General features: G+C 58.7%; 3 protein-coding genes across 5 annotated transcripts in view; 2 read left to right on the forward strand and 1 right to left on the reverse strand.

The window, feature by feature from the left end:
• TELO2 (telomere maintenance 2) overlaps nt 1-9,724 on the reverse strand; it is a 17,188-nt gene extending 7,464 nt beyond the window's left edge. The window contains exons 1-15 of one of the 2 annotated variants that reach the window (XM_030925520.1): nt 9,469-9,724; nt 8,481-8,816; nt 7,476-7,753; nt 6,021-6,089; nt 5,617-5,764; nt 3,804-3,906; nt 3,041-3,109; nt 2,714-2,855; nt 2,504-2,640; nt 1,648-1,727; nt 1,384-1,494; nt 1,024-1,112; nt 749-840; nt 389-505; nt 148-219 (exon numbers count right to left, since the gene is read on the reverse strand). In XM_030925520.1, coding sequence (XP_030781380.1) covers nt 148-219; nt 389-505; nt 749-840; nt 1,024-1,112; nt 1,384-1,494; nt 1,648-1,727; nt 2,504-2,640; nt 2,714-2,855; nt 3,041-3,109; nt 3,804-3,906; nt 5,617-5,764; nt 6,021-6,089; nt 7,476-7,753; nt 8,481-8,815 — 1,842 coding nt within the window. In that variant the 5' untranslated portion in view covers nt 8,816; nt 9,469-9,724. Of the gene's footprint in view, nt 1-147; nt 220-388; nt 506-748; nt 841-1,023; nt 1,113-1,383; nt 1,495-1,647; nt 1,728-2,503; nt 2,641-2,713; nt 2,856-3,040; nt 3,110-3,803; nt 3,907-5,616; nt 5,765-6,020; nt 6,090-7,475; nt 7,754-8,480; nt 8,852-9,468 lie in introns of both variants that reach the window. The other variant, XM_010387822.2, reaches the window with a different exon arrangement.
• A 6,237-nt stretch (nt 9,725-15,961) lies between these two features.
• Nucleotides 15,962-19,897, forward strand: PTX4 (pentraxin 4). The gene is made up of 3 exons (XM_030925524.1): nt 15,962-16,718; nt 17,558-18,218; nt 18,953-19,897. Exons 1-3 carry the CDS (start codon nt 16,578-16,580, stop codon nt 19,591-19,593), a joined length of 1,443 nt encoding a protein of 480 aa, XP_030781384.1. The 5' UTR covers nt 15,962-16,577; the 3' UTR covers nt 19,594-19,897.
• Nucleotides 19,898-30,471: 10,574 nt separating this feature from the next.
• CLCN7 (chloride voltage-gated channel 7) lies at nt 30,472-60,405 on the forward strand. Of its 2 annotated transcripts, none has more exons than XM_030924853.1 (25): nt 30,472-30,717; nt 42,298-42,369; nt 44,963-45,034; nt 45,168-45,233; nt 45,674-45,806; nt 46,097-46,206; nt 46,700-46,780; nt 48,226-48,288; nt 48,395-48,478; nt 49,564-49,657; nt 49,986-50,050; nt 50,534-50,650; nt 51,117-51,354; nt 51,854-51,914; nt 52,845-52,983; nt 54,076-54,169; nt 55,128-55,297; nt 56,582-56,633; nt 56,816-56,943; nt 57,145-57,230; nt 57,425-57,554; nt 58,139-58,198; nt 58,285-58,461; nt 58,778-58,858; nt 59,146-60,405. In XM_030924853.1, exons 1-25 carry the CDS (start codon nt 30,577-30,579, stop codon nt 59,230-59,232), a joined length of 2,601 nt encoding a protein of 866 aa, XP_030780713.1. In that variant the 5' UTR covers nt 30,472-30,576; the 3' UTR covers nt 59,233-60,405. The 2 variants fall into 2 exon arrangements, with proteins under 2 accessions (XP_030780713.1, XP_030780714.1); XM_030924854.1 differs by having other exon boundaries at nt 51,300-51,354.
• Nucleotides 60,406-63,026: the final 2,621 nt, after the last annotated feature.

Genomic DNA, 63,026 nt, shown 5'->3' on the forward strand with positions numbered 1-63,026 from the left:
GTCCTGCCCGGTCACACACTCACGAAGGCAGTGGACAGGCCTACACGAGCCCCACGGGCCCAGCAACAAGGAGACCCAGGTTTTGGCACCCCCACCTTAGGGCAACTTGGGCCGGACCAGCGGGACTGAGGCCCAGGAGGCACTTACGTCCAGGATGTCCATGCGCTGCCGGAGGCTGTAGTTGAGGGCATAGAACTGCGAGGTCAGATAGTCAGCCACCTGAGGGCACAGGGGAGAGGCTGTTGTGGTCCAGGACCTGAGGTCTGCCCGGGGCGACCTCCAGGCACCTCATAGCCAGCTCCAGCATAGGACCGAGCCTCAGGCACTGCAGCTCCCAGCGCTTCCCGCTGCGCCTGCACTGGCCGGGGCCACGGGTGCGGGGACTCACCCGGGCTGGGTCTGTGACCGTGACAGCCACCAGGGCTCTCTGGCGCAGCCCTGCAAATCCCACCACACAGGTCTTCTCCTCCAGATGCAGAAGCACCTTGGCCAGCTCCACGCTCACCTGCACACAGGGGTTAGGGCTGGAAAACCTGCCGGACCCAGCCACCTGCCCTGAGGCCTCACCGAGACTCACAGGGCTTGAGCCACCCACCCGGGCAGAGGCCCCAGGCCGTAGCCCTTCTGGGAGAGGCAGCAGCCCTGAGTCACACACGGGAGCCAGATGTCACCCTCAGTGGCCAGGACACAGACGGCATTGGGGGAGCTACCATCTTGGGCCTCCCCACCCACTCCCGCCCCCACTCACCTCCCGAGTGGCTGTGGGGCTCCTGTAGACCAGGCCCTCGAGGGCCCGCAGGGCCGCCTCCCAGCGCTCTACGTCCTCAGTTGTGGTCAGGGCTGCACAGAACCCAGACAGGCCTCGGTCAGCCTCAGCCCTGACCCTGATCCTGAGCCCATGAGAGCCAGCGGCACGGTCAGCACCCTGGGCCCAGGGCTTCCTGGTGGCCCCTTGAGGCAGAACCAGGCTGTGAGTGAGACCCATGCCCAGCCCAGCAAGGCCCTCCAGGGAACCGTGCCCACCTTCCACGCAGTCCCGGACATAGGCAGGAGCCTTGCTGCTCTTCAGCTCTCTGTCCCCTGACATGTCATAGGGCACAAACTCATCATCGCTGGGGGAGGGCAGAGCAGACACAAACAGCCCACGGCCTGTGAGAGGAAGTGCCCAACGGCAGAGCCGACCCCTCACTCCACCCCAAGATGTGGAGCTAACACCTCGGCCCCTGCACCTGCAGCAGAGCTGGGAGCTGGGAGCCCTCCCACGAGGACAAAAGAGAACAAGGACAGAGCAGGCAGGGAGCCCCCAAGGGGCGCAGGTTGGAGTGTGAGGGGTTTGCCTCCCGGCCTCCTGCACGCTACCCACTGGGGTGGCAGAGCCCCTACCTGTCCAGCTCCGAGTCAGAGCCTGCCAGCTGTGCTTGGGGGACGCCGCCATCCACCATCTCTGTGGGGGTCTCTGCAGGGGGCTCTGCCGTGGCTGGAGCGAGGGAGGTGCTTTAAGGAAACAAGGAACAAATCATTTAGAGTCTTCTCAAGCCTCTGGTCTCAGGACTCAGAGGACCAAAAGAAAGGCCTTCACCCACTCCCATCCCGGCAGTGGAATCCACAGCAATAGCGGTGGGGTCCCGGGGGTGCAGAGACCCTCACCCCGCCTCCGAGGCGCCGTCACCCGCAGGCTGGGGGGAGGCCAAGGCCAGCAGCTCGAGGCTCAGTTCATCCTCTTCGTACTACAGCAGGGGAGCAGGCTCAGTGGCATCCGCCAGGCTGCAGCGCCCCTCCCCGAGACAGGGCCCCTACCAGAGCGGGAGCCCTTCCCCGAGACAGGGCCCCTCCCCGAGCGGGAGCCACTCCCCACTGCAGCCCCCCTCACAGCCCAGTCTCACTGAGTGGCTGGGCCCTGGACAACCAGGTGTCTTTTTAAAAGCAACTTTCTAAGGTTCCACCTCAGCCCAACGGTAGCACTGGGTGTGCTCAAAGCTGGGGGCCGTGGTCCCTCCCGAAGGAGCTGGGCCTCCCGCCAGGCCAATGCCCCAAAGAGATCCCAGGGTCTCAGCAGATGAGAGGACAGGCTGTCACCACCACAGCCTGAAGGCAGACAGGGCTCCTCCACGGCCAGGCAGCCGCCCACACCAGACGGCAGGCAGCAGAGGCTGACACCCGCACCCATCGACCCACAGTGACCTGACTGCCCTGCAGCCCAGGCCAGACGAACCGCAGTGCGTGGCTCCCTTAACCCCAGCCTCCCCCAGATCCCCATCTGAAGAGAGTCTGTGAAGGTGTGCAGGCAGCCCCCGGGGGCCCTGTGCTCACCCGACCCTGTGTGGCCCCAGGAGCTCAGGGCTGAGAGCCTGCCGTAGCTTCCAGCCTCAGCCCTGCGAGAAGCCAACACGGACGCTCCCCAGGTCTGGACCCTGGGCAGAGGCAGTGACCCTGGGGCTGGAAAGGCAGCCACTCGGAGACCCGGGCCAGCCACACAGGGACGTGGAGGGGACGGCCCACTCACCTGGAATTTTAGGGGAGGCCCCTCGGGGTGGATCCGGGCGCTAACGACCTCGGCCACGACCATGCCCAGGCAGCGCACGGGGGGAAGGCTGCTGTCCAGGCGGCACTTCACGCCCGCCATCATGCTGGCCAGCAGTTCTGCAAGCACCGGACAGGCCCCCTGAGCATCTCGGGGTGCCCAGGGCCAGGGGAGCCCGAACCACCCGCTCACCATCCCGGCTGTCCCGCAGCTCCGGCTCCCTGAGGTGCGCCAGGCAGATGAGGACGGCCTTGCTGACATGGCGCTGCTGCGGCAGGGGAGTGTGGCGGATGGCACTGCTGCTGCCCCACGTCTCCAACAGCTCCTTCAGCACCTGGCAGGTGGCATGGCCCAGGACTGGGTGGGGCTGGGGGCCAGGCTGTCCCCGCCAGGCCCACAGCCACTCTGAGGGAGCTCCGGCCCCAGCCCAGCCAGCCTCACCCTGCCTGCCCCCAAGGTGGGCCCTGCACAGCTCTTCTCCCAGGGCCTCGAGGGGACGGAGAGCCAAGAGGCTCGTACCTGCAGCAGGAGTGGGCGCCGCTGGCTGTCCATGGCCAGATAGCCCAGCAGGCTCTGCAGCATGGGCGTCTGCAACAAAATCACATGCCTGTCCACCGGGCCGAGGCCGCCGCCTGGCCAGCCCGGGGCTCCCGAGGCCAAGAGCCGTGCCAGGACCAGGACTGGACTGAGGGCAGCAGACGGACAAGAAGCACAGGGGCGGCCGCTGCCTCCTGGAATGCGGGACCCTCCCCTCCCGCAGAAGCTGCCCCCTGGGCTCAAGTGACCCACCCGCCTCTATTCCTTCGAACTGAACGTGATAAAACGGTCCCATATAAAAACGTGGGATGCAGCTGCTGCCGTGCTGGGGTGGGGACTCGCCATCTTAAGTTCTCTTGTGAACGGGCCCTGGCTCACCCACTCCGGGCTCAGGCCATGGGGACAGGAGTCACAAGTCTGGGAAGTGCACAACCTCGTCTGTGTCCTGACCTATCCCCCACCCACCCCACCCCCTCAAGCCCCTGGCACAGAACGCAGCTGGTGCGGGTGGCTTCTCGGGAGTCTAGAGGATTAAGAGACATGAGAAGCCTCACTCAGCGCCTGTCACAGCAGGGTCTGTCATCGGGGCAAGGAGGCACCCACGGCCTCGCCAACTCCTGCCGGCCACCGCCAAATCACGGGCAGGGTCTCCCAGGCAGCAGACACCTGCTCCGACCCCATGCTTTGCAGCGATTCTTGCTGTGCTGGGGCAGCCAGCAGCCTGCACCCTCCGTGGCGTCCTCACCGTGAGCCGGGACTGTAAGAACAGAAGCTTCCGGGTCATCACAAACTGGGCCTTCTTGTTCTTCACCACCAGGTTCCCCAGCAGTCGCGACAGGACCTCAGGCCTGCAAGACAGAGTCGGGGGACCAGAGATGCAAGCCGGCCTGGACGCAGGAAGGAGTGAGAGAGCACGACCTCTGATGCCCACAGACGCCGGCCTGATTCCGGGCCTGCCAATTTCTAGCTGCGAGCCTCTGGTTGCATCCTCCGACTGCCTGAGCTGGGCCTTCATCCTCCCTTCTCCGGGGCATAAATGCGACAACCCAGACAGCACCTGCGCCCCAGCCCGGGCAGCGGTGGGTCCACGCCCCACGGCCCCCTTCCCTGCGCCCCAGCCCGGATGGAGGTGGGTCCGCGCCCCACGGCCCCCTTCCTGGCTGACGCAGCCCAAGGTCAGTGCCTCATGTGGGGCCGGGGCAGAACCTTTTCTGTAAAGAGCCGGAGCCTACGTGTTCCAGGTTTAGGGGCCACACAGCCGTGTCACAGCCACTCCACGCTGCCACTGTAGCCAAAATCAGCCAAATATGTAAACGGACGAACGTGACTGGTGCCAAAAATACTTTATTTACAAAAACACGCAGCGGGCCAAATTTTGTGCAAGTCGCCTGAAGACCCCCGGTCTAGACTGAGAGAGTCCTCCCAGTGAGAGGTTACGGGTCTCCAGGAAGAGCCCAAGTCTCTCCAGCCAGTGTGGAAACAGATATGGCCTGTAATCCCAGCACTTTGGGAGGCCGAGATGGGCGGATCACGAGCTCAGGAGATCGAAACCATCCTGGCTAACATGGTGAAACCCTATCTCTACTAAAAACACAAAATTTTAATTAGCCAGCTATGGTGGCAGGCTCCTGTAGTCCCAGCTACTCAGGAGGCTGAGGCAGAAGAATGGCGTGAACTCAGGCGGAGCTTGCAGTGAGCTGATATCGCACCACTGCACTCCAGCCTGGGCGTGACAGCGAGACTCTGTCTCAAAAAAAAAAAAAAAGGCCGGGCGCGGTAGCTCAAGCCTGTAATCCCAGCACTTTGGGAGGCTGAGACGGGCGGATCACGAGGTCAGGAGATCGAGACCATCCTGGCTAACACGGTGAAACCCCGTCTCTACTAAAAAAAAAATACAAAAAACTAGCTGGGCGAGGTGGCAGGCGCCTGTAGTCCCAGCTGCTCAGGAGGCTGAGGCAGGAGAATGACGTAAAAAACCTGGGAGGTGGAGCTTGCAGTGAGCTGAGATCCGGTCACCGCACTCCAGCCTGGGCGACAGAGTGAGACTCCGTCTCAAAAAAAAAAAAAGAAGAGGAAACACTTTGGGCCGAGACAGGCGCGTCCTCACACACGCTGGGGGCAGGGAGGAGTCTGAAGCAGGCGAGCTGGCAAGGTTTGTGGGGGGTTAAATGGCTGGCAGTCCTGCTTCCAGAAATGCAACCTTGATTTTCCTGCACAAAGACGTGGGGAAGTGAGTCACCGCCCGTCACCATGTCAGAGCCTGGAGGTGGCGCACGTGTGTGCAACGGGGGACCACAGGCGCAGGACGGGGTGGGCGCCCCAAGGTCCAGGCGCCTTTAGGCCTGTAGCTAAACAGCTGGGCTGTTCACAGCATCGACGCTATTTCATAAGAGACAGGGACTCTCTGATGCAGAGGCCACCATCCACACCCTGTGGCTCCGACATGGGGGTGCCAGCCACAGCACGGCGCCCAGGAGAAGCAGCGTGAAGGAATGGCAGCCTCTCAGGGTCCAGACCCCCAGAAGGCAGCGCAGCGGGAGGAAAGCCCAGCTGCTTACCCCGGCGCAGCCTCCACCAGCCCGGTCAGCACCGCCTCCATGGCCCGGTCCGGAACTTGCTCCACCAGGCGCCAGCAGACGCGCTGGTGCAGGTAGCTGCCCTGGGTGAGCGCTGCCAGCCGGGGCACCAGCACGCCCAGCATCTCCTCTGAGGGGACAGACGGAGGACCTGAGCCTGGGGAGCTGCACCTGTCTCGTGTCTGGGGGCTATGTGGGTCCAGCAAGGACAGCCCCACAGCTCCCCAGTCAGCACAGCCGAGCCCCAGACCCCAGGGGCCCAGGACAGGACCGGGCAAGGAGACCCCGCAGAGGGCCAGGGTCGGGAGGGATTCTCGGCCTTCTGCCGATGGCGGACGGGGAGTGAGGGTCGGGGCAGGGCGGGCAGGAAGGACGGCCCTACTCACGCTGCCTCCCGTGGACGCAGGCTTTCCCGAGGACCTGAGCCACGAAGGACACGGAGGAATCTAGGCCACCTGGGACAGAAAGGGAAGCCTGATGAGGAGGCTGCGGGAAGGGCACAAAAGAACATCTAGGTGTGGGGGGAGCTGCTCTCGGTCAGGCGGACTCCGACTGACAGCAAAACTCACAACAACGGCCGGCACACGTCAGCCCTCCAACAAATCCCAACAGGAGTGTGCTGGACGTGACAAGCAAATCACAACCCTTTCAAACCCTCACCCGCCTTAGCCTGCTTCACCGTCACGATGGTCCTAGGAGGTCAGGACGGGCATGACATTACCGAGGAAGGAGAGGAGGCACTGACAGGGCCCGGCCCAGTTGGGTCAGCCACGCAGGGTAGGCCTGGGCCCTGCGCCTGGCACGAGACCTGGAGCAGCACCACCGCTGCGGCTGCCGCAGGGAAGGAGCGCACGCCAGGGAGCGTGGGGAACCAGGAGGGCCGGGCCGTACCAGCCCCACGGGAGAGCTGGGATGCGGGGGAGCGGCAGCCACGGAGCTGCGTGGGGACCAGGACAGCCCCAGCCAACCCCAAACGCGTGAAAAAGACGCGTTCCACGTACGTCCTGGATGTTCCCAAAGCCTCCTGAACACATGGGCCCGCAGAGCAGCAGCTGTGAGCCTGGGCTACGTTCGGAAAGGACAGGAGGGTTTGGGAGACGCTGCAGGAACCCCCAGGGTGAGACGAGGGGGCCTGGGCCACATAGGCCCCACGCAGGGACTGGAGGGGCCCGGCTCCCTCCTGGGCTCTGAAGGGGCGTTGAGCTGCTCCAGGACCCCGGGGTGCCCCTTTCAGAACAAGGTGGGGGCTGCATGTGGGGCAGTGGAGGCCGGACCCAGGTGCTCAACCCGCATCTGAACTGTCGCCTGGAGCTTGGGAAACGCGAGAGAAGGAAGGGGTCGCCCTGCAGGGACAGGCAGACGCTCTGGGTTCTGTGCAGGCCCCCGGCCCAGCCTCCTTCGCGCTAGCGAAATGCACCCTCGCAGCAGCCGCCTTCTGACGCCCCAGGGAAAACAGAGCGAGCATGGGCGCTCACGGGGCCCTGCAGCCCAGCGGCGGGTGAAGCCGTTCCCACAGCACCCACTCTCCAGGGCACCGCCAGCATCTGCCTCCAGACCGGAGAACCTCGAGATCCCCCACCTTGCCACCGCAGCACAGCTGGGCCCCGGAAACCAGCAGTGACTGCAGGGACAAGAAACGCCCGTGGGGAGGGCAGCGGACTTCAGTCCACAGCGGATGAGCCCTTCCAGTCACTACTGTGTGGGACAGGGCTGTCCCCACCTGCCTGACGACACCACCCAAAGACTCCAAAGTCTCCAGAGGCCGTGAGGCACCAGAGGGTGGCAGGTGACAACGGCCCAAAAAGACGGGTGGCGAGGGGGTCCCCGAGGCAGGGCTTCACCTTGGAGAGAGTCCGCAACCGCTTGCAGCACCCGGACGACCTCCTCTCCGAGCAGGCGGAAGTAGTTCTGGGGGAAGAACTCGGCCAAGTTCTCCTGCTGCAGGCGGTTGCCCAGGTGATCAGGCAGGGCCACCACCTTGCCCAGCAGCGTCTCCCGGAGCAGGGGGAAGCCGGGCTGCGTCTGCTGCTGACACTGCACCTCCATCAGCACTGCCAGTCGGCCCTCGCGCAGGAACCTGGCCAGCAGCCGCGCCATCTTCATCAGCCGGAAGCTGGGGCTGAAGACATGGGCATGTTGGGCAGAGCCCCCAAACCCCATCCTGGGGGCCCCCTTCCTGCCACAAGGAAGCCGCAGCCCGGATTACACAGGTAGCCCCAACAACATAACCAGCGCGAAGTCCAAAATCACAAGCCGAACGGGAAAATCTGTTAATCCATTCCTAAATATCTGCAATTACTGTGTGGGAGCTCTCAGGGTCCTGAGCAGCTTCCCCAACCTGGAGTCTCACTGGACACCGCTCCCCTGCTGCTGACACGGATAACTCGGGGCTTGCTTTGATCACAGCAACCTCTGAAAACCCAGCTTCTCAAGGTGCAGCATCCTGGCAAGGACTGCAGTGTGATCTGAGGCTGAGCCTGGGAGCCGCCTGGGGCTGGGAGTCCGCATAGGACACGTGTCAGTGATGACAGCTGTGCTTCCCTGGAAAACCGGGAACGGCCCCAGCGGACAGGCTGCCTCTGCCACCTGGGATATGAACAGTCCCGCCCCATCCCTCTCTGACACAGCCGGACAAGGAGCAAGCGAAGGACTTGGTGAGACACGGCAGGTACCTCCTGTCACCAAGGACAGACACAGACCGCTTCTTCTGTTCAGGGGTTCAGCCATGTGCAGGCTCTCTCTCTAGCCCCTCACAAGAACTAGAGAGGCTCTTGGTCCAGTCCTTTAAACCACTCTCATCACTTCTGAGGCTACCGGCAACCCCAGGATGGGCCCAGGTCACTCACCCGGCAGTGCCCTCGATGGTCTCCATCAGCACCAGGAAGGCTTGGTCCGCTGGGCCCTCCAGGAAGAAGCTGGCCCACAGCTCCTCCAGGCGGCCGTCGGGCAGCAGCTCCAGCCAGGCTGGGCTCAGCCTGCTGACAAGACATCTGAGGATAGGCGAGAAGTGGGCTGAGGCAAACTCCTCCTTCTCCCTCGGGAGCGCTGGAGGCTCCATCTCACTGAGATACCGCTTCAGGGACTCCAGGGTGCAGAAGATGCGGCCGCCATCCTCCGAAGATGAGAGGGTCTGAATGGCTTCCCGGACAGCCAGTCGGACCCCTGAGGGTGCTGGCTCCATCCTGCAGGACAGACCTGGGCGTCACGGGAAGGCAACCTGTGGCATGGACACGGGGCTCAGCTTGGGGCAGGGAAATAATCCACACACGCTCAGGAAGCCCCTCTCTGAGCGCCCCAGGACCCCACACCGCTCACCCCTGGTCCCACCCAACCCTGTCCCGCCTCCTTCCCCTCCAGTGCCTGACGGTTTCCACCCAGAGTTCGCTCCTCCGCTGGGACCCCCACGCTACTGCCCACTGCAGGGCTTCTCAACCCGGGCCACTGTGCCCGGGACATTCAGTTGTCACAAGCGGGAGTGCCACTGGCGCGACAGGGAAGTGGAGGCCAGGGATGCTGGTGAGTGTTCCCCGGGCACAGGGCGGCCCCACGCGTCCTCGCACCCAAGGCGGGAAACCCGGCCCACGGGAGCTGCCGGCCCTTCTGGCTGCCTGAGCGGTGACGGGTGGCTCCCGTCGCCATTCCTCCGCCCCGTGGAAACCAACAGCTTACGGGGAACACGGGTGCGGGGCTAGAGGACCCGCACTCGGACCCCGCCCCCGACCCGGGCCCGGACCCCGACCGGACTCCTCCCCGACCTGGAACCGACCCAACCAGACCCGGAGCCCAACCCGACCCGACCCGACCCGACCTCCGACCCCCGACCCCCAAACCGACCTGGACCTAGCTCCCGGGTGACTGCAGCGCGCTCAGGCCCCGCGCGCCACCGATTCGCTGCCGCCGATTCCCCACGGCCGCCGCAGCCCCGGACGAAACGCGATCGCGGCCCAGTCGGTTGGCCCTGAGCACGAGTTCCTGGGTCCGGGAGAAGCTGCCGCGGGTTTTTTTGAGCCTCTGGGGCGGGTCCCTGCGGGTCTCGCAGCACGAATCTGCGGAGGACACCGAGCGGGAGGGCGCATCTGCGCCTGCGCTGCGCCGGGACGGGGCGGAGCCTGGATGGGGCGGGGCCGGTGGGGCGGGCGGGGCCTGACGCGTGGGTGGGGCTTTGCGTTGGGCGGGGCCGCGCCTCCCCACGTGGCTGCGTGCTGGGTTCACTGCGCCGGGGTGGTCGGTTCTCGCCTTAGTTTCTCCCATCCCGGTCCTCCCTACCCTGGAGTGATGTCAGCCGTCCCTTCCCTCCGCCCCGGGTCCCACATTCTCTCAGAACGCCGAGCGTTCGCTCTACGGCAGATGTTTACCAAGACAGGCCTGGCTCCTCTTCTCCGAGTGTAAGCCCCTGCTTTCAAGCGTCAGAGGCCAGTAAGGGAAATGCGGAGCATAAGGAAGTAAAAGAACGATTGAGATCATGTCCGATACGAACAAATGCGGCTCCATAAATGAGGCCAGTTCGTGGAATTAAAACTGCGACCAGTAGGTAAGCGCTAGACGCATGTGGCTCTGTAAATTAACCGAAGTTAAATAAGTCCAATTCCTTTTTTTTTTTTTTTTTTGGCAACGGAGTGTCGCTCTGTCGCCCAGCCTGGAGTGCAGTGGCGCGATCTGGGCTCACTGCAAGCTCCGCCTCCGGGGTTCACGCCATTCTCCTGCCTCAGCCTCCCGAGTAGCTGGGGCTACAGGCACCCGCCACCGCGCCCAGCTAAATTTTTGTATTTTTAGTAGAGACGAGGTTTCACTGTGTTAGCCGGGATGGTCTTGATCTCCTGACCTCTTGATCCGCCCGCCTCGGCCTCCCAAATTGCTGGGATTACAGGCGTGAGCCGCCGCACCCAGCCATAAGTCCAGTTCCTTACTGGCCCTAGCCCCATCTCAAGGGCTCCCTACTACCTGTGGCTGTGGCCGCCAGCCTGGCCAGCCGGACACTGAACATTTACAACATGCAGTGCCTTCTGTAAACTGCACCAGAGTATTGGGGAGCTTCATATTTGTGGAGGGGGCCAATCCAGGAAGACAGGCTAAGGAGGCACCATTTCAGCAGCAATGGATGTGGGAAAAGCTGGGAAACAGTTATCTGTTTGTTCAACAAATATTGATTAAATGCCTGCTTGATGCACCAAGCCCTCTGAGCAACAAATGATGCAAAGTTCCTGCTCACCTATCGGGGAACAAATAAAGTACATACGAAATATGCTAGGTGACAGGCCTCGAGCAGAAAAACTGGCAGAGGCCAGGCCCAGTGGCTCACGCCAGTAATTCCAACACTGGGAAGCTGAGGTGGGAGAATCATTTGGACCCAGAAGTTCAAGACTGGGCAAAATAGTGAGACCCTGTCTCTACAATAAATTTAAATTAGCCAGGCACGGTGTCTTATGCCTGTGGTCCCAGCTACTCGGGAGGTTGAGGTGGGAGGATGGCTTGAGCCCGGGAGGTTGAGGCTGCAGTGAGCCATGTTCACTGCCAGTGCACTACAGCCTGGCCAACAGAGCAAGACCCTGTTTCAAAAAAAAAAGGAAAGAAAATAAAAAATCGGCAGGGTAAGAAAATAAGAGCCAGTGGCCAGGCGCGGTGGCTCACACCTTTAATCCCAGCACTTAGGGAGGCTGAGATGGGTGGATCATGAGGTCAGGAGATCAAGACCATCCTGGCTAACATGGTGAAATCTCGTCTCTACTAAAAATACAAGAAAATTAGCTGGGCGTGGTGGCAGGCGCTTGTAGTCCCAGCTACTCAGAAGGCTGAGGCAGGAGAATGACGTGAGCCTGGGAGGCAGAGCTTGCAGTGAGCCGAGATTGCACCACTGCACTCCAGCCTGAGCGACAGAGCGAGACTCCGTCTCCAAAAAAAAAAATTAGCCAAGCATGGTGGCATGCACCTGTGATCCCAGCTACTTGGGACGCTGTGGCAGGAAAATCGCTTGAACCCAGGAGGCAGAGGTTGCAGTGAGCAGAGATCGTGCCATTGAACTCCAGCCTGGGTGACAGAGCGCGACTCCTCCAAAAAAAAGAAAAGAGCCAGAGAGCAGTGGGTGCCGTCTTAAATAAGGTGAGAGCTCTGAACAGAAGACTTTACAGCAGAGCCCTGAATGTGGTGACAGCCAGGGAAGGAGTCTCACTGGCAGGAAAACGGCAGGTGTGATGCCGGAGGCCGCAACTGTGGCCTGGGAGGTGGAGCCGAGGGAGGTAGATGGAGGGGTGAGGCCTGGAGGGAGAGAGGCCGTGGGCCAGGCCACAGAAGGCCCTGGCCGGGACTCAGGATTTTGCTTGTGTGGCAGGCAACTCCTGGAGGCATTGAAGGCACGGGTCCATGCTGGTACACGGACACGGGGACCAGGTGGCCATTGTGGGGATGGGCTTGGGGCGGAGTGGGAGTGTGGAGAAGCAGCTGAAACTCGGGGCATGTGTCTGCAGGCAGAGCCAATGGATGGGATGTGGGGCGGGCAGCATCCCACCATCCCGGAAACTCCTCCTCCATCCGCTGCTGGGTTCCAGCCCTCGCCAGTGCTCATGGCGGCTTCGCCTTTTCCTGAAGCTCTGCATCCAACAGTGGGTGCATGGAAGACAAATTTCTCAAGCCTTTGTGTATCTGAAAACGTCTTTATTCTTTGCTCTGTCATCCAGGCTGGAGTGTAGTGGTGCGATTTCAGCTCACTGCAACCTCCATCTCTCGGGCTCAGGCGATCATCCCGCCTAAGCCTCCCAAGTAGCTGAGACTACAGGTGCACACCACCACGCTTGGCTAATTTTTGTAATTTTAGTAGAGACCGGGTTTTGCCATGTTGCCCAGCCTGGTCTCGAACCCCTGGACTCAAGTGATCTGCCCACCTCGGCCTCCCAAAGTGCTGGGATTACAGGTTTGAGCCACTGCACCCGGCCTCGACCCACGACTTTAAATGGAAATCAAGTTGGCTCAGTGGCTCATGCCAGTAAACCCAGCACTTTGGCTAGGTTGAGGTGGGAGGATCGCCTGAGCCCAGGAGTGTTTGAGAACAGCCTGGTAACATAGCAAGACCCCGTCTCTACTGCAATAAAATAAATACATAAATAAATGGAACTCATTGTCAGTTGGAAGCTGCAAGATCGCCGCGCTGCATGTGGCACCAGCATGGCTGTCATGGTGGCCACCAGTCCCCCGGGGCCTAAGGCCCCAACCCCGTCCACATGCCCACGATTCTCTCTCCATGCTTTTTGCATCTTCTCCGTGTCCATGGTGTTCTGACACTGGACAAGGGGAGCCTGGGGACCAGCAATGGTTCCCTGGCCTGGCACCCCCTGGGCTCATGCCACCTTGGGAATGATGGGTGCCCTCACTGGGACAACTTCGTGGACCTTCTTCCCATGAGCTGGGTGGCTTGAAACAAGGAAATGAATCCTATCACAGCTCTGGGGGCCAGAAGTGTGAAGTCAAGGTGCACACTCCCTCGAAGGCTCTGGAGGGGGGTGTCCCACAATACCTCTCCCAGCTTCTGGGGGCCGGAAGTGTGAAGTCAAGGTGCACATTCCCTCGAAGGCTCTGGAGGGGGGTGTCCCACTTTACCTCTCCCAGCTTCTGGGGGCCGGAAGTGTGAAGTCAAGGTGCACGCTCCCTCGAAGGCTCTGGAGGGGGGTGTCCCACTTTACCTCTCCCAGCTTCTGGGGGCCGGAAGTGTGAAGTCAAGGTGCACGCTCCCTCGAAGGCTCTGGAGGGGGGGTGTCCCACTTTACCTCTCCCAGCTTCTGGGGGCCGGAAGTGTGAAGTCAAGGTGCACGCTCCCTCGAAGGCTCTGGAGGGAGGTGTCCCACTTTACCTCTCCCAGCTTCTGGGGGCCGGAAGTGTGAAGTCAAGGTGCACACTCCCTCGAAGGCTCTGGAGGGGGGTGTCCCACTTTACCTCTCCCAGCTTCTGGGGGCCGGAAGTGTGAAGTCAAGGTGCACACGCCCTCGAAGGCTCTGGAGGGAGGTGTCCCACTTTACCTCTCCCAGCTTCTGGGGGCCGGAAGTGTGAAGTCAAGGTGCACACTCCCTCGAAGGCTCTGGAGGGGGGTGTCCCACTTTACCTCTCCCAGCTTCTGGGGGCCGGAAGTGTGAAGTCAAGGTGCACACTCCCTCGAAGGCTCTGGAGGGGGTGGTGTCCCACTTTACCTCTCCCAGCTTCTGGGGGCCGGAAGTGTGAAGTCAAGGTGCACACTCCCTCGAAGGCTCTGGAGGGGGGTGTCCCACTTTACCTCTCCCAGCTTCTGGGGGCCGGAAGTGTGAAGTCAAGGTGCACACTCCCTCGAAGGCTCTGGAGGGGGGTGTCCCACTTTACCTCTCCCAGCTTCTGGGGGCCGGAAGTGTGAAGTCAAGGTGCACACTCCCTCGAAGGCTCTGGAGGGGGGTGTCCCACTTTACCTCTCCCAGCTTCTGGGGGCCGGAAGTGTGAAGTCAAGGTGCACACTCCCTCGAAGGCTCTGGAGGGGGGGTGTCCCACTTTACCTCTCCCAGCTTCTGGGGGCCGGAAGTGTGAAGTCAAGGTGCACACTCCCTCGAAGGCTCTGGAGGGGGGGTGTCCCACTTTACCTCTCCCAGCTTCTGGGGGCCGGAAGTGTGAAGTCAAGGTGCACACTCCCTCGAAGGCTCTGGAGGGAGGTGTCCCACTTTACCTCTCCCAGCTTCTGGGGGCCGGAAGTGTGAAGTCAAGGTGCACACTCCCTCGAAGGCTCTGGAGGGAGGTGTCCCACTTTACCTCTCCCAGCTTCTGGGGGCCGGAAGTGTGAAGTCAAGGTGCACACTCCCTCGAAGGCTCTGGAGGGGGGTGTCCCACTTTACCTCTCCCAGCTTCTGGGGGCCGGAAGTGTGAAGTCAAGGTGCACACTCCCTCGAAGGCTCTGGAGGGGGTGGTGTCCCACTTTACCTCTCCCAGCTTCTGGGGGCCGGAAGTGTGAAGTCAAGGTGCACACTCCCTCGAAGGCTCTGGAGGGGGTGGTGTCCCACTTTACCTCTCCCAGCTTCTGGGGGCCGGAAGTGTGAAGTCAAGGTGCACACTCCCTCGAAGGCTCTGGAGGGGGGTGTCCCACTTTACCTCTCCCAGCTTCTGGGGGCCGGAAGTGTGAAGTCAAGGTGCACACTCCCTCGAAGGCTCTGGAGGGGGGTGTCCCACTTTACCTCTCCCAGCTTCTGGGGGCCGGAAGTGTGAAGTCAAGGTGCACACTCCCTCGAAGGCTCTGGAGGGGGGGTGTCCCACTTTACCTCTCCCAGCTTCTGGGGGCCGGAAGTGTGAAGTCAAGGTGCACACTCCCTCGAAGGCTCTGGAGGGGGGGTGTCCCACTTTACCTCTCCCAGCTTCTGGGGGCCGGAAGTGTGAAGTCAAGGTGCACACTCCCTCGAAGGCTCTGGAGGGAGGTGTCCCACTTTACCTCTCCCAGCTTCTGGGGGCTGGAAGTGTGAAGTCAAGGTGCACACTCCCTCGAAGGCTCTGGAGGGGGGGTGTCCCACTTTACCTCTCCCAGCTTCTGGGGGCTCCTCATGGCAGCGTCACCCCAGTCTCTGCCCCATCTTCACAGGCCGTGTCCTCTGTGCCTCCTCCTCTGTCTCTTATAAAGACCCCTGTCATCGGCTTTAGAGCCACCTGAATAGTCTTATCTCAAAATCCTTGGTGACATCCGCAGAGACCCTTTTCTACATAAGGCCTGCCTGGGTCTCATTCAAGCCAGTACTTAACCTGTAACCAAAAATACCAGCCTGGCCCACATGCGGCAACCCTGTCTCTACTAAAAATACAAAAATTGGCCAGGTGCGGTGGCTCACGCCTGTAATCCCAGCACTTTGGGAGACCACAGCTGGCGGATCACCTGAGGTCAGGAGTTTGAGTCCAGCCTGGCCTACATGGCAAAACCCTATCTCTACTAAAAATACAAAAATTACCCAGGTGTGGCGGCACACACCTGTAATCCCAGTTACTTGGGAGGCTGAGGCAGGAGAATCCCTTGAACCCAGGAGGCAGAGGTTGTGGTGAGCCGGGATCGCGCCCTGCACTCCAGCCTGGGTGACAGAGTGAGACTGTGTCTCAAAAAAATTAATTAATTGGCCAGGTGCCATGGCTCACGCCTGTAATCCCAATACTTTGGGAGGCTGAGGTGGGCAGATCATGAGGTCAGAAGTTTGAGACCAGCCTGACCAACATGGTGAAACCCCGTCTCTACTAAAAATACAAAAACTAGCCAGGCGTGGTGGAATGTGCCTGTAATTCCAGCTACTCGGGAGGCAGGAGGCTGAGGCAGGACAATCGTTTGAGCCCGGGAGGCGGAGGTTGCAGTGAGTTGAGATTGCACCATTGCACTCTAGCCTGGGCGACAGAATGAGACTCCATCTCAAATAATTATAATAATAATAATTAATTAAGGTGGCAGCCAGTCACATTTCCATTGCTTTACCGAGAGAGGCGGGGCCTCCCAGGATGCAGCCGTGCACAGCCTGGGCGACGGGTGCCCGCGCAGACCTGGCTCTGTTGACTCCCTGGCCCCCGTCGGGTTCCCTGTCTTGCTTCGACTTCGTGGGAGCACAAGTCCATGTGCTCCTGTTAAAGCCATCGCCTCCTGTCCGCGGGCTTGCACCCAGCTGAAAGATTCTTCAAAGAAACTGTTTGCATCTGTTTTAAGCCTGTCTCCTTGGGAACCTGCAGTTCTCAGAGCCCACTGGCTTGAAGGCAGATGCCTTTCACGGAGGCGGCAGGAAGAGCCCTGCATCCAGCCAGGGCCAAAGAAGGAAAACCACTCAGCGGGAGAGCTGGGGGGACAAGACACGAGACAGACCCACGGAGCCACCTCCACCCTCCCCTGCGGCCAGGAGGGAGACTGCAGGGCCTCGCCGTCTCCGGAGCCACCTCCACCCTCCCCTGCGGCCAGGAGGGAGACTGCGGGGCCTCGCCGTCTCCGGATGGGTTGCTTGTGGAGGAAGACCTTGTTTTTCTTTCTTGTGTTTGTGACTGTGCGTCTACATGGGGCTTCATCGCAAGAAGCCGCCCCAGCGGGGCCCAGGAAACCGTTTTTCGAGAGGCTTCGTAGACTGGAGGAGCAGGCAAGTATACCCCTGACATGGCGCCGTCGGGTTTTTAAATTGGCAGCAGATGGAAGACGGATGTTACAGAAACAGAGCGGTAAACATCAGGGCTTGGCGGACACGAACATGGCGTGTGACGCACTTTCCATCCGTGAAGATTATTTCACCTGCAGTTGGACACCAGGGAAAAGCTGAGCTGGGTTCACACCAGACGCAAACGTCATAACGTGTCGGGGTCAGGAGCTGGGCTCCGCTCACACCGGACGCAAAAGCCTCTTAACACGTGGGGGTCAGGTGGGGCCAGAGGCTAGAAGGGGGTCTGGAAATGAGTCAGGATAACTGGGGGCCATGGGGGCCAGGCAGTGTCATGGGGAGGGAAACTGGGAGGTCACAGGTCCACCTTGAGGCAGAGGGTGTGGACAGCCTCCTGGACTCCCACGCAGGGTCCTCGGACAGTTCCGGAGTGCTTTGTGCCTGGTGGGCCTGCACTGGGTGCTTCCTGTTTGGGTCTCATAAAGCACTCATGAGGCCACCCTGCCATCCGCCGCTCACAGGCAGGAGCTGGGGTCACAGGGGGAAGTGACTTGCCGGTGGTTATGGGGCGAGGGGCGGGGATCAGAGCCCCGGCTATGGGCCTGGAGTCCACGCCCCACGTGGTGCAGCTGCATGGCCCGGGGTCGGTCCCTGGCACCCACGACATCTCACAGCATCGCAGTGGGGATCAAATCAGTGGGAGATAGGCAGTGCTGACCGTGGGCTGGGCATGTGGCCGCTGCTCCCAGCGTGAGAAGGCAAAGCCTTTCCCATCCCTCCTAGCCAGCCCGGCCGGGCCCATCATCACCGTGTCCTCCTTACAGTTCCGGAGATTCCAGGAGGTGACCTTGACGCACCTGCAGGGCATTGCCAGCAACTACAACGTGTCCTACAACGTTGATGTCCGGTTCCGGAGCCTGGCGGAAGAGAGCCAGGCCGTGGCTCAGGCGGTCAACCGGTCACAGGCCTCGCTGCAGGGGGAGCTGGTGCAGCTCAAGGCCTGGGTGAGGAAGCTGCAGCGCCAAAGCCAGAAGGTAGACATGCGGCTGCGGGCCTTGGACCTCGCCTTGGGCGAGAGGAGCCAGCAGCAGGCCCGGGAGAGGAAGGCGCACGAGGCCCAGGAGGACGCCCTGCGGGACTCACTGGCACGCCTGGAGGACCTCGTCCACAGTCAGGGCACCAGGCTGGCTGCTCTGGAGCAGTGGCTGCCCGTGGCCCACCCTGGCACCACAGCCTTGGGGCCGGCCCTGGTCCCAGCCCCAACCCAGCCTGATCTGCTGGGCCCGAGCTCCCTGAAGCTTCAGAGGGACAGGCAGGAGCTCCGAGCTGCATCCGAGCACCGGGGCCCCCGGCAGGACTCCTCGGCCCCTCTCCAGGGGACTCGGGAGCCCCCAGCCTCAGGCAGCTATCGGGTACTCAATGGGACTGCCACGGCCCCAAAAGATCCTCCACAGCAGGCATGGTCCCCCCGGGGGCCAGGAGAGAGTAAGTACCACAGGCTCCCAGTTGATGGCCAGGCTTCCCTCCAGCTCCTCCTTAGACCAGGACCCCCAGAAAATCTCCCCTTCTCAAAAGAGATTCAGTTACAGGCCGGGAGATGGGGAGAGGGTCTTGGATCATCCGGGTGGGCCCACTGTCATCACAGGGACTTTTTAAGGGGAGGCAGGAGGAACACAGAGGAGGGCATGAGGGCGGAAGCAGAGATGGCGGGATGCACAGACGAGGGGGCCCCATGCCGAGGGGTGCAGGTGCCTCTGGAAGCTGGAAAGGGCAGGAGACGGTTTCTCCTTGAGCCTCCAGAGGAACCAGCCCTGCCCACACCTGATTTGAGCCCTGGGAGACCGTGTTGGCCTTGTGACCTTCAGAAGCATGAAACTCTAAACTTGTGCTGTTGTGAGTCATGAAATTTGCAGAGACTCCCTGGCAGAGATGGGTCCTGGCTCAGCTGGGGGGGCCAACAGCTAGGGCTCCCAACAGGACCCCACTACTTCCGAGTATGGCCCTCACGCTCGGTCTTCCCACCCGTGGAACTGGGGTGATCCCATCAAGAGGGTGAAGGAGACGCTGCAGGGGAGCCATCGGCAGGACCAGTGCAGAGTCAGTGCTCCATGAAGGGTGGCAGCCGGGAGCAGGAGGCCTGGCGCCCACAGCACATGTGCTTCTGGATGCTTCTGCACGGCCTCCTGCATGGAGCTGACCCCTCCCTCCTCTGTTTCTAGTTTGCGGCGTGGGCCCCACCCTCGTTTTTCCGAACGCCTCCACCAAGAATGTCGTCTTCCTCAGCCCCGGCTTCGTCACTGCGCTGCGAGCCATGTCCTTCTGCAGCTGGGTCCGCACGGCGTCAGGCCGCCTGGGCACCCTCCTGTCCTACGCCACCGAGGACAATGACAACAAGCTGGTGCTGCACGGCCGAGACTCCCTGCTGCCCGGAGCCATCCACTTCGTGATCGGGGATCCGGCCTTCAGGGAGTTGCCCCTGCAGCCGCTGCTGGATGGCCAGTGGCACCATGTCTGTGTCATCTGGACGTCCACCCAGGGCAGGTACTGGCTCCACGTGGATCGCAGGCTGGTGGCCACCGGCTCCCGCTTCAGGGAGGGCTATGAGATCCCCCCTGGAGGGTCCCTGGTGCTGGGCCAGGAGCAAGACAGCGTGGGGGGCGGGTTCGACAGCTCCGAGGCCTTTGTGGGAAGCATGTCTGGCTTAGCTATCTGGGATCGGGCGCTGGTTCCCAGGGAAATTGCAAACCTTGCCATTGGGAAGGAGTTCCCAACAGGTGCCATCCTGACGCTGGCCAATGCTGCACTGGCAGGCGGATTCGTGCAGAGGGCCAACTGCACCTGTCTGGAGCGCTGTCCCTGAGGCCACGCTGCACAGGGGCTGAGGCCAGCAAGAGGAGCGTGTTCCCATCCACATTCCACCATCGCCCCCCTCCCCCAGCACATTCTACAAAGGCCATCCCACCCGCCCTGGCTGTGCATACCTGTGCCCTCACGTAGGGGTGCCTGTTCCATCCTGGGGGGTGGGGAGGTGGACAGGGAGCAAGCAGGGACAGAGCAAGCCTGGGGTCAAGGTGGCCCACAAGCCCATGTTTCATCCATCACCATGGAGTTCTTACTTCTGCACTTTCTTCTTTTTTTTTTTTTTGAGATGGAGTCTCACTCTGTCTCCCAGGCAGGAGTGCAATGTCATGATCTGGGCTCACTGCAACCTCTGCCTCCTGGATTCAAGCAATTCTTGTGCCTCATCCCTCCTGTAGCTGGGATTACAGGCATGCACCACCACACCCGGCCCCTTCCTTCCTCCCTCCCTCCCTTCTTCCTTTCCTTTCCCGTTCCCTCCCTCCCTCCCTCCCTTCCTTTCTTCCTTCTTCCTCTCTCTCTCTCTCTCTTCTCTCTTTCTTTCTGACAGGGTCTTACACTGTCGCCCAGGCTGGAGTGCAGTGGCACCAATCATAGCTCACTGCAGCCTCCACCTCCCGAGCTCAGCTGATCCTCCCACATCAGCCTCCTGAGTGGCTGGGACTATAGGCACACACTACCGTGCCTGGCTGAAAATTTTTTATTTCTTTTTTCTTTTTTGGATGAAGTTTTGCCCTGTCGCTCAGGCTGGAGTGTAGTGGTGCAATCTCAGCTCACTGCAACCTCCACCTTTTGGGATAAAGCGATTCTTCTGCCTTACCCTCCCAAGTAGCTGGGACTATAGGTGTGCACCACCATGTCTAGCTCTAATTTTTGTGTTTTTAGTACAGACGGGGTTTCACCCTGTTGACGAGGCTGGTCTTGAACTCCTGACCTCAAGTGATCCACCTGCCTCGGCCTCCCAAAGTGCAGGCATGAGCCACTGTGCCCAGCCCAGTTTTTTTTTTTTTTTTTTGAGACGGAGTCTCGCTCTGTCGCCCAGGCTGGAGTGCAGTGGCCGGATCTCAGCTCACTGCAAGCTCCGCCTTCTGGGTTTAAGCCATTCTCCTGCCTCAGCCTCCCGAGTAGCTGGGGCTACAGGTGCCCGCCACCTCGCCCGGCTAGTTTTTTGTATTTTTTAGTAGAGACAGGGTTTCACCGTGTTAGCCAGGATGGTCTCGATCTCCTGACCTCGTGATCCGCCCGTCTCGGCCTCCCAAAGTGCTGGGATTACAGGCTTGAGCCACCGCGCCCGGCCCGGCCCAGTTTTAATGCTTTTAAAACTTTATTGACTTGGCGTGGTGGCTCACACCTGCAATCCTAACACTTTGGGAGGCAGAGGTGAGTGGATCACTTGAGTCCAGGAATTTGAGACCAGTCTGGTTAACACGGTGAAACCCTGTCCCTACTAAAAAAAAAAAAATACAAAAAAGTTAGCCCAGGTGTGGTGGTGTGTCCCTGTAGTCCCAGCTTTTTGGGAGGCTGAAGTGGGAGAATCACTTGGGCCTGGGAGGTTGAGTCTGCAGTGAGCCGAGATCATGCCAATGCACTCCAGCCAGGGCAATCAGAGTGAGACCGTCTCAAAAAACAAAACAAAACCTTATTGAGGTAAATTTTACCTATCATAAAATTCACCCGTTTCAGCCAGGCGTGGTGGCTCACGCCTATAATCCCAGCACTTTGGTAGGCCAAGGCGGGCGAATCACGAGGTCAGGAGATCGAGACTATCCTGGCTAACACAGTGAAACCCCATCTGTACTGAAAATATAAAAAATTAGCTGGGCGTGATGGCTGGCGCCTGTAGTCCCAGCTACTCAGGAAGCTGAGGCAGGAGAATGGCGTGAACCTGGGAGGTGGAGCGTGCAGTGAGCCGAGATCATGCCACTACACTCCAGCCTGGGCGACAGAGCAAGACTCTGTCTCAAAAAAAAAAATTCACCCATTTCAAGTGCATAGTTCAAAGATTTGTAGAGAATTGACCGAGTTGTGCAGCCATCGTCACAACCCAGTTTTAGGACCTTTCTGTTCCCTTCCTAAAAAAGTGTAGCAATCACTCCTGGCCCCCGCCCTGCACCCTCCCCAGCCTCTGGCAGCCACCCATCTGTTTTCTGTCTCTGTGGATTTGCGTGTTCTGGACACTGCATACAAATAAACCAAACAGCAATTGTCCGTTTGTGTCTGGCTTCTTTTAATTAGCATAAGGTTTTCAAGCTTCGTCCACGCTGCGGTGTGTCTCAGCGTTTCATCTGTGTGGTTGCATTGTTCGGATGGACCATGTTTCGTCTCTCCGTTCATCCGCTGGTGGACATCTGGGCTGTTTTCAGTTGGGGTTACTGTGGATGAAGTTGGTCTGAGCACTGTCAGAAGCGCCTTTGTGTGGCGTTCTTCCCACTTCGGTGGATACCTAGGAGCAGAATTACTGGTCGTATGGTAAGTTCATGTCTAGGCCTCTTTTTTTTTTTTTTTTAAGACAGTTTCACTCTTGTCACCCAGGCTGGGGTTAATGGTGTGATCTAGGCTCACTGCAACCTCCGCTTCCCAGCTTCAAGCGATTCTCCTGCCTCAGCCTCCCAAGTAGCTGGGATTACAGGCGTGTGTGCCACCACACTCTGCTAATTTTTGTATTTTTAGTAGAGATGGGATTTCACCATGTTGGCCAGGCTGGTCTTGCACTCCTGACCTCAGGTGATCTGCCTACCTCGGCCTCCCAAGGTGCTGGGATTCCAGGTGTGAGCCCCCACGCCCGGCCCATGTCTAGGCTTTCAGAGAAACTGCCCAACTGTTTTCCAAAGTTGCTACATCATTTTTCATTCCCACCAGCAATCTGTGAAGGCTCCCGTTTCTCCACATCCTTGTCCACACTTGGTTTTTGTCTTTTTTTTTTTTTGAGACAGGAGTCTCACTGTCGCCCAGGCTGGAGTGCAGTGGCGCAATCTCGGCTCACTGCAACCTCCGCCTCCCGGGTCCAAGCAATTCTCCTGCCTCAGCCTCCTGAATAGCTGGGATCACAGGTGCGACCACCACCATGCCCGGCTAATTTTTTTGTATTTTTAGTAGAGGCCAGGTTTTACCATGTTGGGCAGGCTGGTCTTGAACTCCAGACCTCAGGTGGTCTGCCCACTTCAGCCTCCCAGAGTGCTGGGATTACAGGCATGAGCCACCGCACCCGTCCTCTCCTTTTGATACATATTTTTTTGAATTCCAAATCATGGCAGGGTAAAAAAACTTGCATTGACCATTAGAACAGACTTGTATTTAGGTTTCAGTCTGATGTAAATTGACTTCGTGACGTTGGAGATTCCCAGAAAAGGCCCAAACACAAGATCTCCAAGAATCAGAAAGTCATATGGTGCAGACAGGAGAAAGCGGGGCGTGGCGTGGGGCGGGGGCAGGGGAGGGGCCCAAAACCGTGGACCAAGCGAACAGGCCTGGTTCTCAGGATTCGCCAATCCCTCCCGTTCTCCCTCTTCCTATCTGAAAAGTGAGGAGACCCATGAGAGATCCCACATCCTTCAACAGCAGATCCAGAAAGGGCCCAAGCCCTCCGCCCCGTGCATAGGGGGTTTCAGCTCTGCAGATGCCTGGGCCCTGCCCAGCTGGCCCCATGGGGAAGGTGCCCTAAGTCCGTACCTGGAGTCCTCTAGCAACATCTCTGCAGAGCAGCCTGTGGACCCCAGCAATTCTGGGCTTTCAGGTCAAGATCAGCCCAGCCTGCCTCCCCCAGCGCCACCTGTGCATGAGTCAAGGTCAGAGATGGGATTTTAGAGCTGGAAAGCCCCACGGACACTGGCGTGACGGCTCCCTGAGTCACTCGCTGAGTTCTGCTTCTGCACGACGGTGACTGACTCCATGGACGGCAGCTCCTTCCCAGACCTCTTTCCTTCCCCAGCCTCCTCAGACGCTTTCTGGAACGCCCTTGCTCCACCCCACTGTGTCTTTGAGGACGGAGCCATAGGACGTCGTTTTGGGTCACAGATATTTCTTGTGACAGTGATGTCCTTAGCACAGTTGTCTTGCCCAGGGTCCTAAGAAAGTGAACTGGGGCAGGGCTTTGAGACAAAGGCTCTAGTGGCCCCCAGATGGGTGCAGAGGTGGGGTGGGAGGGAAGCTTCCAGGCCCTGGAGTCCCCAGCCCCTCCCCAGCTTGCAGGTGCTTCCAGAGCCCTGGGGGACCAAGATGTCACCCGGGCCACAGCGGTATTCAGCTGCGTGGCTACAGAATCTAAGCCTCAGGGACTCGGCAGAGGTGGGCATTCAGGATGCTCAACTCACTCCAGGTGGGAGAACAGCAGAGCGAGGGCTTGGACTTGGGGGCTATGGGGGCAGCTTGGGGACTGTGGGGATTGGGGGCCTGTCTAGGGTTTGGAGCAGGACTGTCTGGGCATCCATCTCACGTGGCTTACCAACCCTGCTGGGAGCAGAACAAAGCCACCTGCTCGTTTTATTTTTTTTCTTTTCTCATTGTATTTTTTGCTTCCTCAGCAGAATCACACCCATGCATTTTGAGGTGTGAACCACACCCACCTCCACGGTCACCAAATCCTACCTTTCACCAAGTCTGTTACGTTTCTGGGTGAGGAGGACAAACCACACAAAACACAGGCAAAAAACCCACAGGGGCTCTCGTGTTGCTGGGGAAGTCAGTTCCTGACAAGGAGTCCCTCCCCCCAGCCCATTCCTCTTCTGAAACAGCCTCTTGTCCCAGAAAAGGACACACTCAGGTCCCCGGGCTGAGAAGGATGGGCTTTGGGTCCTGACTCCCCCTCCCCAGCATGACCCCTTCTTCCCAAACTCTGTTCTTGTGGGTTCTGCATACAGCCCCCACCACGCCCTGCTCCAGCACTCTGCTCAGCTCTCTGCCCACCTGGGTATCTTCATCCGAACCCTCCTCAACCCACAAGCCCCAAGTCCACCCATTCAATTCAATCAACAATCTGCTGCACTCCTACTGTGTCAGGCGACACGGTGCCTGACCTCTGAGGAGCCTGGGGAGGGGACCTGTCCCACCTCTGAACCCCCCCAGGGAACTTGCTGTCAGCCCTTGACTCAAAGCATTTGAGAGCAAGAGTTTTGAAATCAAACTAACCCAGGTTCAACTCCTGCTGCTTGTGGGGAGCCTTGGATAAGTCAGCTTCATTCTCATCTTTAACACTCTCCTGTATGACTTGGGGGTGCAATGCTTTTGTCCCTCAAAAGGGCAAAGCCAGCCAGGCATGGTGGCTCATGCCTATACTCCCAGCACTGTGGGAGGCTGAGGCGGGTGGATCACTTGAGGTCAAGAGTTCAAAACCAGCCTAGACAACATGGTAAAATCCTGTCTCTACTGAAAATACAAAAAATTAGCCAGGCGTGGTGATGCACACCTGTAGTCCCAGCTACTCAGGAGGCTGAGGCAGGAGAATTGCTTGAACCCAGGAGGCAGAGTTGCAGTGAGCTGAGATCGCGCCACTGCACTCCAGCCCTGGGCAACAAAGCAAGACTCCGTCTCAACAACAAAACAAAACAAAAAAAGCACAAAGCCAGGGCACACCCATGAGAAAAACACCTTTTTTCAAAGAATGTTGTTCATGGTATTTCAGAGAAGGTATTGTAGTGTAGTCACTGGGGAATTCAAAACCCTGTTAGATTTCCTTCCTCTTATTTCGGGTTTTAGTTTTGGTTTTATTTTGATATCAGGGAGGGAGGGTTCCATTATCTTCTCAGCTTTAGAGGTTCTAGGGAACTTTTATTTTTGTATTTTTTTTAAGAGACGGAGTCTCGCTCTGTCGCCTAGGCTGGAGTGCGGTGGTGTGATCTTGGCTCACTGCAAGCTCTGCGTCAGCCTCCTGAGTAGCTGGGACTACAGGCACCTGACACCACGCCCAGCTAATTTTTATATTTTTAGTAGAGGCGGGGTTTCACCGTGTTAGCCAGGATGGTCTTGATTTCCTGACCTCGTGATCCGCCCACCTCGGCCTCCCAAAGTGCTGGGATTATAGGCGTGAGCCACTGCGCCTGGTCTCTAAGGAACTTTTAAACTCTTTTGATTTGGAAAAATTTCAAGCCTAAAAAAAGTTGCAGATGAATACATTGCACATCACATATATTTATTCTAGACTCTTCAAGTGTTAGCTTTATTTACTATTTTTAAACTTTTATTTTAGGTTCAGGGGTACACGTGCAGGTTTTTTATATTGGTAAACTCATGTCATGCGGGTTTGTTGTACACATAATTTCCTCACTCAAGTACTAAGCTTGGTACCTCATAGTTATTTTGTTTTGTTTTGGTTTTGAGATGGAGTCTCACTCTGTTGCCCAGGCTGGAGTGCAGTGGCACCATCTCCGCTCACTGCAGCCTCCACCTCCTGGGCTCAAGAGATTCTCGTGCCTCAGTCTCCCAAGTAGCTGGGATTACAGGCGCCCGCCACCACTCCCAGCTAATTTTTGTATTTTTAGTAGAGACAGGGTTTCACCATGTTGGCCAGGCTGGTCCTAAACTCCTGACCTCGAATAATCCACCCACCTCGGCCTCCCAAAGTGCTGGGATTACAGGTGTAAGCCACCACACCCGGCCCAATTGTTATTTTGTTATTTTTTGGCTCCTCTCCCTCCTCTCGCCCTCTACCCTCGAATAAGCCTTAGCGTTTTTCCTCTTTGTGTCCATGTGTTCACATCATTTAGCTCCAATTTATGTGAGAACATGCGGTGTTTGCTTTTCTGTTCCTGGGTCAGTTTACTAAGGATAATGGCCTCCAGCTCTATCCACGTTCCTGCAAAGGACATGATCTTACTCTTTTTTATGGCTGCATAGTATTCCACGGTATATGTGTATCACGTTTTCTTTATCTAGTCCACCAGTGACGGGCACTTAGGTTGATTCCTTGTCTTTGCTACGGTGAATAGTGATACAATGAACATATGCGTGCATGTTTTTGGTTTTGCTTCTTTTCTGAGAGTCTCACTCTGTTACCCAGGCTGGAGTGAGGTGGTGCAATCTCAACTCACTGCAACCTCCACCTCCTGGATTCAAGCGATTCTCCTGCCTTAGCCTCCCAAGTAGCTCAGATTATAGGGGCCTGCCACCACACCTGGCTAATTTTTGTATTTTTAGTAGAGATGGGGTTTCACTAATGTTGGTCAGGCTGGTCTCGATCTCCTGACCTCAAGTGATCTACCTGCCTCAGCCTCCCAAAGTGTTGGGATTACAGGCGTGAGCCACTGCACCCAGCCTGCATGTGTTTTAATGATAGAATAATTTATATTCCTTTGGGCATATACCCAGTAAGGAGATTGCTGAGTCAAATGTTAGTTTAGTTATCAATATTCAAAGTCTGATTTTTTTTTTTTTTTTTTGAGACTCTCACTCTGTCTCCTAGGATGGAGTGCAGTGGTGCGATCTCAGCTCACTGCAAGCTCCGCCTCCTGGGTTCACACCATTCTCCTGCCTCAGCCTCCCAAGTAGCTGGGACTATAGGCGCCCACCACCTCACCCGGCTAATTTTTTGTATTTTTAGTGCAGACGGGGTTTCACCGTGTTAGCCAGCATGGTCTCCATCTCCTGACCTCGTGATCCACCTGCCTCGGCCTCCCACAGTGCTGGGATGACAGGTGTGAGCCACCGCACCCGGCCCAAAGTCTGAATTTTAAACAGGTTGCTGGGCTGGGGGCTCATTTCCATCAGCTCATTCATCTTTAGCACCGGCCTCATCCTGTCACTTTTCCGGGACAGCGACCTTCACCACAAAGCTTGAGTTTTCCCAGTGCAAGCCCGGGCTTCTCCAGCATTTTTACTTTTCCAAGGAAGGCATCCTGGAGGGGATACCTGGAGAGACTGGGGAACCTTCTCTGTGTCTCTCCCAGTGCTGTCTGGCATCAATTCATGGGCCACTTCTTTCGAGTAATTGGTCTGCACCTCTCGGGCCTTGATTTCCACCATCTTTTCTGGATTTGACGGACCTGCTGGGGTTGCCTGTGAGAGGTCATCCCAATCTGCTTGCTGCACTGTTTTAGTAAAACCAGTACAGAACAGATGAGACAAATGACCATCTGTAGTTCTGACAATCACATGAGCTTCAATCATGGTCTTTTTTTTTTTTCCATGAAAGCTGGTCAGGCTGTTTTTGCACTGAATATCCTCAGTAATTAGCTTGAATTTTCCAAATGCAACTTCATCATTCTGCAGATCGGCAGGACTCACCTCAAACACATGGCCCTTGAGGTTATCAGGTGCAGTTTTGGTTCCTAGCATCCCTGTGCCTGGTGTTTTCCATACTCCTTATGCCAAACACAGCTGGCCCTTTCGCCTCATGCCAACCTCTCTCAGAGAACGGACCAACCTCTTTCTTCTTGGCTCCCTTCCTGCCACTTCTCTAAGGCGCTTGTTCTTGCCGGCTGCATGGTGGTAGAGAGCCAAAGGCCAGGTGTTAGCACTGCCATTTTCCCTCCCTCTCTGAAGACTGCTACTCATTATGATTACTGCCAGATTTTGAATTGTCCGAGAGTATGTTGCAGACATCGCACCACAACACAAGCTCCCAGGCATTTCAGTATGTATCTCCTAAGACCGAGGAGCTTCCTGACGTAACGGCAATATAATCATCAGGCGTGGGAGACTTACGATTGCTCCAATACTGTTAGCTCGTACCGTGTATGTCCAGTCTTTGCCCATTGTCTCCATCACGCCAGACCCACGTGGGGCCTTTAGGTTGTCTCCTCAACCTCTGTCTCTTTCACACTGACACTGTGGAAGAAGACTGCCGAGATGTTCAGCCGGCTGCCCCCAACTCGGGATTATCTGGTGTTTCCTCTTTATGAGTGGACTCAGTGTGAGCATGTTTTGCAGGAAGGCTATGGCAGGGACGTCGTGTCCTTCCTGGTGCATCACATCAGGAGGCACGCGACGCCGCCTCATCCCATCACCAGCGACGCCGAACTGGATTGTGTGGTTCAGGTGGCGCCTGCTAGGTTTCTTTTTTCCCCTCACCATTAAGAAATGCTGACCCGGCCAGGTGCGGTGGCTCAAGCCTGTAATCCCAGCACTTTGGGAGGCCGAGACTGGCGGATCACAAGGTCAGAAGATCGAGGCCATCCTGGCTAACACAGTGAAACCCCGTCTCTACCAAAAAATACAAAAAAACTAGCCAGGCGAGGTGGCGGGCGCCTGTAGTCCCAGCTACTCAGGAGGCTGAGGCAGGAGAGTGGCGTGAACCCGAGGTGCGGAGCTTACAGTGAGCTGAGATCCGGCCACTGCACTCCAGCCTCAGTGACAGAGCGAGACTCTGTCTCAAAAAAGAAAAAAGAAATGCTGACCCTGGTCCAGGCACGGTGGCTCACTCCTGTAATCCCAGCACTTTGGGAGGCCAAAGTGGGTAGATCACCTGAGGTCAGGAGTTCAAGACATGCCTGGACAACGTGGCAAAATCCAGTCTCTATTAAAAATACAAAAATTAGCCAGGCATGGTGGGGTGCCTGTAATCTCAGCTACTCAGGAGGCTGAGGCAGAAGAATAATTTGAACCCAGGGGTGGTCGTTGCAGTGATCCAAGACAGCACCATTGCACTGTAGCCTGGGTGACAAGAGTCAAACTCTGTCTCATAAAAAAAAATAAAAAAGAAAGAAATGCCGACCTTGGCCGGGCATGGTGGCTCATACATATAGTCCTAGCTACTAAGGAGGCTGAGGCAGCAGGATCCCTTGAACCCAAGAGGTCAAGGCTACAGTGAGCTATGATCTCATCACTGTACTTCAGCCTCGGTGACAAAGTGAGACCGTCTCTCAAAAAGTAAAAAATAAAAATAATATCAACCTTTTAAAAGGAAGACGATGAGGCACAAAATACAATTTAAAGAGTTTACTCTAGAGGCTAAGGTGAAAGGATCATTTGAGGTCAGAAGTTTGAGAACAGCCTGGGCAACACACTGTGAACTCCACAACAAAAATTAGCCGGGTGCAGAGGCGCAGGCCTGTGGTCTCTGTCACTCCGGACGCTGAGGCGCGAGGATGGCTTGAGTCCAGGAGGTCAAGGCTGCATTGAGCTGTGACCGCACCACCACACTCTAGCCTGGGCGACAGAGCGAGGCCCTGTCTGAAAATAAACAGATAAATGATCCAAAAGGTGGGGACAGGGTGTGGGCTGATGTAAAGTCGTCAAGAATTCTCTTTGGTTTATGGAAATACCACTGATTAGTGATGGGCTGTGTACTCGTGCGGGTACAGGGTCCGGGCGGCGTTATCTGGCTAATTCCCAGCTATCTGCGCAGCAGCCGGCAGTTTCCAGAGGCGACCCTCCGGTACCGTCTCTGGGGTCTGATCGTCAGAGACCACTCGCCTTCTGTTTTCTCATTAGGCGGGAGGACCCTCTGGGGCTGCCTGCAGGAAGCCTCCACTCTGATCCTCGCCCGAGTCCCTACGGCAAGGGCGGATGCACACCGGGGGACTTTTAATTTCATCCTTCACATCTTTAGCGGCCACCTAGGGCAAGGAAGGGCCTGCCCTCGCCCCTGCCTCCCTCCTCCCCTCCCCACCGCGGCTCCGTCACCATCGGCGCGGGCGACCGGGGCTGGGGGAGCTCCTCCAGCTGCCTCCTGCCCTCGGCCCCAGGGCGCCTCCCTCGCCCCGATTCCCGGGGCCTGGGTCCCGGGGGCGGCCATTCGACTCCCAAGCACTCGGCGCTCAACCCAACGGGGCTGCTTTTGCAGTCGCGTGGGCAGAACGCCATCCTCGGGGTCACTGCGATTCTCTCGCACGGGCGGCGCCACGACCCACCGGGAGCGCGGCTCCCAGGAGCCCCCGCGCGCCCGGGCCTCGGCGGCTGCCGTCGCAGGTCACGTGGTCGTCGTCGCTCGTCACGTGGTCCAGTCGTGCGTCACGTGGCCGCCATCGCCTGTCACGTGGCCGCCGGCGCGGGTCACGAGAACAAACACGGGGGCGGCCGGCGCTTCCCGGCCGGTGTCGGTCCGCGGCGGGCCATGGCCAACGTCTCTAAGAAGGTGTCGTGGTCCGGCCGGGACCGGGACGACGAGGAGGCGGCGCCGCTGCTGCGGAGGACGGCGCGGCCCGGCGGGGGGACGCCGCTGCTGAACGGGGCTGGGCCCGGGGCCGCGCGCCAGGTGAGGCCGGGCAGGGCGCAGGCGGGGAAACTGAGCCCCCGTGCGCCCCGCAGCCCGCGCCCCCGTGAGCCTTCGACGGCGCCGCGTGTCGCGGTCCTGGAGGCGGCAGAGGCGCGGTGGACTCGGGAACGCGGCCCGGGGCTCCTCGGCGGGGCCGGGCTGGCGGGGGCGCCTGGGGTCTGGAGTCTTCGGAGGCAGCGCCGGGCGCGGTGGCCGGGAGGGCCGGGGGAGCAGGCGGAGCTCGCCGGACCCCGCGGAATGTGGAGCGCTGAGGGGCGCCGGGGCAACCGTGGCGCACGTTCGTTCCCTCCGGCGTCCCCCAGAGTGGCCCTAAGGGGGTGCACATGGCGGGTGATTTTTTTAAATTGTCATCTTGCACGAGCAACTAATTTTATTTGCTTGCGTTTTGACCCCCCGGGAGATGGGAACGGTTAAGATTGCAGCCAGTTCTCTTTCAAGTGAGAATGACTGGAGCGCCTTTATCTGCCATCTTTCTGTGTGGGGATCAGTCCCGACTTTCCGGTGATCTTGGGAGTGAGGAGCATCTGTACTCAGTCTCTCTTAGCACCGAGTTGAATTTGGAATGTGCAGACACAATAAGCAGCAAGTCAGAGGTTGGAATGCGTTCCGCATGTCACCCTGCAGCTTGCGTCTGAGCAGGGTTAAGGTCTGGAGAACCGTTTCGGTTACGTTTGTTTCCCTGTCTCTGTATTGTCTTAATTTTTTTTTTTTTTTTGAGACGGAGTTTCGCTCTTGTTGCCCAGGAGGGAGTGCAATGGTGCGCGATCTCGGTTCACCGCAACCCCTACCTCCCGGGTTTAAGCGATTCTCCTGCCTCAGCCTCCCAAATAGCTAGAATTACAGGCGTGTGCCACCACGCCCTGCTAATTTTATATTTTCAGTAGATACAGGGTTTCTCCATGTTGGTCAGGGTGGCCTCGAACCGCCGACCTCAGGTGATCCCCCGACCTTGGCCTCCCAAAGTGTTGATGTTACCGGCGTGAGCCAGTGCGCCTGGCCGTATTGTGTTACTTTTGAGTTAACCGTTTTGTTGATGAGTCTTAATCTGCTTTGCAGTTATTTACATTTTCTCCTGTCTAGTTCTTTAAATATTTGTCTTGTGCTTAAAGATTAGGAAGGACGGCTGGGCGCGGTGGCTCACGCCTGTAATCCCAGCACTTTGGGAGGCCGAGGCAGGCGGATCACGAGGTCAGGAGATCGAGACCATCCTGGCTAAGATGGTGAAACCCCGTCTCTACTAAAAATACAAAAAATTAGCCGGGCATGGTGGCGGGCGCCTGTAGTCCCAGCTACTCAGGAGGCTGAGGCGGGAGAATGGCGTAAACCTGGAGGACGGAGCTTGCAGTGAGCCGAGATCGCCCCACTGTTCTCCAGCCTGGGTGACAGAGCGAGACTCCTTCCCAAAAAAAAAAAAAAAAAAGATTAGGAAGGACGCGAAAATCAGGTTGTTTCCATAGAATCTACATTTAGATTTTCCCAATTCTTTAGAAATGCACCAAAGAAGGTCGAAGTCTGCCTTTTGCTGATAAGAAGCAGTGGCTTAGCTCCCTTTGAAGTGCCCTCCTGCTCTCCGTGCTATAGTTTGCATGAAAAGTGATCTGAAGGGGTTAATTTGAAGTGGTGGGGCCCTGGGTGGTTAGTTATTTGTGTGTATGCCTGTGTGTGTGTGTTTCTGTTTTAAAAGAAGCTAAGGCCAGGAGTGATGGCTCATGCCTGTAATCCTAGCACTTTGGGAGGCCAAGGTAGGGGAGGATCACTTGAGCCTAGAAGTTCAAGACCAGCCTGGGTAAAATAGTGAAACCCTGTCTCAAAAAAAAAAACCAAAATTAGCCAGGTATGGTGATATGCATCTATAGTCCCAGCTACTCACTCAGGAGCCTGAGGCGGAAGAGTCATGTAAGCCCAGGAGGTTGAAGCTGCAGTGAGCTGTTATTTTTTGAGACAGGTTCTCACTCTTTTGCCCAGGCTGGAGTTTGATAACCTATCTCAAAAAATTAAAAAAAATTTTTTTTTTTTAAATTAAATCTGAAGTTCACAAGGTAGAAGGAATAAACCGACTTTAAGGGCTGACAGGTAAAGAGTGGGAGCCTTGATGGAGGTTGAATTTGAGTTTCTCTTGGGACTGAATGTGCTTGGGATTTCCTGTTTGTTTTTGCAAATAGAAGAGTTGATTTTTTGGGAAATAATCTGTTGATCTCTTTTTTTTTTTTTTTTTTTTTTTTTTTTTGAGACGGAGTCTCGCTCTGTCACCCAAGCTGGAGTGCGCTGGCCAGATCTCAGCTCACTGCAAGCTCCGCCTCCTGGGTTCACGCCATTCTCCTGCCTCAGCCTCCTGAGTAGCTGGGACTGCAGGTGCCCGCCACCTCGCCCGGCTAGTTTTTTGTATTTTTTTAGTAGAGACGGGGTTTCACCGTGTTAGCCAGGATTGTCTCGATCTCCTGACCTTGTGATCCGCCCGCCTCGCCCTCCCACAGTGCTGGGATTACAGGCTTGAGCCGCCGCACCCAGCCTCTGTTGATCTCTTAACCTTAGAAAGTTTTCTTGGCCGGGCGCGGTGGCTCACGCCTGTAATCCCAGCGCTTTGGGAGGCCAAGGCGGGCGGATCGCCTGAGGTCTAGACCAGCCTGGACAACATGGTGAAACCCCATCTCTACTAAAAATACAAAAATTAGCTGAGTGTGGTGGCAAGCGCCTGTAATCCTAGCTACTTGGGAGGCTGAGACAGGAGAATTGCTTGAACTCGGGAGGCAGAGGTTGCAGTGAGCCAAGATTGCGCCATTGCACTTCAGCCGGGGCAACAAGAGCGAATCTCCGTCTCAAAAAAAAAAAAAGTATTCCCTTAAAAGTCCTTGTAAGCTTATTTATTTCTTTGCATTTAATAACAGTGGATCCCCTGCTTATAAGCAGTTAAAAAGAATAGTTTATTGTGCACTTGCTCTGTGGCTGCCTGGGACACAGGCGCATAAAGCTGCTTCCTTCCTGCCAGAGACAGGCCCAGTGCCCTGTGCGGATGGTCTGCAAGGCCCCTGGGGCAGGAACAGTCACCAGGCTCGGACTTGAAGAGCACAAGATCCTCAGGCAGACGGACGGGTGGGGAAGGACAGAGGGAGTGTGTGTTTGGGATGTGCCGTGGAGCGTGGAGGTCAGCCCTGCTGCGCACATGAGCAGGCTTTGAATTTGGCTCATGTCTCGGGGAGCCCGTGGAAAGCTAGGACCCCATGCCTGAAGGATCCCCAGCCTTTCCCTGCAGGCAGACAGACTGGAGAGGTGGTGTCCAGAGGCTGAGGCGCCACCTCTTAGGCCAGGTGTCCTCGGAGGCCTTTGTGCGCTTAGCACTGGACGCGTCGAGCGTCTCCTGCAAGGCCTGTAGCCTCCCTCTGCCCAGTTTTCCCGTCAGCAAAAAAGCTAACACATGCACAGCACTGAGCACGGCGCCTGTCACAAACCACGCTGTGAAGAAACGTGAGCTGTGCCCGGTCGTGTTAAAAGCAGCATCACGGGGGCCTGGCGCGGTGGCTCAAGCCTGTAATCCCAGCACTTTCGGAGGCCGAGACGGGCGGATCACGAGGTCAGGAGATCGAGACCATCCTGGCTAACACGGTGAAACCCCGTCTCTACTAAAAATACAAAAAATTAGCCGGGCGAGGTGGTGGGCGCCTGTAGTCCCAGCTACTCTGGAGGGTGAGGCAGGAGAATGGCGCGAACCTGGGAGGCGGAGCTTGCAGTGAGCTGAGATCCGGCCACTGCACTCCAGCCAGGGCGACAGAGCGAGACTCCGTCTCAGAAAAAAAAAAAAAAGCAGCAGCACGAGGGATTCCTGTTGGATGTGACTTTCCTGCCCGACTTCCTGAGCAGCTACTGGGTTTCTTGGTGCTGTTTTTCTGGGGGCGGGTCTGCTCTGACTGGTGCGCACAGTTCATAGGCTCAGGCATCCCCCAGTGTGGCCTCAGATGGGGTTCTGTAAGTTGCCCTTGGGTTCAAGGCCTCCAGGGCTGTTCTGAGCTAAAGTATCAACCCAGGCCATCACCTGCTGACAGGACTGTTCCAGTGAACGTGAGAACTGGCCCTAGCTGCCTCCAGGCTCTTTGGGGTTTGTTGCAGGATTTTCAGGTTGGTTGGTGGCGTCATTGCCACCTCAGTGTGGGCACAGCTGGCCAAACACTATGAGGTGGCTGTCCTGGGCAGGGCAGACTGCGGAGTGGCTTGTTGGAGGCTGGGCACCAGCTGAAAGCCCAGGCCCTTCAGAGCTGCCTGTGGGTTGCTGTTCCTGTTCTCAGGCCTGTCTTGCTTTGTGTGGCGTAGTGGTGAATAGACCGAGCCGGTCACTGCTCATCTGGTGGGTGCTGGGACAGGGCGAGGGTGAGGTCAGCAAGCCCTGGCGGTGTGTGGGCAGCAGGAAGCAGAACTCCTTGAGAACTGAGAGAGGGAAAGCAGCTGGAGCCAGGAACACTTGGGTGTTGGGGGCGGTGAGGGGAGGTGGGTATTTGCAGGACATCCCTGGGAACTCTTGTTGGGATGCTCCACCTAAGACCCTGGCAGGGCAGGGGTCTGGGTTGGTGTGGGAGTGTGTCCTCCCTGGGAACCCGGAGCCAAAGACCACAGCCTGAGAGCGAGCTGTGGGCGCAGTGAGGCCGTGGGGGAGGGTCTGGGGTCGTCCCCGGTGGCCCCTTGAGCTCTGTTCTACTTGAAGAAGCACCCTCGGTTCTTTCCTGGCCTCCAGGAAGTCCTCTGCCTGCCTGGGAGGGTTCCCCTGCTGTCCCCTGCCCCTGCTTGCCCTCCAGCATTGCTGTTCTGTGTCTGTCTTGCTTTAGGTCTCTGCCTCAATGCCATGGGGACAGCACGTGTACTCTCCTTGGTCTCTGTGGCCTTTGTGTGTCACCTCATTTCCTTTGACTGTAACCCCCACCCCCACGGGGCAGCTGCTGTATCCTCTGTGCCTAGCGTCTAGCCTGGTCCTGGCAGAGGCCTGCTGAATGTTAGAACGCAGCGCAGGCCGAGCAGAGCAGCAAATGGTCTTTAATATGGCTTTAATGTTTTTTTTTAATTATGGTAAAAAAAAAAAAAAACACATACTATAAATTTACCATTTTAAGCCAGGCATGGTGGTGCACGCCTCTCACACCAGCTACATGAGAGGCCAAGGCGGAAAGATCACTTGAGCCCAGAAGTTTGAGACCGCCTGGGCAACATAGCAAGACCTTATCTCTAAACAATATTTTTTAAAGGACCGTTTAATCGTCTGTGAGTGCAATCGGTAGGGTTGAGCATGCTCGTAGTGTTACGCAACCACCCCTTGCTGAACTGAAACCGCACCCATTCAGCGCTCTCCCGTCCTCCTGCCACCCAGCCCCCACGGTGCCGTCTGCCTCAGCGGACCTCACGGCTCCAGGGACCTCATGCTAGTGGACGCGTGCGGGAGCTGTCTTTTTCTGACTGGCTTGTTTCACGGAGCATAATGTCCTCCGGCCTGTCGTGCTGCAGCATGGGTCGGTGCGTCATTCCCGTTTATGGCTGAATTATTCCATCGCAGGGAGAGCCTGCATTTCCTGGATCCACTCATCCATCGGCGGACACCGGGTGCTTCCGCCTTTTGGTCATTGTGAACGGTGCCGCTGTGAATGTGCTGTACAGATGGGACTTTCAGACACTGCTTTTTTATGTTTGTTTTTGGTTTTTGGTTTGTTTGTTTTTGTTTTTTGACGGAGTCTCCCTTTGTCGCCCAGGCTGGAGTGCAGTGGTGTGATCTCAGCTCACCGCGATCTCTGCCTCTTGGGTTCAGGTGGTTCTCCTGCCTCAGCCTCCTGTGTAGCTGGGATTACAGGTGCCTGCCACCACGCCTGGCTAATTTTTGTATTTTTAGGAGAGATGGGGTTTCACCATGTTGGCCAGGCTGGTCTTGAACTCCTGACCTCAAGTGATCCACCCACCTTGGCCTCCCAAAGTGCTGGGATTATAGGAGTGAGCCACCTCACCTGATCCTGAGTTTTTTATGTATTCTGAATGTTAATCCCTTATCAGATATTAATTCCTTATCAGTTTGCAAATATTTTCTAATTTCATAGGTCACCTTTTGCTCTGTTGTTTTCTTTGATGTGTTTTAAAGTTTGGCCAGGCGCGGTGGTTCCCGCCTGTAATCCCAGCACTTTGGGAGACCGAGGTGGGCGGATCACAAGGTCAGGAGATGGAGACCATCCTGGCTAACACAGAGAAACCCCATCTCCACTAAAAAATACAAAAAAAAATTAGCCAGGCATAGTGACGGGTGCCTGTAGTCCCAGCTTCTTGGGAGGCTGAGGCAGGAGAATGGCGTGAACCTGGGAGGCGGAGCTTGCAGTGAGCCGAGATTGCGCCACTGCACTCCAGCCTGGGCAACAGAGCGAGACTCCGTCTCAAAAACAAAAAACAAAAAAACAGGAGTTTTAAAGTTTGATGTCGTTCCCCTTGTCTATACATTATTTTGATTTTTGTTTTATGTATTTATTTATTTGAGACAGAGTCTCACTCTGTTGCCCAGGCTGGAATACAGTGGCATGATCTCGGCTCACTGCAGCCTCCGCCTCCCAGGTTCAAGCAGTTCTCCTGCCTCAGCCTCCTGAGTAGCTGGGATCATAGGTGTGCACCCACCATGTCCGGCTAATTTTTTTTTATTTTTTTAGAGACGGAGTCTCGCTTTGTCGCCCAGGCTGGAGTGCAGTGGCGAGATCTCGGCTCACTGCAAGCTCTGCCTCTCGGGTTCACGCCATTCTCCTGCCTCAGCCTCCAAGTAGCTGGGACTACAGGTGCCCGCCACCACGCCCGGCTAATTTTTTGTATTTTTAGTAGAGACGGGGTTTCACCGTGTTAGCCAGGATGGTCTCGATCTCCTGACCTCATGATCCGCCCACCTCGGCCTCCCCAAGTGCTGGGATTACAGGCGTGAGCCACCGCTCCTGGCCATTTTTTTTTTTTTTTTTTTTTTTTTTTTTTGAGATGGAGTCTCGCTCTGCCGTCCGGGCTGGAGTGCAATGGCTGGATCTCAGCTCACTTCAGCTCACTGATAGCTCCGCCTCCTGGGTTCACGCCATTTCCCTGCCTCAGCCTCCCGAGTAGCTGGGACTACAGGCGCCCGCCACCACGCCCGGCTAGTTTTTTGTATTTTTTAGTAGAGACGGGGTTTCACCATGTTAGCCAGGATAGTCTCGATCTCCTGACCTCGTGATCCGCCCGTCTCAGCCTCCCAAAGTGCTGAGATTACAGGCTTGAGCCACCGCGCCCGGCCTTTTTTTTTTTTTTTTTTAGTAGAGATGGGGTTTCTTCATGTTGGCCAGGCTGGTCTTGAACTCCTGACCTTAGGTGATCCGCCCACCTCGGCCTCCAAAAGTATTGGGATCATAGGCATCAGCCATTGCGCCCGGCCATTTTTTGAGGTTTAAATTACTCTGGATTCACAGCAAGTTGCGAAGGTAGCACAGGGGACTTGTGTGTCCTTCACCGAGTTTCCCCCAACGTTTACCTTCCCATAACAGCACGGCACCAAAACCGAGAGAGTGTCATTGGTACAAGGCGTGTAGATCCACGTAAGTGCCAGGAAGGGGGTGCAGGCTATTCTCAGACCCCTCTTTCTAGTCCCACCCACACCCAACCCTGGCAACCTGGCCTCCCCGCCAGCCCGAGTCCCGCCTCTCGGGAGTGTTGGCTCACGTGTTCCTGAGCCTGGCTGTTTTCAGTCAGTGTCCGGCTCTTGAGACCGTGCGGGTTGCCGTGTGTGGCGGGAGTTTGAGGAACAGCATCTAGCGTTTAATTTATAAGAACTTGTATTTAAAAAAGAAAGTAACTGCGCAAAATGCATCACCAAATGTGAAGTAAGCGTGATGTTTTTCCATTACAAAAGCTACCTTCTCAAAGCCCTGGCAGAGTTAAGGAAGGAGATGCTGGGAAGGGAAGGCGCCAGAGCCCCATCCTTTCACTCCGGGCAGGGGCGGCGGATGCCCTGCTGGGGGGAACCCCTCACCCTTCACCCCTCTCGAATCTGCCAAGGCGGCAGCAGTGGGAGTGGCCTACTGGTCACGTACTGCAGCTTGGCCTGACCGCGTTCACAGCTAGCTCTGCCTGCTGCTGTGGGACAGTGCTGTTGCAGTGTAGACGGTGGCTCACCTCAAGGCCTCCCAGGCCTGGTGCCCAGGATGTGTGACCATGGCTGTTTCTGTTTTGTTTGAGTTTTTTGAAATTTAATTTAATTTAATTTAATTTTTTTAGTTTGTTTATGTTTTTGAGACCGAGTTTCACTCTTGTCGCCCAGTCCGGAGTGCAATGCTGTGATCTCGGCTCACCACAACCTCCACCTCCCGGGTTCAAGCAATTCTCCTGCCTCCGCCTTCCTAGTAGCTGGGATTACGGGCATGCACCACCACACCCAGCTAATTTTGTATTTTTAGTAGAGACAGGGTTTCTCCATATTGGTCAGGCTGGTCTTGAACTCCCGATCTCAGGTGATCGGCCCGTCTCGGCCTCCCAGAGTGCTGGCATTACAGGTGTGAGCCACCACGCCTGGCCTTTTTTTTTTTTTTAATTTTAGAGATAGAGTCTTGCCATGTTGCCCAGGCTGGAGCGCACTGTAGCCTCGACTTCCCAGGCTCGAACAATCCTCTTGCCTCAGCCTCCTGAGTGGTTTGGACCACGGGTGCACACCACCATGCTTTGCTAATTTTGTTTTGTGTAGAGACAGGGCGTCACTGTGTTGTTCAGGTCGGCTTTGAACTCCTGGGCTCAAGCCATCCTCCTGCCTCTGCCTCCCAAAGTGCTGGTATTACAGGCATGAGCCACCACGTCCGGCCAGAATGATCCGTTATTTCCAACAAGGAAGAGCCTGAGACGCCCAGCAGGCCTTGAGTGGCGTTTGGAGAGACGTCTTGAGTGATGGGGAGAGTGGCCCTGTGGCCAGGGTGTGTCCCATGGGGTACCCAATTGGACGTGGGGTCCCCTCCTGATGGTGAAATGGGTCTTTTGGGTTCCATGGTCTCTGGGGTACCAGGGTACCTGTCCACCTGGAGGTGGGGGTCAGAGGCCCAGTGCCAGCCACAGGGCTGTGTTCTGGTTGTGAGACCTGGAGTCTGGGGGCTTTGATGTGAGTGTGAGCGGGAGGGAGGGGGCAGCCAGCCAGGCCACCCCTTCCATCATGCCTGGACCATGGCACCTTCCTCCTCCCGCCCTGTCAGCCTGTGTGGCAGGAGACTCAAGCTGAGTTTCACCTGTGACTGGGGGCTCAGGGAGAGCCACTGGTGTGTGGCGAGGCTGGGGGCAGAGGAGGGGCGGGTGCCCTGGGACTCAGGCCTCCGTCCAGCAGGACCAGTGCACTCCAGCCCCTCCCACACTCTTCCCTGGGCGTGGAGGTGCCATGGCAGACACCTGCGGGTCTATCTGTCTCTCTGGCCTCTGTTCCTGGCTTCTGATGGTGATGGCCTGGGGGTGCTCTTTGACTGGGGAGAGAAGGAGGCTCTGACTGGTGTCTGCCAAGGGCCAGTGGCACATGCCCAGGTCCCCCCCACCCCAGGGCCACTCACTGGGTCATCAACACGGGGCGGGTGCACACCAAGGGCGACAGGGGCTGGGAACAGGACGATGGTTGGGGAAGGGGTCCCTGGAGGGCAGTGGGCTGGAAGGTCAGGTTCAGGTTCTTTTTTTTTGAGACAGTCTTGCTGTTACCTAGGCTGGAGTGCAGTGGCGCGATCTCGGTTCACTGCAGACTCCACCTCCCGGCTGTAAGCGATTCTCCAGCCTCAGCCTCCCAGGTAGCCCAGCTAGTTTTTGTATTTTTGGTAGAGATGGGGTTTCCCATGTTGGCCAGGCTGGTCTTGAACTCCTGGCATCAAGTGATCTGCCTGCCTTGGCCTCCCAAAGTGCTGGGATGACAGGTGTGAGCCATCGCACCCCACTGGGAAGGTGTGGTTCTGAAGGCAGTTTTGGGGATGGCGGTTTGGGGAGCCTGTCTTTCCTGGGGTGAGCACTCCAGAGGAAGCAGGACCCCACCCCGGCCCGCAGTGACCTCAGATCCCAGACCTTCCTTCTCCGCCCACGTGTCCTACCTGTGTGTGGTGATCGTGATCCCCGTGGACAGGTGGAGGTTGGAGGAGAATCGGGCCCCAGTGCAGGCCGTTCCCATGCCTCTCCCTGTCCCCACCTCGGCCCAGTGGGCTCCTGGCATCATCACGTGCAATTCTGTCACCAAGAAGCACTTGCAGGCCCTGCTGAAACCTGGTGCGGGAGGCTGAGCCCAGGGAAGGTGGAGGGAGAGATGGGGGATGAGGAGGGACGGCGTTGGGGGCCAAGAGGGCTGCTCCCAGGGAAGGTGGAGGGAGAGATGGGGGATGAGGAGGGGACGGCGTTGGGGGCCAGGAGGGCTGCTCCCACGGAAGGTGGAGGGAGAGATGGGGGATGAGGAGGGACGGCGTTGGGGGCCAGGAGGGCTGCTCCCAGGGAAGGTGGAGGGAGAGATGGGGGATGAGGAGGGACGGCGTTGGGGGCCAGGAGGGCTGCTCCCAGGGAAGGTGGAGGGAGAGATGGGGGATGAGGAGGGACGGCGTTGGGGGCCAGGAGGGCTGCTCCCAGGGAAGGTGGAGGGAGAGATGGGGGATGAGGAGGGACGGCGTTGGGGGCCAGGAGGGCTGCTCCCAGGGAGGCGGGCGGCAGCGTTGGTGGTCTTCCCACGGCCAGTGCCAGCCATTGGACTCCTCTGCCGACACGTTCCTGACAGGGGCATGGGCTCTCTGATGCAGATAGTGGGTGCCCTGGGCATGTGGGCCCTCCCTGGGAGGCGGCCCTTCTTCCCTTCACACCCCCAGATGTGGGTAAAGATTCAGGAGATAAGGGAAATTGGAGTCGTCTCCCAAGGATCTTTTTGAGGAAAGGAGGCTGAGGTCCTGGCTCCTCCTAGCCTGGCCTCAGCACCTTGGCTCTAGCGAGGTGCCGGAGACTGGGGCGGGAACTCTGTAAGTCACACGTGCACCACGCCACCCAGGGCCCGCTGCCCTGTCCCTGCTCTGAGCTGGGGCGGCCACAAAGCCTTCGGTGGCTGAGAGCCCGCCCAGCTCTACCTGACAGCTGGGCATCCTGTGGGGAGGGCAGCGTGAACACCGGGGAGCCGTTTGTGTCTCAGGACTCAGGCCACAGTGGAGGTGGCTGTGGAGGTGGCAGGAGGCTGAGCAGGGCCTCGGGAGCAGGGCTGAGCGGGATGACCTGGGCGCTGTGGCGAGCACTGCATCGGTGGCGGCGTGTTCTCCAGCCCTTCTTTCCTGCTGGGTGGCAGGTGCCTCACCTTCAGTCTAGAGCAGGGAGCTTGCGCCCTGGGCTCAGAGGCTGGGCTTCTCGTTGACAGGCCGAGGGGCAGCCGGAGCAGTCCTGCTTCCAGCGCCCAGGGAGGCCCACCCCAGCCCTGCTGCCCCCACCCAGCAGGCAGGCCTGTCCTGTCCCATTGCTGAGCTCCCGGGCAGGGTCAGGTGAGGCCGGGCTGCGGCAGTGGGAGTGAGAATCCACGGTACAGTGTGTGACGCCTGAGCGCCCTCATGATTTCTCTTCTGCTTTTAGTCACCACATGCTGCGCTTTTCCGAATCGGACAGATGAGCAATGTGGAGCTGGATGATGAGCTTTTGGACCCGGTGAGTTGGGGGTGCTCCCTGTCCTCCCACGGAGCTGCATCTTAGCAGAGGGTGACTGGGATGGGCAGGGGCCGAGCGGCAGGGAGATAGTGGGACCCAGAGCCTAGGCTCAGGGAAGACTTCCCTGGGGGGACGCAGTCCCCAAGGCCGAGTGAGCAGAGGCAGCTGGACAAGCAGCCAGGCGGAAGTGCTCTGAGACGGAGGAGTGCAGGGCGCCAGGGACCTGGACGGGGGTGAACGGGCTGTGCGGGGCCAGGAAGCCAGTCAGGATGGCAGTGGCAGCATGGGCAGCGAGGGGGCGGGACCTGACTTTGGGATAGGGCAAGGACAGGGATCTTGGGGGTGCAGTGAGGAGCCCCAGGAGAGTGAGAGAGGGGGCTGGATGCTCTCTGACTTCAGAGGGCCGGGGTTTAGATGTTCCCGTGCCAGTGGCTGCCCCGGGAGTCCTGAGCTCGGTGGCATCCTTCCCCTTGGGGGCATCTCCCGCCAGCCTTGGTTTGTCCCTCAGCCACCGGTGAGGCCGGGAATCCTCCAGTGCCGGGAGCCATTCGCTCTTCGTCTGTGGGGAGATGTCTGTGTGAGTCCTGTGCACATGTGTTTAGCCAGCGGGACTTCTGTTGAGATGATCCTGATGTTGGCGACACACTGGGCACCCTCTTACTGCCCATCAGGCCCCATCCAGCTCTGCCCTGGGCCACGTCAGAGGCTGAGGCGTCTCACAGTCCACCTGTCCGGGTGTTCTTTGGCCTTGCGTCCCTTTGGGCTCTGCTGCTGCAGTCTCCCCGGAGGCTGGCGCCGTGCTCAGACGCTGTCCTGCACAGCCAGCAGCCCCTCTCCCGGGGCTGCCCTTCGGATGTGTTTGTGCTGCCTCTGGAGTCACAAGGCCTTGGGAAGTTGTGTTTCCTGGCCGTGGAGGCCTTCAGCACTGCCTTTTTGGACTTCAAAGTCTTTGCTCTGGTGTCAGCTTTGGGAGGAGCAGGAGTTAGGAGACAAGGGAAAAACGAGCATGTGAGATTCAGCAATCGGTCACTTTCGGCCTTAGGCGCTGGCGTGGGTGCCCGGCTGGCCACACGTGTGTTGGTTATGCCCATTTTTAAACTGAGTTTGTTGTCTTTATACGTGAGCTGCAGGGGTTGTTTATATATCGATGCAAATCTCTCATCCAGTACATGATTTATAGAAGTTTTCTCCCATTCAGCGGGTTTTCTGTTCACTTTCTCAGTGTGTCTTTTGATGCTCAAATTTTTTTAGTTAAAAAAGTTTTGGCCGAGCGAGGTGATTCATGCCTGTAATCCTAGTACTTTGGGAAGCAGACGGATTGCTTGAGCTCAGGAGTTCAAGACCAGCCTGACCAACATGGTGAAACCCTGTCTCTACAAAAAATATAAAAGTTAGCTGGGCCTGGTGATAGGCACCAGTAGTCCCAGCTACTTGGGAGGCGGAGGTTGCAGTGAGCTGAGATGGTGCCACTGCACTTCAGCCTGGGTGACAGAGTGAGACCCTGCCTCAAAAAAAAAATTTTTTTTTTCTGGGCAGGTGTGGTGGTTCACACCTGTAATCCCAACACTTTGGGAAACCAAGGCTGGAGGATGGCTAGAGCCGAGGAATTCGAGATCAGCCTAGGCAACATAGTGAGACCCTGTCTCTACCCAAAAAAAAGGAAAAAAAAAAATTAGCCAGGTGTGGTGGTATGTGCCTGTGGTCCCAGCTACTCAGGACGCTGAGGCAGGTGGATTGATCGACCCCAGGAGGTTGAGGCTGCAGTGAGCCATGATCACAGTGTTGTACTTCGGCCTGCGTGACAGACAGGACCCTGTCTAAAAAAAAAAATTAATTATTATTTTTTTGAGATGAGGTCTCACTGTGTTGCCCAGGCTGGATTTGATCTCTCAGGCTCAAGCAATCGTCCCGCCTCAGCCTCCTGAGGAGCTGGGAGCACATGCGCTTCATACCCAGCGTGGGTTGGATTGCTGAAGTTCAGTTAATCTATTTTTTCTTGTGTTGCTTGTACTTTTGGTGTCGTATCTAAGAAACCGTTGCCTAACCCAAGAGTATGACGACTGACCCGTGTTTTCCCAAGAATTTTCCAGTCGTAGGTGTTTCATCTCTTTTGAGTTAATTTTTGGATGTGGTGTGAGGTAAGGGTCCAACGTCATACCCTTCCTCTCTCTCTCTCTCTCTTTTATTTTTGAGATAGGGTCTCACTGTCACCCAGGCTGGAGTGCAGTGGCACAATCTTGGCTCACTGCAAGCTCCCCCTCCCGGTTTCAAGAGATTCTCCTGCCTCAGCCTCCCAAGTAGCTGGGATTACAGGCACCCGCCACCACACACAGCTAGTTTTTGTATTTTTAGTAGAGACAGGGTTTCACTTTGTCCAGGCTGGTCTCAAACTCCTGATCACAGGTGATCTGCCTGCTTTGGCCTCTCAAAGTGCTGGGATTACAGGCGTCAGCCCCCACGCCCCACCTGCAGTTCTCTTGCTGTGTCCTCGTCCTTGGCGTCAGGATGCTGACGGCCTCGTGTGTGAGCTGAGAGGGGCCTCTTTCCTTGTGGCCTTGTCAATCGTGCTTCTCTCTGCCTTTTTCTGCCACAGGATATGGATCCTCCGCATCCCTTCCCCAAGGAGATCCCACACAACGAGAAGCTCCTGTCCCTCAAGTATGAGGTGGGCGTCCTCCTGTTCCCCCTGACCCTGAGACCTGGCCTCTGCCCCCTCCAAACCCATTCCCGGTCTCCTGTGCCCGCACCCGGGGCATCGGGTTGGTGCTGAGTGCTGCCCCTGCTGTCCCGGCCTGCAGAGCTTGGACTATGACAACAGTGAGAACCAGCTGTTCCTGGAGGAGGAGCGGCGGATCAACCACACGGTGAGCTGGACGCCGCTCCCTGCGGGGTCCCAAGGTGCAGGCCCTGGTGCTGACTGGGCCTGGGTCTGCGACACACCTCCTCCGTCGTCCTCTGACCCCGCCTCCGAGGCCTGTGGGTTCCTTTGGTTTCTGGAGACAGTAGGAGGGTCACGGTCACTGTAACTGAGAAGGCCGCTCTTACGGCCGCCAGATGCAGTGCCCAGCATAACAACCGCTGGCTGTGAAGTTGTTGGGAAGTCGCCCACCTCCCCGTGTCACCCTCAGGCCCCGGGTGCGCTTCGGATGTTGGCCAGAAACTGCCCTTTGTGGGACTCAGGGCACCGTGCACGCTGGGACCTTCATCATCCCAGGGCCTGCAGGTGTTCTGGGCAGTCCTGCTGCTGCCAGAGCGACCTGCACCAGGGCCCTGCTTGACCCTTGCCCTGACCGCACCCCTGCAGGCCTTCCGGACGGTGGAGATCAAGCGCTGGGTCATCTGCGCCCTCATCGGCATCCTCACGGGCCTCGTGGCCTGCTTCATCGACATCGTGGTGGAGAACCTGGCCGGCCTCAAGTACAGGGTCATCAAGGGCAGTATCCTTCCCAGCATGGCGGGTGCAGCTTGGGGGGCGGGGGCGTGACCTGGGCTCAGTCCCAGGCAGAATTCCTGAGCCCGGCATGTTCCAGTGCAGGTGGAGGTGGCCTGGCCAGGCTGGCTGCATCCCTGTCATGGTTGGGCTGTGAGACGTCTCTGGGATGTCTAGGGAGCATCATGGCTCCACCAAGCAGAGTGGCGTCTGCCAGGCTGGGCCATGGGGCAGGGCCAGGGTCCAGGGTGGGTGGGCCTGACAGGGAAGCAGCCAGCCCTCCTTGATGAACCCCAGATATCGACAAGTTCACAGAGAAGGGCGGGCTGTCCTTCTCCCTGTTGCTGTGGGCGACGCTGAACGCCGCCTTCGTGCTGGTGGGCTCCGTGATCGTGGCTTTCATAGAGGTAGGTGGCAGGGTGCCCCAGCCACGTCGGACCCAACGAAGGATTGGGGGGCTCGGCGAATGGGCGGGAACCCCTGCAGCTCACCCACCCCCACCATCACGTTGGCTGACAACCTGGGCACTTTCTGGAATCACGTGGTCCATACTCACAACCTCAGGAGGAGCAGACACACCAGGGCCTTTTCACCCCCAGACCCCCAGGTGCTGCTCCTAACCCAGCAGCACCAGCCTGGACACCGTCACCCCGCTCCGCCCCTCCTGGAGCCTCCTCACTCCGCCCTCCCTCCTTCCATCTCCACCTCTGCCCCCACCACGTCCTTGATCTGTGCCTGGGCTGGGAAGAGTGAGAGCAGCTCCCCGCATGACATGAGGCCCCTTCCCTGAGGCCCTGATGGTGCGCGAGAGCTCCGCGGCTCCTGGGGCTCCTGGGCCTGTGGGGCTGGGTCTGCCTCAGCCTGGCCGTGACCCGCTCAGCCCTGCTTCCCCTTTTCCAGCCGGTGGCTGCTGGCAGTGGAATCCCCCAGATCAAGTGCTTCCTCAACGGGGTGAAGATCCCCCATGTGGTGCGGCTCAAGGTGAGGGTGCGGTGGCCCTGGGTGGGGGGGGGGGGGTGGCTGGGCGCGGGGGGGCCCTGGCTGGGCGGAGGGGGGCCCTGGCTGGGCGGAGGGGGGCCCTGGCTGGGTGGGGGGCCCTGGCTCTTTGCTGGTTCAGGAGCAGCTCTCTTGTCTGCCCGGCTTCCAGAACTGGCCTCGGCCACCTTGTGCACTGGTGGGCTGGCTGGGTGTAAAGGGGTCACCTTTTTTTTTTTGAAAGTGGTAACAGCTGGTATTTGCACATATTAAATTACGTTAAAAATGAGTAAGCCGTGCCGAGATGCTCGTCTGGTGCATGTATCGCCACAGCTGTGCAGCGCGTCTGTGACTGTGGGCTGCATGGCGGTGACTGACTGACTGTGGAAGCTGTCGTCGTAGTGGGCGTGTAGCGATGGTTCCTGCTTTCAGTTTGCCTCATGCTCGTTTACACTTGGTGTTATCAGAGTGTCTGGTTCTGGAGGTGCTGGAGCCCTGATCTAGTTCCACTCAGTTCCGCTGTGGTTGCTTCTGTCGGTGCCGCCAGCGTTCCTTAGCCTGAGACTTGCCAGAGCCCTGTCCCATCTGGGGAGGGGTGGGCAGCGTGGCAGCCACCCCATGGGGGTGATTCCGGGGCCTGGTCCCCGTGGCCAAGGAGTGGGGCCAGTGTGTCCCCTCTGGCGAAAGCTCCGAGGCGACCTTGGGGTGCCCTTGCCCTGTGGTGGGAGACCAGGTTTACTGGAGCAGCTGGGAATAGCGAACGGCCTGTCACCCACGCCAGGCTGGCCTGAACCTTCTGGGATGTTGCTCCGTACTTTTTGTTGGCTGAGGGTTGCGTTTGCTTTCCTTAGCGTCTTTAACGTACAGCCCTCCCCCGACGCCCCTACACACCCAGCGCCTTATGTTTGGGGTCTGCGCCCTTGTGGCTTCTGGCCTGGGGCAGAGAGGCTGAGAAACACCTTACACACCACCTCGGGTGGAGAGGATGAGGCCCCTGGGGGCGGGGAGCGGCTGGGAGGGCCATCGTGGAGCCGCAGGTGACCAGCCTTCCTGTGCCAGGGTTGTATGAGGGGCCTCGGGGCCTCACTAGGCGGGGCTCGCGGGAACACCTCCCCTGTGCTGGCCACACTCGCCGAGGCAGGACACGCCTGTAGGATGGGGCGGGCGACCCAGCTTTGCCTCAGGAAGGAAGGAAAGGAAAGAGCCCCTTCCCTGCTGAATGCTGAGGCCACAGAGGGCGGGACCCCAAGTGAGTGTGGGGGACACTTAGCTGCTGTTTAGCGTCCACTGTGGCCATGGGGAGACCCAGCCCTGGGCGTGCCAGCCCCTTCCTGGATGTCCCATGTCCCAGCCACCCTGCCTGATCAGGGCTGTGCGTGCTGTTTTATGGCTGAGGTCCAAAGACGGCGCCTGCCCTTTCCTCAGAGGCCGTGCGTCTCCCTGTGTTTCAGACGTTGGTGATCAAAGTGTCCGGTGTGATCCTGTCGGTGGTCGGGGGCCTGGCAGTGGGAAAGGTAACAGAGTGCCCGTGGCCCCGCCAGCTGGAGCCCGAGGCCACCGGGCCCGCGAGGGCCGCCACACCCACCTGTGTCTCTGAGTGCGGGTCCTTCTGGTCTCCAGGAAGGGCCAATGATCCACTCCGGCTCAGTGATCGCCGCCGGGATCTCTCAGGGAAGGTCAACGTCACTGAAACGAGATTTCAAGGTGAATCCTCCTCTCTCCACCTTGTGTGAGTGGGCTCCAGATGCCGTGGGCACAGGCACGGCGCCACTCCGGGAGATGGGCTTCCCTCAGCATCCCCTGGCCGGGAGCCCCAGCCGCCTCTGAGGACAGCCTGGCGGGTGGCTCCCAGAGCCAGCGGGCACAGTCGCCGCCCGGCGAGGCCTCCACATGGCCCGCCGCTTCCCTCCTCGGGTCCCCTGGCGCACACGCATTTGTGTTTCCCGTGGGAGGGGTCTGTGGCTCCAAGCGGCTTCTTAGAGGAGCACAGAACCTGAAACCAAGTGTGTCTACCTGGTGTTTATTTGTCAGGACACGCTTTGGAACACTTTTTCCCCAAAGCCCCCAGCACGTTGATGGGGAATGAGCTGCATTTGTATGTGAATGTATTTTTCTTTTCTTTCTTTCTTTCTTTCTTTTTTTTTTTTTTTGAGATGGAGTCTTTCTGTTAGCCAGGCTGGAGTGCCGTGGTGCAATCTCAGCTCACTGCAGCCTCCACCTCCCAGGTTCAAGCGATTCTCCTGCCTCAGTCTCCCGAGTAGCTGGGACTACCGGCGCCCGCCAGCACACCTGGCTAAGTTTTTTGTTATTTTGGTAGAGGTGGGGTTTCACCACGTGGGCCGGACTGGTCTCGAACTCCCTGGCCTCAGGTGACCTGCCCGCCTCAGCCGCCCAAAGTGCTAGGATTACAGGCGTGAGCCAGCACACCCGGCCGTGTGTGAATTTAGAGGTAGGCGGCGTTCCCACAGTACAAACACCAACAGCAAGGCTGGGTTTCCGTCCCTGCGGTTTTTGGTAGAGGGTGGAGGTTTTCAGAACCTTGTGTGTGCTGGAAAGTTGATCTCCTGGCTGGGTCTTTCTGTGTTTCCCTGGACTGCCGGTGGCTGTGCCGACCCTGCTGTCTCTTGCCGTGGTCTGCAGCGCGGAGCTCTTCAGGAATCAGAGCTGGTGACTCAGTCGTCCTGAAAGCCCCTTCCCCTGTGCAGCCCCTGTCCTGGTGGCCGCTCTGCCTTTCTGAGAGCTGTGCCCTCAAGGAACCTGCCCCAACCCTGGGTCTGTCCCTGTTGCAGATCTTCGAGTACTTCCGCAGAGACACAGAGAAGCGGGACTTTGTCTCTGCAGGGGCCGCGGCCGGAGTGTCAGCGGCGTTTGGAGCCCCCGTGGGTGAGGAAGGCTGTGCCTGATCTGGAGCTTTGCCCTTACCCTGTGTGTTGGAAGAAACGGTCTCCTGTCTGTAGGCCCTGTGCCCGCTGAGGGTGGGCAGAGGCTCAGAGTCACAGCCGGGGCATTTGGAATCGGCCAGCAGCAGCCGGCAGTGTGCTTGGGCCCGGCCCTCGGACCTCACTTGGAGTTCCTCTCTCTGTGGCTGGGGCCTACCCCAGTAGCTTCTTTCTGACATGGTGTGGGTTCCCTGGAGCCTGGGGGCAGGAGTTGGTGGTGGGCATGTTGCCCTGTGTCCAGCTGGCACCCGATCCGGCCTCCTGCCTTCCAGGTGGGGTCCTGTTCAGCCTGGAGGAGGGCGCATCCTTCTGGAACCAGTTCTTGACCTGGAGGATCGTAAGTGCCCGCTGATGGCTGCCTCCCCGTCAGGGTGCATGCTGCACTCTCAGTCCCCGCCATGGGTCCACCCTGGGGCCACCCATCAAGCTGCGGCTGGAGCTGGAGCCCTGTGGGTCTGTCAGGCCCTGGCCCTGCCCAAAGCGGTGGTCGTGCCTTTGCTGCCCAGTTCGCCCTTGGTCCTGGGCACCATTGCCAGCCCCAGGTGGCTCCCGGGTGGGGGATCAAACAGCCAGGAACCCAGCCCTGCCCCACCTTCCCCTCTTGCTCTCCAGTGATGAGTTCAGAGAGGGCTGAGCCCCTCTCAACTGTGCCCGGCACAGTGCGCCCGCCCCTAGCTCCAGCCCCTTCCCTTCTGCCTTGGGCGAGGTCTGCAGACTCCTGGCCCCCTGGCTGACAGGAGGGGCTGTGGTCCCTGCTGGTCTGTGGGCCTGGGCTGGGAGCATGGCTCTGAGGGCGCCGGTTTCCTGCTCTCTATCGCAGTTCTTTGCTTCCATGATCTCCACGTTCACTCTGAATTTTGTTCTGAGCATTTACCATGGGAACATGTGGGACCTGTCCAGCCCGGGCCTCATCAACTTCGGAAGGTTTGACTCGGAGGTACCTGTCCCATTGCCCACCTCGCCCACCTCGCCCACCTCGCATCCTGGGCCAGGACCCTGTTTGCTTAAGGTCCAGGTTGAGGATTTGGTCCTTTAGAAAACTGGCTCACAGCTGTGGAGCCAAGCTCTTGCGCGAGCTCCAGGACCCTGAGGAGCTGCAGGAAGACACCCCAAGCCCTCAGGTCAGGGCGCCGTGTGACCAGCAGGACACCTGGGATGTCACACAGATGTGGCATGAATGGGGCCTCCCATGGCCTGGGGGCACATGCAGCAGCCGCTGTGGGGGCAGGTGGGCTCAGGCAGCCTGGGGCCTGGGCTGGAGAGCCTCCCCATGCCATTGACAGGACGGCTCTGTGCGCAGGAACTGGGGGATCATGGGCTGTGTTCCCGGTGTCTGGGGCTCTCCCCGCCCCGGGTGCTGAGGTTGGCAGGGTCTCTGAGAGCTTCTCTGGCTGCCACACCAGGCAGGGGCCAGGCCTGCTCAAAACACCCAGCGTGTTTCCCTCCTTTGGACTTCTGCGGCCTGCGTGGAAGGGCGGGAAGGCGCTCTGGCTACAGCTCTCTTACGATGGCGGTCCCTGAGTTTCAGCAGAAGAGCTGTGGGCCTTTTCCGTCACATCCTCTGCCTTCTCCCTCTCTCTGCGCAGAAAATGGCCTACACGATCCACGAGATCCCTGTCTTCATCGCCATGGGTGTGGTGGGTAAGGGCTGCCCCCAGCTCTGCAGGGACGGCCTGTGGGCCTGGCTCGGCTGGACTAGAGGCCGTGGTTCCCTGGAGCCTGCCCTCATCCCAGGGCCACCTGGGGGCCTGCTTCTCCAGATTCTTCCATGGGCAGCACGCTTGGGGGTGGGGAGCCAAAAGTTTTGCTTCTGTGGCTTCCTGTTGTTTATCTCTCTGTTGGCAAAAACCACAGGGCTGCAGGGATGGATGGGTTTTCCTCTAAGAGGTAGAATTGGTCCCACCAGCGTTTATTGCTCTGCACGACACCTTTTCCCTGAAGGAAGGCAGAGCCTTTGAGAAACAGCGCCCTCAGCCCTCAGGGTGTGCTGATGTGGAGGAAGCATCTTACTTGTTCCCCCAGCCCCCTGCCGTCCTCTTCCCTTAGCAAACCCTCGAGCTTCTCCTGCTATCTGGGAGCTGGAGGGCAGAGGCCTGCCCCTTTCCTCCCGTGTCGCTGACTGGCCTTTCCCTGTCCGCAGGTGGTGTGCTCGGAGCTGTGTTCAACGCCTTGAACTACTGGCTGACTATGTTTCGAATCAGGTGAGAAATCGCGTTGCATACCGTGTTGAAAGGTGTGGCCACACAGGCCCTTTGAAAGCGGACGTGGTGGCGTGGGGTTGACACTCTGAGGCCACAGCCGAAAGAAAGGCTGTGTGTGCAGCCTCCTGCCTGATGGTTTCCTGATGGAGCTGCTCAGAGGAGATGTGTCTTGGGCCCTGGAGGGGACAGACTAGCCCGAGGCTGGAGCATGAGGGCTCCGGGAGGACGGCGCCTGGGTAGGAAGTGAGGCCCTGCGTGGGATCGGGCCTGGGCAAGGCACGCCCAACCTTCGCCCGGCTCTGCCTGGTAGCAACCGCAGCTGTCCTAGGACGCCAGGGGCTCCCGGCTTCTTCCTTCTTGGTCTGTGCCAATTTCAATACTATTGGGTGCAGCCGGGGCACGGGGAGCGCCACTTCCCACGTGTTGGGAGGTGTTGCTGCTGAGGAGTCTTTACCCCAGGGAAGAGGACGGGCCCAGGACATTCGGGCGTCTGATTGACGATTAAACACCAGCCTGGCCCAGCGCGGTGCCTCACGTCTATAATCCCAACAGCACTTTGGGAGGCCGAGGTGGGCGGATCACCTGAGGTCGGGAGTTCCAGACCAGCCTGACCAAGATGGAGAAATCCTGTCTCTACTAAAAATACAAAAACAAAATTAGCCGGGTGGTACGTGCCTGTAATCCCAGCTGCTCAGGAGGCTGAGGCAGGAGAATCGCTTGAACCTGGGAGGTGGAGGTTGTGGTGAGCCAAGATCGCACCATTGTACTCCATCCAGCCTGGGCAACAAAAGTGAAACTCCGTCTCCAAAAAAAAAAAAAAACACACAGGCCCCCCCCAGTGTCCTCCATCAGGGACTTGGGTTGCCATGGGAGCTGCCGAGGGGCCGCACTGCCATTCTGCGTGCCATGCAGCCTGACTCTTGGTTCCAGGTACATCCACCGGCCCTGCCTGCAGGTGGTCGAGGCCATGCTGGTGGCCGCCGTCACGGCCACGGTCGCCTTCGTGCTGATCTACTCGTCGCGGGACTGCCAGCCCCTGCAGGGGGGCTCCATGTCCTACCCGCTGCAGGTGGGAGGCCGAGCCCAGGTGGGGTCCAGCAGACAGGGCAAGGTCTAGCAGGCAGGGCAGCCACAGGGCGGCCTCCAGGAACCTTGCTTAGGCCACGGGAGGAGAGCTGCCCACCGCACCGAGTTCCAGAAGCGCACAGGCTGGCATGTCTCAGAGAGGGTTAGTCCTGTCCACCCAGATCTGAGGAGGCCAGGTGTCTGCCGAGGTGCCAGGGGAACAGGCGGTGGTGTGGGGGCCAAAGGCTCCCCCCAGTCCTCTTCCCAGAATGGCAGCCTCATGGGGCGAGTCTCAGAAGCCTGGGGGGCACCGTGAATGTGAACCCAGGAGAAATGCAAACCTCCATCCACGCCAGGCCCGTGCCTGGTGCTCACGGCTCACCACAGTCCGTGTGTCCGTCTGCACTGTGACACGGTTGCCCGTGCCTGGTGCTCACGGCTCACCACAGTCTGTGTGTCCATCTGCACTGTGACCCGGTTGCCCTGGAAAGCACCGTGCTCAGAGGAACCACACATGAGGTCACGCGGCGTAGCCCCGTTAACATGAAACATGCACAATGGGGAGAGCCTAGAGGCCCAGCAAAGCAGTGGGTGCCGCGGCGGGAGTGAGCAGGGCGGGGTGAGCTGACGGGACAGGTGCAAACCGTTAGAGGCGTGGGAGGCTGGGGTCTGTGGGGTTGACCAGCCTTGCTACACTCTGCTCCAGCCCCTTGGACAACACCCCAGTGTTGCTAGAGCCTGGGAGGCTCTGGGCCTGGGCCTGTGGCACCGGGGCACCGACAGCCTCTTCTAGGAGCTCGTGAGCACCTGGGCCCACCTTCCCCAGCACCAGGGATGGACAGCCCCCCAGTCCCCCAGCCCAGGGTCCTGCTGACCCACCCCCAGGGCTGGACATGGCTCTGGAGCCCCTGCTGGGCCTGGGCCCTGTGTGTCTTCCTTCCCCTCTGTGACTGTGGCCCGCCCGATGGTGGGGTCATGTGGTCCTGCCCCTGATGTTGGCCAGGCACAGAGTAGACGGCCTCTCAGGGCGACACCAGGTCTGTGCCTGCAACCCCCTGGCCCGTCTCCCAACATGCGCTCTCTCCTGACCCCGCAGCTCTTCTGTGCAGATGGTGAGTACAACTCCATGGCCGCGGCCTTCTTCAATACCCCGGAGAAGAGCGTGGTGAGCCTCTTCCACGACCCGCCAGGTGTGTGCGGGCAGTGCTGCCGGGCAGGCCCCAGGATCAGGGCGTGGGTGATGCCTTCTGGCTGAGTGTCCCCTGGGGGCCGAGGTCGCAGCCCTGGGCTGGGGGTCATTCCTAGCATGGATTATAGCAGGGACTCACTCCTGTAATCCCAGCACTTGAGGAGAACAAGGCAGGAGAATCGCTTGAGCCTAGGAGGTTAAGACCAGCCTGGACAACTTAGCGAGACTCTGTTTTTGCCAAAAAAGCAAAATTACCCGGCCACGGTCGTGTGCCCACAGTCCCAGGTACTTGAGAGGCTGGGCCAGGAGGATTGCTTGAGCCCAGAAGGTTGAGGCCGCAATGATCTGTGATTACATCACTGCATACCAGCCTGGGTGACAGAATGAGGCCCTCTCAAAAAGCAAAAGAAAACCCAGCCTGGTGACTGTCACACCAAGGCCACGGCCTGGCCTCGCCCAACCACAAGGATTTCATGGAAGCGTAGCCCATGACCTTGGAGTGCCGGCCTTTCACCTCTGCGATGGTGTCCCCTGGTGGCCTTGCCCACCCCATGCACAGTGCAGTGCCACCTGCTGCAGGAAAGGAACCCCAGGCTGTGGGGGGCACCGTCTTCCCAGAGCCAGGCTGCGAGCTGCACCATAGTGCCCACCATGGAGTCTAGACCCAGCTCTGCTGTGTGGCCGGTGCCTGGGCCGCCCACCTGGACACGGCTCCTGCTGCTGCTGGCATCAGGGCCCCGCAGAGCCTCTTGCCCTGTGGTCTCACGGATCCTTGCAGCCTCTCTGGTTCCCAGGGAGGTTGAGAACAGGGAGCCTTCTGGGGACCGCTGGGCTCAGGAGCTCAGGTTGCTGGGCTCCTGGAAGGTGACTGTGAGGCCCAGGACTGGGCAGCGGGGCAGGGCAGTCCTGCGGAGGGCGCGAGTCATGTGGAGGTCCCACCAGCCCCTCTTCTATTCTAGGCTCCTACAACCCCCTGACCCTCGGCCTGTTCACACTGGTCTACTTCTTCCTGGCCTGCTGGACCTACGGGCTCACTGTGTCCGCTGGCGTCTTCATCCCATCCCTGCTCATCGGGGCTGCCTGGGGCCGGCTCTTTGGGATCTCCCTGTCCTACCTCACGGGGGCAGCGGTGAGTGGGGCTGGAGGGGGAGGCTGTGGGGCCCTGCAGCTGAGCCAGGTCTTGCGGCCGTGCGGACCGGAGCAGGGGTCCCAGGGCAGGACAAAAGCATCGCGCCTCGCGTTGTTCACGGGCCGTGAGCGTTGTCCTGCTGTGACAGCACGTGTACTGTGGTAGCACAGCCTGTGTGGAGTCTGGACCAGGCAAAGGTTGGGAGTGGAGGCTTATGTCCTCATTCTTGAGAATGGGATAAAAAGCATGGGTGATTCTGGGCTGCCACAGAGCTGTTTCTAGGCTCCATGGGGTGGACGTCCGCCCAGGGCTGCTCTCTGGGAGGCCGGGCACCAGAGCAGCATCCGCTGCCTGCCAGACCTTGGCCTCCACAGGCCTTCCTTCTGTGCCTGCTTCCGCTGGGGCTGGGTTCCCTTGTATGTCCTCTATTTCTCATGTCAGTGGCTTAAATAACACTGAACACCTGTAAGAGGCCTTGGCAGGAAGCCGCCGGCCATGCTCCCCAGCCCTGGCAGGAAGCCCCCACTCCTGCTGCCCAGGCCTGTGTGCTTTGCCCATCTCCCTGCACACAACGGGCTGGTTTGGTTTGTTTTGATTTTTAAAATTGAGACATGATTCACATACCATAAAACTCAGTTGTTTTAAAGAGGACAATTCAGTGGCATTTCTCACATTCATGAGGCAGTGCGGCCATCACTGCTGCTTCTAGAATGTTCCGTCATCCCAGACTGGAAACCCTGTGCCCACTGACACTCGTGCCCCACTTTCCCTGGCTCCCAGCCCTGGCAGCCACGGGGGTCCTCTGGTCTCTGGCTTTGCCCACTCCCGACATTGCCTCTACACGGAGTCGCCGTCTGCAGCCTCCGTGCCCGGGTTCTTTGGCTGAGCCTCGTGTTCCCGGGGCTCTCCGTGTCCTGTGAGCTGGAGTTTCACTCTTCATGCTGGGCGGCGCTCCCTATTTGGCCTGGGCTGCTGCATGGTGACTGTGCTATCTGCACCCTCCATGCCTGCCACTCCCCTGTTCCTCAGGTGCCGAGCGCCCGGTTCAGGCCGAGGGTGCAGCCTCCGCAGCAGGGTGTGCTGTGCTGGGTCGTTCTGCGTGTGTGTACGCAGCCACAGGGTTCTTTCTTGGGCATGGGGCTGCTGGGCCTGGGCAGGGCCTCCTCCGTCTGTGTGTCTTGGTCGGTTTGGGCTGGGGTCTAGGCAGGGCCTCCTCCGTCTGTGTATGTTGGTGGGTTTGGACCTGCCACCACACTGACACCTCCTCTGTGTCACCTCCCGCAGATCTGGGCGGACCCTGGCAAATACGCCCTGATGGGAGCTGCGGCCCAGCTGGGTACGTCCCAGCTCTTGCCCAGTGGGTGGGGGGCTCCACAGGGTCAGGAGGGGGCCGTGGCTGTCGTTGCGGGGCTAGGGTCTGGGGGCAGGTGGATGGTATGGGTGCTGCCCAGAGAAGGCGGTGGCCACGTGACCCTGAGCCAGGCGGGTGGACGTGCTGGGTTCCCGATGGCCCCATAGGCGGGATCGTGCGGATGACCCTGAGCCTGACGGTCATCATGATGGAGGCCACCAGCAACGTGACCTACGGCTTCCCCATCATGCTGGTGCTCATGACCGCCAAGATCGTGGGCGACGTCTTCATTGAGGTGCGCCAGGGCTTCAAAGCCTCACCCTGAGCACGCGGGTGCTGCCGTTGGAGAGGGGCCCTTGTGAGCCCAGCCTCCAAACAGCCAGTCCCCAGGGGTGGGCTCGGGTTTCCAGGGTGGCCTCTGGGTTCCTAGGGGTAGGCTCGGGGCTCCAGGGATGGGTGTGGGCTCCTCAAGCCGTGTGTTGCGCCCCGCCCGCAGGGCCTGTACGACATGCACATTCAGTTGCAGAGTGTGCCCTTCCTGCACTGGGAGGCCCCGGTCACCTCGCACTCTCTCACTGCCAGGTATAGCGCCCACGACAGCTGTGGGTGGGGAGGGTGTCCAGTGGCCTCTTGTCGCACAGGGGCGGGGTGCACGGCTCGCAGGCTCCAGGTAGCCCCGCGTTCCCTGTCCACCGGCTTCACACCTCACCAGCCCACGGGGGTGACGTGGGAGTTGGTGGCGCGTGACGGGCTGTGTGGCCGGGCTGCTCCGGCAGGGAGGTGATGAGCACGCCAGTGACCTGCCTGAGGCGGCGTGAGAAGGTCGGCGTCATTGTGGACGTGCTGAGCGACACGGCGTCCAATCACAATGGCTTCCCCGTGGTGGAGCATGCTGATGACACCCAGGTACCGAGCACCCCATAGACTGGGTCCCGCCATGTGACCTCTGTTGAGTCCAGTGGTGAGAAGCACACGGTGAGGTTCACAGGACAGGGAAGCTGCATGTTTGGGTGCACTGTCGATTCTAGGAGTGCTGGGAGCTGAGAGTGCAGCCGTGGGGGGCCGTGTGGGCGCTGAGGCTGGGCGGGGCTGCGGCCTGAGAGCCGTGACTTTGTCAGGAGGCCCTGACAGGACGCGCAGCTCGGCCGCTGCCGTGTGTCCCTTAGACGTGGACACTGGGGGTTTGGGGTTGGTTTTTATTGGGACCCAGTGGGGCTGCATCTGCCCTGCAGCAAAGCCACCGTCCCTGGGCCCTTGGCTTTCTGCAGTGCACGGTCAGGCCCCACTGCCCTGGCACTGATCCTTGGGTCCCGTGGCATTGTGCACGTGGAGTGCCATGGCGAGGCTGGTGTGAGCAGGTGACCACTGACACGGGGCCCACACCCAGATGGGACATCTGGCTGGAACAGGGTCAGAGAGGGGCCCGACACAGCATTCCAGCACAGCCCCCCACCCTTGGCCGTCACCCTGACCACAGGCCTCTCTCGCAGCCTGCCCGACTCCAGGGCCTGATCCTGCGCTCCCAGCTCATCGTCCTCCTAAAGCACAAGGTGCGCACCAGGCTCCGGGCCGCCAGTGGGTAGGGGCCCCAGGGGGTGCTGCCTGGGTGCCTGATGCAGGGCTCTGCTGCCCACAGGTGTTTGTGGAGCGGTCCAACATGGGCCTGGTGCAGCGGCGCCTGAGGCTGAAGGACTTCCGCGACGCCTACCCGCGCTTCCCGCCCATTCAGTCCATCCACGTGTCCCAGGACGAGCGGGAGTGCACCATGGACCTCTCCGAGTTCATGAACCCCTCTCCCTACACGGTGCCCCAGGCATGTGCAGGGCATGGGTGCTGGGGGGGCTGGGGCCGAACAGTGGGGGTTGGAGTCCAGAGCCTCGTGGAGGGGCGGTCATGGGGGCCGGGGCGGGGCCAGGAGTCAGTGACTTTGTCTCCTGTGGAGGGGCCTGGCAGGCTTTTAGGCTTCATGCCGCAGAGCCGAAGTCAAGGGGCTGAGCAGGCTGGCCAGATAGGCGTGGGGGCTCAGGACGTGCCTGGACGCCATGGTGGGGGGCTCAGGGAGCCAGCTCGGGTGAAGCCCCGCCTCCCCTGCCATGTGGGCGGCACTGACGGCTGTGCACCTGCTGCAGGAGGCATCGCTCCCCCGGGTGTTCAAGCTGTTCCGGGCCCTGGGCCTGCGGCACCTGGTGGTGGTGGACAATCGCAATCAGGTGAGCGGGGGCGGTGAGGGTGGGGGCGTGCCGTGCAGGCTCCCCTCTGCCTCCTGCCCGTGCTTACGCTCAGTTCCCGGCAGGGGACACTGAGGCACGGGATCCAGCACCCAGTCCGCCCATGCCCCATGGCCACATCCCTCCCCAGCGCTGCGTTCAGCTCGGGGGCTGTGCTGAAGCCCCCAAGGCCCCCAGCCTGTGCTGCCCCAGCCACACGCAAGGCAGGGAGCTCCACAGGCAGGCGGGAGCTGACCCGTGGGCCCCTGTGGCCTGGCCTTGTCCTGCAGGTTGTCGGGTTGGTGACCAGGAAGGACCTAGCCAGGTACCGCCTGGGGAAGGGAGGCTTGGAGGAACTCTCGCTGGCCCAGACGTGAGACCCAGCCCTGCCCATGGTGGGCACCAGTGCTGGCACCCCGGCCCCTCCGCACTTCCTCCCGGAGTCACTGGTCTCTCTGGCCAAACCATGCTCCCCAGCAGTGGTGATGGCGAGCATCCTGCAGCTGGGCGGGCAGGCGGCGGGCACAGAACTGACCCTCTCATGGGACTGACCCTGTGTGGGCAGTGGCCTCCTCCCTTGGTACCTCCTTGTGCGCGCCCAGTCTCCGCTCTCCTCGTCTCGGTTTCTTTATCTCCAGGGATCAGCTGTGTGTGTGTGACCGCCCCACTGGGCTGTCAGCCTCTTGGGAGCCAGCGGCAGGGCCGGTACCTGCGTGCCTGTGCCCGCGTGTGTGAGACAGAGCCCTCGACCCTGCTGCTGCCCCGAGGGCTGCCTGCCCTGGAAGGGCCCCTCTGCCTCCACACCTGTGGAATCTTCGAGACTTGGGAGCTGGCCTGGCCCCTCAGCCACAGGCTTGGCCTCGTTTTCAGCCGTGAGCAGACAGCCTGTGGTCCCTGGGCCTGAGCCATGGACTCGTAGCGCCAGGGTTTGACCGCCCCAGAGAGCAATCTCGCGGTGGCGCCAGAGGAGCCCGGTGCACTCCCCAGCCGGCATCCGTCTTGGGTACACAGGCCCAGAGGACTGCTGTGGGGTCGAGAGCTGAGGGGAACCACCAAGGCCCTGAGCCCCACGCCCAGCCCTGCTTTGGTCCCTGAGCCTCAGAGCAGTGGAGTTGCCGCCCTGTGGACCCTGGCTGGGAAGGCAGTCTTCCCCTAGCACGTGGGGACCCCGGCCTCGGGGGTGGCCTCCCTACCCAGCCCCTGCCGGCCACCAAGTGCAAGTGCAGCAGGGGCCTCAGAGGACACCTGGCCCAGCACAGGGCTAGAAGGGCCGGTGGGCACCGGAGCCGAGAAGCCCCCACCTGCCCACCTGTGGGCCCCTCGGAGGCTCCTCCAGCCAGCCTGGCTGGACCCCGTCTCACACGGCAACTTCCGTGTCCCTGTTAGAGCCACATGGGTCCCTCCATGGGGGGCTGGGGGCGGCTCCCTGCTGTGTATTTCCTCCCCAGGGAGTGGGGCCTGCCCAGGAGCTGACGCCACACCCCCTGCTTAGCCCTCACGGAGCCCCAAGGCGTCTGAGTGCGTGAAATAAAGAAATCCTCTCAGCCCGCCTTTGCCAGTGTCTTCCCTCTCACCCCGCCCGGACCACATCCAGCAGCCTGGGACTCGCAGGGCCTTGGGGTTGGTGTGCCATGCGGAGTGATACAGACATGAAGGACGGCAGCTGCACCCACCTGGAGCACCAGCCACATCCTCTTCCTCATCCCCGCCCCTCGCCTCCCTCCTGGGGGCCTCTGGGTCCTGGCTGGTGGGTCTGGGGGACGGGGCAGAGGCACTCCAGGTGGAGGGGTGGGGCTGGGGTGCCTGCACTGCACTGATGCCAGAGGAAAACTGGACCTCAGTTTCGGAGTCCGGGCGCCGGAAACGTGGGTGGGGTTTTCCCTCACAGTGGTTCTGTACTGAGGACCTGGAAGTGATTGTATTTTGGATATTGTATCTGGTTGAATAGAGTGGTCAGAGTCAGGATTCACGCGGCCTCTTTTTGCTTTTTAATGGGGCTGCTGAGCAAGGCTGGAGTTACCATGGAGCCCGCCTGTGCCCCCACTCCAGTGGCGCTGCCCAGGCCTCAGACTCTGCTCGGGCGCGGGCCTGGCTGTATCTGGGGTCTCCTGAGGCTCTCAACCTCCCTGTTCCCGGCATCCCTCCCTGCTGCCCCCTCCCCCAGCAGCTGAAGGAAGTCCCCTTTGCTAGAGGACACGTGTCTGCGCCCCCTTGGGAGTGGGGCGCCTCAAATACCTCCAGAAGCAGGCAGCTGGGGGCCCTGCGGGAGTGGGAGAGCTGAGGGCTAGAGTTCCACTGGCAGCTGGGTTGTGAAGCCATGAGGTTCTGGGGAGAGAAGGAAGGTTCCGGAACAGCCCCGCTGCCCCACACCTGCCTCTCTGTGTCCACAGAGGAGTCTCGCTTTGTCACCCAGGCTGGAGTACAGTGGCGCGATCTCGGCTCACTGCAACCTCTGCCTCCTGGATTCAAGAGATTCTCCTGCCTCAGCCTCCCGAGTACTTGGGACTACAAGTGCCTGCCACCATGCCCGGCTGATTGTTTTTGTATTTGTAGTAGAGATGGGGTTTCACCATGTTGATAGGCTGGTCTCAATCTCCTGATCTCAAGTGATCCTCCCACCTTGGCCTCCCGAAGTGCTGGGATCACAGGCGTGAGCCACTGCACCTGGCCTAACTTCGCTAATTGTTAACATTTTTGTAGTGATGGGGTCTCACTACTTTGTTCAGGCTGGTAGATAAGAATCCTGTAAGCACTGAGGTGGTTGTGCTGGCAGAGGCACGGTGGATAGAAATGAGTCTGTTTCTAGAACAGTTGTTAGTACTAGTTAGAATGGATTGCTGCCATCCTGGCTAACACGGTGAAACCCTGTCTCTACTAAATACACAAAAAATTAGCCGGGCGAGGTGGCGGGCACCTATAGTCTCAGCTACTTGGGAGGCTGAGGCAGGAGAATAGCGTGAACCCGGGAGGCGGAGCTTGTAGTGAGCTGAGATTGTGCCACTGCACTCCATCCTGGGCGACAGAGTGAGACTCCATCTCAAAAAAAAAAAAGAATTGCCACCTACTCCAGGAAGGAAAAGATCTGATACAATCAATCTTCCACCACTGGTTGGCTAGTCCCTCCAGTGGTAGAGTAATACTGAGAATTCAGCATCAGTATCTTCTGTTGGCAGTTTGGTCATTCATCAGTGGCAACAGCCATATCAGCCTTTGGTTAGAAGGAACCCATGATATTGGGCCCATGCTATCACGGCCTCTCCATTAACAGACCCATTGTTTAAGCGCTGAAATGGCCAAGGAGAGAGTCTGGCTGACATCCATAGGAGAAGTTAACCTGTTCACCTGGATTCTGAGTGCCTCTGGTTGACATTATTATGAGACACAAAGGTCTACACACTTTATGCCTATTTCATAAAAAAAAAAAAAAAAATTGTTTTTGGATTTAATTTATTCTTTTTTTTTTTTTTTTCAGTGGAGTCTCGCTCTGTCATCCAGGCTGGAGTGCAATGGTATGATCTTGGCTCCACCTCCTGGGAATTAATTTAATCTTTTTTTTTTTTAATTTTAACTTTTTTTAGAGACATGGTTTTGCTGTGCTGCCGAAGCTGGTCTTGAACTCCTGGCCTCAAGTGATTTTCCTGACTTGGCCTCTCCAAATGCTGGGATAACAGGCATGAGCCACCACGCTCAACCTGTGCCTACTTCTTTTAATCCACTTACTCCATTCTCCATTTCCTTCTTACCCAGACCTCTCGTCCCCATCTTCTAAATCTTTTCTTTCAGGGTCCTGTTTTTTTTTTTTTTTTTGAGCCTCACTCTCTTGCCCAACCTGGAGTGCAGTGGCATGATCTTGGCTCACCACAACCTCCACCTCCTGGGTTCAAGTGATTCTCCTGCCTCAGCCTCCCAAGTAGCTGGGACTACAGGCACCTGCCACCATACCTGGCTAATTTTTGTATTTTTATTAGAGACGGAGTTTCACTATGTTGGCCAGGCTGGTCTCCATCTCCTGACTTCCTGATCCGCCCGCCTCGGACTCCCAAAGTGCTGGGATTACAGGTGTGAACCACTGCACCTGGCCAATTTTTTTTATTTGTTTTTGTTTTGAGACAGAGTCTCACTCTGTCACCCAGGCTGGAGTGCAGTGGGGTGATCTGGGCTCACTGCAACC

This window comes from Rhinopithecus roxellana, chromosome 20 (assembly GCF_007565055.1).
Source record: "Rhinopithecus roxellana isolate Shanxi Qingling chromosome 20, ASM756505v1, whole genome shotgun sequence".
In the NCBI taxonomy this organism is placed as follows: domain Eukaryota; kingdom Metazoa; phylum Chordata; class Mammalia; order Primates; family Cercopithecidae; genus Rhinopithecus; species Rhinopithecus roxellana.

Bases quoted from the DNA above. Each gene is read 5' to 3' on its own strand.
- PTX4 (XM_030925524.1), top strand. From the start codon at position 16,578: ATGGGTTGCTTGTGGAGGAAGACCTTGTTTTTCTTTCTTGTGTTTGTG. The intron at 16,719-17,557 runs GCAAGTATACCC...TCCTCCTTACAG, and splicing joins TTCGTAGACTGGAGGAGCAG to TTCCGGAGATTCCAGGAGGT. The intron at 18,219-18,952 runs GTAAGTACCACA...CTCTGTTTCTAG, and splicing joins CCCCCGGGGGCCAGGAGAGA to TTTGCGGCGTGGGCCCCACC.
- CLCN7 (XM_030924853.1), top strand. From the start codon at position 30,577: ATGGCCAACGTCTCTAAGAAGGTGTCGTGGTCCGGCCGGGACCGGGAC. The intron at 51,915-52,844 runs GTGAGAAATCGC...TCTTGGTTCCAG, and splicing joins CTGACTATGTTTCGAATCAG to GTACATCCACCGGCCCTGCC. The intron at 56,634-56,815 runs GTACGTCCCAGC...ATGGCCCCATAG, and splicing joins GGGAGCTGCGGCCCAGCTGG to GCGGGATCGTGCGGATGACC.